This window comes from Eschscholzia californica, unplaced genomic scaffold (assembly GCF_041429995.1).
Source record: "Eschscholzia californica isolate CP2 unplaced genomic scaffold, dmEscCali1.0.p SCAF_1, whole genome shotgun sequence".
Classification (NCBI taxonomy): Eukaryota; Viridiplantae; Streptophyta; class Magnoliopsida; order Ranunculales; family Papaveraceae; genus Eschscholzia; species Eschscholzia californica.
This window is the reverse complement of record NW_028238198.1, coordinates 21,105,692-21,177,780: the sequence shown is the minus strand read 5'-3', so window position 1 is coordinate 21,177,780 and position 72,089 is coordinate 21,105,692. Positions and strand designations below refer to the sequence as shown.

At 35.8% G+C, this 72,089-nt stretch overlaps 4 protein-coding genes, 1 long non-coding RNA gene and 1 pseudogene across 9 annotated transcripts; 4 read left to right on the top strand and 2 right to left on the bottom strand.

The window, feature by feature from the left end:
• Positions 1-20,938: 20,938 nt before the first annotated feature.
• LOC147565072 (sulfate transporter 1.3-like) lies at positions 20,939-27,447 on the bottom strand. Of its 2 annotated transcripts, none has more exons than XM_086651524.1 (13): positions 27,187-27,447; positions 25,018-25,405; positions 24,689-24,896; positions 24,425-24,599; positions 24,221-24,286; positions 24,026-24,139; positions 23,820-23,936; positions 23,593-23,719; positions 22,338-22,624; positions 22,050-22,240; positions 21,577-21,662; positions 21,417-21,493; positions 20,939-21,254 (listed from the first exon to the last, which is right to left on the bottom strand). In XM_086651524.1, exons 2-13 carry the CDS (start codon positions 25,403-25,405, stop codon positions 21,111-21,113), a joined length of 1,980 nt encoding a protein of 659 aa, XP_086507650.1. In that variant the 5' UTR covers positions 27,187-27,447; the 3' UTR covers positions 20,939-21,110. The 2 variants fall into 2 exon arrangements, with proteins under 2 accessions (XP_086507650.1, XP_086507651.1); XM_086651525.1 differs by having other exon boundaries at positions 25,513-27,422.
• Positions 27,448-34,049: 6,602 nt separating this feature from the next.
• Positions 34,050-40,015, top strand: LOC147565071 (zinc finger CCCH domain protein). Of its 2 annotated transcripts, XM_086651523.1 has the most exons (3): positions 34,050-34,238; positions 39,404-39,543; positions 39,960-40,015. In XM_086651523.1, the coding sequence occupies exons 1-2, from the start codon at positions 34,134-34,136 to the stop codon at positions 39,536-39,538; spliced, it is 240 nt and encodes a 79-aa protein (XP_086507649.1). In that variant the 5' UTR covers positions 34,050-34,133; the 3' UTR covers positions 39,539-39,543; positions 39,960-40,015. The 2 variants fall into 2 exon arrangements, with proteins under 2 accessions (XP_086507649.1, XP_086507648.1); XM_086651522.1 differs by lacking the exon at positions 39,960-40,015 and having other exon boundaries at positions 39,404-39,803.
• Positions 40,016-44,232: 4,217 nt separating this feature from the next.
• On the top strand, positions 44,233-47,334 carry LOC147565070 (Cupredoxin superfamily protein). The gene is made up of 5 exons (XM_086651521.1): positions 44,233-44,648; positions 45,050-45,142; positions 45,438-45,650; positions 45,775-45,966; positions 46,081-47,334. The coding sequence occupies exons 1-5, from the start codon at positions 44,343-44,345 to the stop codon at positions 47,035-47,037; spliced, it is 1,761 nt and encodes a 586-aa protein (XP_086507647.1). The 5' UTR covers positions 44,233-44,342; the 3' UTR covers positions 47,038-47,334.
• A 1,372-nt stretch (positions 47,335-48,706) lies between these two features.
• On the bottom strand, positions 48,707-49,864 carry LOC147565069 (uncharacterized). The gene is made up of 2 exons (XR_015237012.1): positions 49,759-49,864; positions 48,707-49,034 (listed from the first exon to the last, which is right to left on the bottom strand). It is a non-coding gene; the product is annotated as an uncharacterized LOC147565069 (long non-coding RNA).
• A 1,621-nt stretch (positions 49,865-51,485) lies between these two features.
• Positions 51,486-53,960, top strand: PNSL4 (FK506-binding protein 16-2). Of its 2 annotated transcripts, none has more exons than XR_015230105.1 (6): positions 51,486-52,018; positions 52,352-52,444; positions 52,668-52,728; positions 52,849-52,917; positions 52,996-53,122; positions 53,720-53,960. XR_015230105.1 is itself a non-coding variant. In XM_086651542.1 (6 exons), the coding sequence occupies exons 1-5, from the start codon at positions 51,623-51,625 to the stop codon at positions 53,061-53,063; spliced, it is 687 nt and encodes a 228-aa protein (XP_086507668.1). In that variant the 5' UTR covers positions 51,486-51,622; the 3' UTR covers positions 53,064-53,102; positions 53,720-53,960. The 2 variants fall into 2 exon arrangements, 1 of the variants encoding a protein (XP_086507668.1); XM_086651542.1 differs by having other exon boundaries at positions 52,996-53,102.
• A 5,244-nt stretch (positions 53,961-59,204) lies between these two features.
• Positions 59,205-60,914, top strand: LOC147565067 (glucan endo-1,3-beta-glucosidase 8 pseudogene; annotated as a pseudogene). Its single transcript, XR_015237010.1, has one exon. The product of XR_015237010.1 is annotated as a glucan endo-1,3-beta-glucosidase 8 pseudogene (transcript).
• Positions 60,915-72,089: the final 11,175 nt, after the last annotated feature.

The window sequence follows — 72,089 nt, the reverse complement described above, 5'->3', positions numbered from 1 at the left end:
TAAACCCTAGTTGACAAACACAATACTCATCTCTATAGAGAGTTTGTAATTCTTGTTATTGCTTGATTTCTCCATAGATTTTTAGGGTTTTACACTAACTAAAGTAACTTTTGAAGATTTTAAGTATCAATATTGCAATGAAGAATATAAACAAGGATGTAACTCGAAAAATATATAAGTGACATTTACATAAAAGAAATTTCGCTTAGCCTAAATAAAAGTTCATAAATAACAACTGAAAATTTTAAAAAAAATTCGGCCAGAGCGGTTGAAAAAACAAACTAATTTCAGCCATCTCAGCCGAAATTTATTACTATTTTCAACGGGACCGACCGAAATTTGTTATCTTTTTCAATCGACTCAACCGAAATTTGTCGTCTTTTCAGCCATTATGACCGAAATTTGTTGTACTTTTCAGCCGACCCTACCGAAATTTGTTGTCTTTTTCAGTCGATCCAACCGAAAATTCTTTACGAAAAAAACGACTTAAAACCCTAAAACGTTTGTTCAACCATAGAGGAAGACCAGAAAATGATATTTCTTTACCTGAGACATATTATCTTAATTATAAATGTCTTTGTTTAAGTCGATAACTTCGTTTAAGTCGATGTCCTTGTTTAAGTCGATGGTTTCGTTTAAGTCGATGTCTACGTTTAAGTCAAAGAAACCTTCTTTCTTGATGTAGGTTGCCTCCTCCACTAACGGTGATTCCTCATGCATGAGATCTTGAGGCATCATTAAAAGCTCGAAACTAAGACTATAGTGATGGTAAATTTTGCAAGTTTTTTAATAGCAATGGTGATGTTGATAGTAGTGACGATATTAGGGTTTTGGTTGTTTACGTGAGAGAAACTACAAGTGAATAAAATATTAGATTTATTATTAATTTTAATCTAAGTCCTTCTATTTTGGCACTATTTATTAAATGATCCTTATAACGCGCTCCTTAAACTAATTTGGTAAAGGAAGAGCAAATACATAAATTGACATTTCTAACGCACTGCCTTTACTAAATAGTGCTCTTCCTATACCAAAAAACAAAGAAAATTATAATAACTCAAATTGACTTAACCACAAAAACAGTGAAAACTCTAATCCAACAACTTGCCATGTGGTACTTATAAATAAAGCAAACGAAAATTATAATAAGTCAGATTGATTTGACTACGAAAACACTGAAATCTCTAATCCAATAATTTTTGTAGATCTCAAAACGCAACTATCCAGTGTATAAAACTGCCAAAAAAGTAATTTTTCAATACATCGTCGTATAATAAGATAATGTATTGTATAATCTTCGTATAATAGTTCATAACACGAAGAGACAGTGAAGTTGGGTTCATTTGCTTAGTTCCAAGCATGACTACATTTTGTTGGTTGACCTTTCAAGATTTCATTAGCAGAGGGAAATTTATTCCAAATGTATATAGTCGTTAAAACAGTTGGATTCAATGCTATCCTAAATTATATTATAGGTCTTATTAGGGTTTGACTTGAGTTATAAATTCATGTGCTACGTTATTATGTTATACCACTACCACTTGATATCTGAACCAGAAAAATTATACCATATGTAAACAACTAATTCGAAAGAGCTCTCCGTAGGCATGACATGACACGAGCATGGAAAAGCACGATAGACTGATAAACGTAGCCAGACACCGCCCGACCAAAAAAAGGCATGGGGTGGCCAAGGCAAGGCGGGACTTAGGGAAGGAATGACAGGAACATGATTATATGAATGGGGGCCAAAGTGACTAGTTATTCATGAAAGTTTCTTACAGAAAGAAATTTGAATGGGGCCATCCAACCAAGGTCCAAAAACATCTGCTAAATAGACTAAGGGTCCAAAATATAGAAAAATTAAGTTCAACAAAGGAGTCCGTCTCAAATTAAGAGTCCACAATTCCTTTTTTAGATGTCCCAAATTAAGAGTCCCATTCCTAATATATCATATAAAATCCTTTACTTTTCCATGAATACCCTTACTTAAATATTGTAATATGTAGTGTATTAATTAAGCTAATTAAGACATTTGACACTTTCCAATACAAAAATTGGATTTTCCAATAAGCAAATCCATTCTTTTTTATTAATCTAGTTACTTTTAATTATTATGGTCAAATTTGATTGACTCACCAACTAAAAATAAATAAGGGTAAACCTGGAAAAAGAAAATGTATGAAAATAAGTTGGATTACCAATATGGGACTCTTAATTTGGGACGGAGGGAGTACTAATTTGGGATACAAAATTAAATAAGATGAAATATTGAAAATAGTTCGAGATACATATATATAGGGATATTGACCAAATATAGTCTAAGAATACCTCTGGTAATTATCTTATATTATTATCGTTGTTCTTCCGTCCCAAATTAAGAATCATGTATTTCTTTTCGTTCGGTTCTAAATTAAGAGCATCTCCAATGCAAAGCTCAAAAAAATCTCCATTCATCATATGTGTCAAGTTCCAATTGAGATTCTCACTCCTACGTGGTGTTAATAGAGATCTTCAATTTTGTGTTGTCTCCAATGCAAAACTCTAAACTTATCTTATTTACTTATGTGGCATAGTTATTTTCGTAAATAAATAATTAGTTATTTTAGAAAATATAGAAGACTTGATTTCTATTGGTTGAAAATCAAATATTGATGAGTTGGACAATTAGAGATATCTCAAGAGGACACTCTAGAAATAGAGTGTCCTCTTGAGATATCTCTATTCCACTCTTGTGAAAAGGTTAAACCTTTGAATGATGAACTCACTCGGGTATAACCGAGTGGAGGTGAAGAGGATTAGTGTCTCGGTTGACAACCGAGAGGGAGAGAGATGTTGGTCTCGGGTATGATAGCCGAGAGGATGAGTGACAACTCTCGGGTGAAGCCGAGAGTGATTGTTATGGCTTCTCGGGTATAACCGAGAGTGAAGGATGAAGCTCTCGGTTATAACCGAGGGTGATTGATGGTGATCTCGGGTGAAACCGAGAGATGATGATGGTGAGCTGTTGATCGTGTGAGGGAGAGAAAGAGAGAGATAGGTAAATACCTTGGTTTATTAACACTACAACTTGTATTACAATATGTCTTGGTATGAGTATATATAGGTTTTACATGATAGAGTTGTGAAATATCAAAACTAATCTAAACTACAATCCTAATATCTAAGGAATCCTAGTTGTAGTAGGATTCCTATTTGGACCAAGTCCACTCGGTTTGGCCGAGTGGAGTGGACCTTCCAACACTCCCCCTCACGTTAGAGCGGGAATGGAAGTAACGCCTAACTTGCCAATTATGTTCTTGAACAGTTCTGCCCCAAGTGGCTTTGTGAAGATATCCGCTAACTGATTTTCTGTACTGGTGAAACGTGTGGCAATGACGTTGTCTTTGATCTTTTCACGAACGATGTGGCAATATATCTCAATGTGTTTTGTACGTTCGTGGAAGACGGGATTATCAGCAATGTGGAGAGCGGCCCGATTGTCACAGTAAACTGTCATCGGGTCAGAGTGGTCGATTCCAAAATCAAGTAGTAAATACTTAAGCCATTGTAATTCGCATGTGAGGATAGCTAAAGCTCGATATTCTGCTTCTGCCGAAGATTTGTCAACTGTGGGTTGCTTCTTTGATTTCTAGGAGAAAGGGCTGGACCCTATCATTGTGAAGTATCCAGTAGTGGATCTACGAGTTGAAGGGCAACCAGCCCAATCCGAATCATAGTATCCTGTAATATGGAGAGAGCTGTCTGCGGATAAGAAAACTCCTTTATCAAGGGTACCCTTCAAGTATCGTAGTACGCGATGAGCTGCGTCTAAGTGTACTTGGCTAGGTGTTTGCATGAATTGACTGAGGTTGTTAACGGCGAAGGTGATGTCCGGTCGTGTAAACATCAAGTAAAGTAATCTGCCGATGAGACGACGGTAAACAGACGGATCAGACAAAGGTGTACCGTCGGTGGGACTGAGACAAAGTTTCTGTTCCATGGGAAACTCAGAAGGACGTGCAGCGGTGAGTCCAGAATCTTTCAAAATATCAAGAGCATATTTCCGTTGACATAGAAAAATGCCTTGTGATGAGCGAGATACTTCGATACCAAGGAAGTACTGTAGACGACCCAGATCTTTTAGTGAAAAAGCTTTATTTAGAAATATTTTTAACTGGGAGATAACATGATCATTATTTCCCGTGATAATTATATCGTCTTCATAGACAAGGACATAAATTTGAGTGGAGTGAGAACGAAAGGTGAAAAAAGAATAGTCACTTTCAGATTGAGAAAATCCACGTTCGATGAGAACGGAGGAAAATTTTGAAAACCATTGTCGAGAGGCCTGTTTGAGACTGTAAAGAGATTTATGAAGACGACATACTTTAGACTCCCCCTGAGATGAAAAACCGGGGGGTAATTTCATGTAAACTTCCTCATTAAGGTCGCCTTGAAGGAAGGCGTTATTTACATCCAATTGATGGAGACTCCACCCTTTAATGGCGGCAAGAGAAAGAAGGACACGAACGGTTACTAATTTAGCAAGTGGAGCAAAAGTGTCACTGTAGTCCAACCCCTCGATTTGGGTGTAGCCTTTGGCTACTAGGCGAGCTTTATATCGCTCGATAGATCCATCGGACTTGAATTTAATTTTATACACCCATTTGCAACCGATGGGCCTTTTGCCGGGTGGTAAACTGGTGATTGTCCAGGTTTTGTTTTCTTCCAAGGCTGAGATTTCCTTGGCCATGGCCTCTTTCCAATGAGAAGACTTCATTGCTTGAGTGAAAGAGGTTGGTTTGGTTGTAGATAAAACCGAAGAGAGAAATTGTTGATGAGAATTGGAAAACAAGTTAATGGAAAAATAGTTTTCAAGGGGATATATTATAGTACTTGTATTGGAACACACATAGTCATCGAGATGACTAGGTGGTCGGCGAGACCGAACTGGTCGGCCGGAATCGGCGACGACAGAGTCGGAGCTCGTGTCGTCGGGTAAAGGGTTCGACAACGAAGAGTCGTTGCTCGGTGGTGGGACAGACGGTTCTGGGGGCACCCCTGAACCGGGGTGTCCATCACGGTCTGCTGAAGGCACCCCCGAGGGGGAAGGGACGTGAGTAGGGCCTGAGGTCGGTCTATCAGGGGTGTCTGAAAGCACCCCTGTCGCTGGATCCTGACCCGAGGCGACATGAATAGCAGATTCATCAGTGAATCTGCTGATGTCTGGCGGTGAGATGGGTTTAATGTGGTCGTTTGCCGGAAAGACAAACGTGTCATCGTCGTCGATGGAGATGAACGGTGATGGACTCGAGATAGAGGTTTTGGCCGTCGGTGAAGATGACATCGGAAATCGGTTTTCAATGAAAGTCACATCACGCGAAATATATATACGTCGTGTGGAGATATCATAAATTCGATAACCCTTTTGTCCATTCGGATAACCAAGGAAGATGCCGGCGGAGGAACGAGCATCCATCTTAGTTTTGACCAAAGGGATTCGGGCATAACAAAGGCATCCGAATACACGTAAGTGTGAAAGATTTGGAGGAGAACCCATGAGGATTTCATGAGGGGATTTTCCATCAAGGATAGGTGTAGGTAACTTGTTAATGAGATAGACGGCGGTTAGAACGCATTCTCCCCAAAAAGAAAGAGGGAGATGAGCTTGAAGTCGTAAAGATCGTGCCACTTCAAGAATGTGACGGTGTTTGCGCTCAACAACTCCGTTTTGTTGAGGTGTATAAGTACAACTACGTTGGTGGGTAATTCCTTTTTCAAGGAACCAACGTTGTAGAGAATTATTCATAAATTCGGATCCGTTATCCGATCGAATTATTTTTATGTTGCAATTGAATTGTGTGTGAACGTAATTAGAGAAATTCTTAATTAACGTATTTGAGTCCGATTTGGAATTCATGAGAAATATCCAAGTACAACGTGAAAAATCGTCAACAAGGGTTAGGAAATAACGACACCCGGAGGTGGAGGGAACCGGAAAGGGACCCCATAAATCCATATGTACTATATCAAATATATGTGAAGAAGTAGTAGTACTATTTGGAAAAGGTAAGCAACTTTGTTTGGAAAGAGGACATAATTCGCACGGTACTTTATTTGATAAGAAATTAAATTTCATACATGGAAGTCTAGAATTAAAATATTGAAAACGTGAAAAAGATGGGTGGCCTAGACGGCAATGCCATAAAACAAAAGACTCATGACTAGAACTATCTCGAACTAAATTGGAAACTGAAAGGATGGGACGCTCCGTGCGAAGGAAGTAAAGGTCGTCATGAAGACTACCATGCCCAATCTCCGTCCTCGTTGTTCGGTCCTGAAAAAGACACAAGTCACGGTCAAATAGGACGGTACAATGAAGTGATCTGGAAATTTGAGATATAGATATGAGATTAAATTGAAAAGAAGGGATGTGAAGAACATCTTGTAAGTAAAATCTATTCGTAAAATAGATGGTACCAATATGATCAACCTTGACTCGGGAGTCGTCCGGTAATCGGACATATAAATCCGGTGGTGCAAGGGAATAAGAAGAAAATCGTGAAAGATTTGAACAAATATGTTTAGCGGCTCCCGAATCAATGACCCATGGAGGATGAAAAGAAGAAGAGTACTTACCTGTTAGATTGATGAGGGGATCCTTGTTGGTGCTGTTAGAGTGTTCGGTGGGTTGCCTATTTTGGTCCAATAGTGCCAAAATTCATTGATATTGCTCATAAGTGAAGGATGACGCTGCAGGCACCCCCGAACCATTGTGATTCATAACCGGTCCATTGCTGTCCAGAACCGAGGCAGTCACAGCATCTTGTCGTGTTCGATTCCTACCCCGTTGACCATAAATGGGTGGATACCCATATAATTTGTAGCATGAGGAAACATCGTGTCCATGAATTTTGCAATTTTCGCAAAAGGGTCGAAGACGTTTAGTACGTTGTCTATCGGAACCGTTGAATCGGTTATGTGAGTAATCGTTGAAACCAACGGCAAGGGCAGCAGTATTGAAGTCAACATTCATGGGAGTAACGAGATTTTGTTGAACCTCTTCTTGCTTGATAAGCGAATGGATTCGAAAAATTGAAGGGAAGGGTTCAATTAACAAGATTTGACTCCGAATTGATGAGAACCGGTCATTAAGACCTTGAAGAAATTCCATAGCTCTATCTTGGTTGGTTCTTTCAACCAAAGAGCGACCATGTCCACATATACAAGGCTCGGTGATTAGCAAGGAATTGAGTTCATCTTGAAGAGCCTTGAGATGTGTAAAATGCGTAGAAACGTCTAAATTTTCTTGTTTGAGACAAGAAATAGCTCTCTTTAATTGAATTTTTTTTCGGAGCATTGGTTTGATGGAATCGATTAAAAAGATTCTTCCATATATCGGATGCCGTCTCATCATATAAGATGGATGATCGAAGAGGTGGGTCTACCGAATTGATAAGCCAACTAGAAACGAGATCGTTACATCGTCCCCATTATTCTAATTCATTAGGATCGATGGGTTTGTCGATGCTTCCGTCTACGAAACCTAGTTTGCCTTTTGCTCTTAAAGCTTTTGACATTCCTCGAGACCATGAGGAGTAATTATCACCGGTTAGAAGTGGTGTAATGAGAATAGTAGTAGGAGAATCCGAATGGTGAACATCAAACGGCCCACTATTGATATTAGTGTGAACTTGAGAAGTTTTCGAAGTTTCGGGAGTAGTCATGATTCAAGAGAAAAAAAAAATTAGGCTCTTATACCATGTGAAAAGGTTAAACCTTTGAATGATGAACTCACTCGGGTATAACCGAGTGGAGGTGAAGAGAATTAGTGTTTCGGTTGACAACCGAGAGGGAGAGAGATGTTGGTCTCGGGTATGATAGCCGAGAGGATGAGTGACAACTCTCGGGTGAAGCCGAGAGTGATTGTTATGGCTTCTCGGGTATAACCGAGAGTGTAGGATGAAGCTCTCGGTTATAACTGAGGGTGATTGATGGTGATCTCGGGTGAAACCGAGAGATGATGATGCTGAGCTGTTGATCGTGTGAGGGAGAGAAAGAGAGATAGGTAAATACCTTGGTTTATTAACACTACAACTTGTATTACAATATGTCTTGGTATGAGTATATATAGGTTTTACATGATAGAGTTGTGAAATATCAAAACTAATCTAAACTACAATCCTAATATCTAAGGAATCCTAGTTGTAGTAGGATTCCTATTTGGACCAAGTCCACTCGGTTTGGCCGAGTGGAGTGGACCTTCCAACAACTCTTGACACGTCATCTTAGAGATCCAAATAGAGTGTTGCATTGGAGATGAATTTTAAGAAAAAACTCTAAAAATCCTACATGGCACTCGGAGTTTCTAAGATTGAGAGTTGCATTGGAGATGCTCTAAGAGTCTCATTTTTATTTGTCATATTACGTCTCCACTTCTTCGGGTAATATTGGTGTTACAATATATAATGTGTTCATTAGCTAATTAAAGTATTTATTAGTCATTTTTTCTATATAAAGCGTCTTACTTACTATAATAGATGAAAATCAATTTATTTAAGTGAAGTGAGAAAAATAATACCCTGTTATATTCATTGACTTCCAACAAAAAATACTAAAATTAACACGGGTAAAATTGAAAAAGTAGAAACTGTGAAAAAAAAAAAATTACATTTTCAAAACGAGACTCATAATTTGGAATAGAAGAAATATATAGATATTGTTTACTTTCTTATATTAGTTAGGAAACCACAATTTACTCTATAAATATGAGTTGGATCGTAGAGTTTATCAGTTATATCTGACTAATATAACGAATCAAACCCACGGTTGTAATGACTGTTAGTGGATTCATTATTAGTTCTCCGTGGATGTAAGTTGAGATCATGGGTCAAATCTTCGAGACTTCGATTGAACCACGCTAAATTGTCATGTCGATTATTTCAATATATCTCTCGGATTATCACCTAATCTTGAAATTAATACAAACCCAATATTTTTTATAGTTGGTTTAACTTAGAGAGAAAGACATCAACTCTTCTCGAAACTTTACACTTTTTCTCTTCACGTTTGTGATAGAGAAAGAAAGAAAACATTTGGAGCAAAAAAAAAATTACAGAGAAAGAAAGAAAATATGAAAGTTCTCTTAGACACAGAAAAACTGGACGATACTTGAGACAGAAAATGGTACTGGTGAGAGGGTCCAGTTAAAGGCGCCCTACATAACTGCTATTCTCGTCCCGTACGGATTTGGAAAAGGCGCCCCGAATGCCCTTTCCCCTATTTCTCCCGTTCTCCCTGCCTCTCTCCTTGGTCGACAGACGACATAATTTTCACTCCTCTCAGTTTTCTGAAGTCATGTTTGGTGCACGGGAATCACGTGAGAAAGAATGTGATTCCTGAAAATCACAATCTTGATTACTATTTGGTTCGCGGGAAGCAGGAGAACCTTATTTTCGGAGGAATATGATTCCTCCTAAACGGGATGATAGCAAATCCAGAAAGGGAGTAGGTTCGTGATTCCCATTCCCAGGAATAATTTATTTTGATATTGATGGACAAAATTATCCTTAATAAAATATTAAGACTTGTATTACAATAGTCCTTCGCATAATATCATAAAAAAATAATAACATAGGGTTTTAGCCACCATCATGACAACTTTCTCGCTCGCTCGAATGTGACTCTCTCTAGCTTTTTTTCCTTTTATCTTGTTCTTTTTTTATTCCAGTCAATTTCATAGCCTTTAAAATGAACAAAATTTAGCAAGGACCTTTACCTATTTTAAATTTTTTTAAATACTATTTACATTAGTTTATCGCGTTTCTATGTCATATTTACAAATTTGAATAAATAATACTGATTAAAATATGTAACAAAGTTGACGCTTTATTTATGTAATTTAAGTAAAATGATATACCAGGACATTTACAAAAATTTACATTCCCATTTTTACACGAACCAAACACCAAGTTAGGAATCTACCAGGAATTGAAATCCAATTCCTAGGCAAACCATAACATCAAACTGAAATAATCTGATTCTCAGGAATCGCGTTATAGGAATGTGATCTCTGAAATCACACTCCATCCTCGCGTGCCAAACATGGCCTAAGAGATCAGATGAAGAAATCAAAGGGGGTGAATTGCTTTTCTAAACTTAGTAAAGATCATTGATTGACCCCATCTTTTAACGATTATGATTATAATATTTTTTAATGGAAGGAACTCAAGAAAAATATATCGTGTAGAAACGTTATCATGCTCACCTTTCGAAAGTGGTGCCTATAGATGTCGGAGGTCAAATGAGATTGATTAAAGTCAATTCCTTTTCTGAGACGCAAATGGTAATTTTAAGAGGCACCTTTAGCTGCCCCCTTTGTGACATTGAACAAACTTCGTTGTTAGAGCAGAGCCCTAGCCCAGCCGTTGGGGTGCCAACCGGAGAGTCTGGAGGGGAGGGGCTCCCAACCACAATTCTAACTGTTAGGGATCCCCAACGGTCAAAATTGAGGCGGATCACATGTTTAAAGCATCCCATTTCTTGATCTCTCTTCTCTCTCCTCTAATCTTGATCTATTTTTTTTTTCTCATCAATGGCTAATACAAACCCCGGTTTTAATGATAACAATAGTTTTTTTTAGATATGTTAAATATGAGCCCTCGAGTTGATTTAGTGAATCATGATGTCGAATTTTTTTCTGAAACGCCGAACTCATCTGTTATTACTAAGCGTTATACTTAACTAGATGATGTTGTGCTCGTTAACGGTTAATTACACATCGCAATTGATTCGATTGTTGGAAATGATAAAAAAAATACTTTTTGAAAAAAAAATTGCCAACACTTCAACGAACGTACAAATAAAAATCGTGCTTCGAAAGGTCCTTATTGTCTTAAATCGTGTTTTGATTGTCGGAAAGGATTTAGACTCGTGTGTTTATTTTTTTTTCGAAATCATGATGAACTTGTTTAAACAAAACAATAGTGACAAAGCTTTTAACTTCGATCATTGTTATAACATTTGAAAGATCACCACAAATGGTCTTCAAGCTTATCCCAATCTTGAACAATAAAAAGAAAACCTGCTAGCTATCCGGGTGAGGGTTCACAATCTGTAAGTATCCAATAAAGACTACCTAGAAGAAAACAAGCAAGGAAAAAAATAAAGTCAAAAGTTTGGAAAGTTTCGTTCCCTTTATAACATCTGAGTTTTGGTGTGAGAAAAAACATAGCAGGAGAATAAAGATAAACTTATTCAAGATTTCATATCGTTGTAACGCGAAAATCTACAAGTTCAGCGAATACAAATAGGGATAGATTTGATGAGCAAAGATACTTCAAACATGACTCCCTTACAAGTTGTTATTCGTGAGAAAATGGTACAAGAATATTTAAATGGGAATTCAACAATAAATTGACATTAATTGTCGTATAGTTTTAATATATATTTTTCCAAGTTTTATTAGATGTTCTATGTATTAATTTTAATAAAAACAATTGAAAAAAATGAATCGGGGACACCTGTTCAGAACCCGACATTAGAATTGAAAAAAATCAAGAGCTCCCAAAAACTAGGAGCTCCCAAAAATCAGGGGTTTGAGCCCCATACATTAGGTTTGCTCTTAGCTCACTGTCTTTTTCTCCACAAAATAAGAAACTAATGATCTACAATTTTCTTTTTCAAAAAAAAAAAAATATTTATCAGGGGTATCTTTTTGGACTGAGCAAATTTTTGGGCAATTTAGCGATATACTTTCACCACTAATGTTCAATTAGCGATACTTTTTTTCTTCAATTAGACTTTAGTGAACCTCATTTTTTTTGCACTTTATAGTACGTAAATATTCTTATCCGTATTGTTTTATCTCTTTTTTTTCCATCTCTTATACCTCTTTGATGTTATGCTTTGCCGACGTATCTTTATTTCTCATACCTATTTTTCTCTACTATCCATCTTTCCTCTACTTTACCAAAGATATTTAGTGAAAATTTAAAATTAATAAATCACAATAATTTGAAATAAAAATCGTAAATCCTAAGAAAAAAAATTTTAACTTCTCATTTGTTCTTTGTTTTACGTTAAAATTGATGTTTTAACCAATTTGAAAAAGACCTCTTAATATCTATTGTTCTTTCTATTAATTATAACTCGTATACATTCAAAACATACAATTGCAAATTGAAAGTATGAATTAGACGAAAAATGAAGAAGTTAGAAGATAAATTATTAATGGAACTTGCAGATTAAATAGAAAATTCATGGAAAGACTGAATTTAGAGTGTTATTTCAGCAATAAACAAAAATTAGATAGAAAAATTCATGGAAAGACCGAAGTTAGAGAGTTATGTCGGTCGCAGTGATATGAAAGAGAAAAAAAGTATCGCTAATTGGACACTAGTGGTGAGGAGGTATCGCTAAATTCCTCAAATTTTTTTGATGTACCTTATAATCTTGGAATCTGTTATTAGTTTTGGGTGGATCAAATGTTAGTTAAAGTTGTCATTTTTGAACCCAAAATCTATTTTTTTTTTTTGCTATAGTTACCGTTTTTTTTTTCTTTTTTTTTTGTTGAACAACTATAGTTACCGTTCAAAATACAATAGTGATACAATCACTGAAATCGTGACTTACAAGTTAGGAGGAAAACCCCAATCATCTGAAAGTCAAATGTTGGTGTTTTCTCACAATTTTGGAGATCAATCCACAGAAGGCTGACAAATCAATCTAGACAACTGATTCGGGGTTCCACCCATCAGTCCACTATTTCGACAATCAAATTATTTCCCCTCAAAATATATTTATTAATTCTGTTGGCGAAAGACACGCTTTCATAAGATGAAAAGAGACAAAACTGAACTAGACCGACTGATCTACTATATAATACTTGAGATTTAGGTATGTTCTCCATAAGGATCTAGTCATCTTTAGAGGAATATAGAAGATTTGAGTCAAATCATTGGTTCATGGATAAGGGTTTCAACAAAAAAAAGAAAAGAAAAAAAGAAACAAACTACAATTGTTTATTCTTCGTCAAAAAAAAAAAACTACAATTGTTTATACTTGATAGGACTCCGTTCCACATTTCATATCAGCTCTGGTTCAGGTTTTTTTTTTAAACTAATTTTTCATATCTATTAAGAATTTAGTACCTAATTGGTGTGGCACGATTAAAATCAATAAATTGCAATAATTACAATATTTTATGGCTCAATGGCTTATGGATTTTTGAATATAAAGTTTGAAATTTCTAACCCCAACTTTCCTTTTTTTTTTTTGTTAAAGAACGTCAACTTTCTTGGTTAATACTAAGAAATATTGAATAAAAGAATTTTATAACAATCTCTAGTATGTAATCAACTAAATAAAACAAAAAAGCGGTCTAAGGTCCAAAAGATGAACTTTAATAACAATATTTCACATAAAATTTACAAAAAGTCCAAAATTTTGCAGATTTAGAGATTCAACAAACAAATTATTTTTTGCACTATACCGTTATCTTACTGCATAGAGCAAACGTAAATACTCTTCGTCTTTTACTGTTTAATTTCAAGCAACTCGGTTTGTGTTGCACAAAAAACAAATATGTTCCACCACATATCTACACACTCAGTAAACAATTGCATAAAAAACAAATATGTTCCAACATATATCTACATACTCACTAAACAATTAACACATTAGTGATGCATTTGTGTATTTACATGAGAAAAAAAGTAGGAATTCAAAAAAATGAATCTATTTATTCGATGTCCTGTCCATGAGCCTCAAATTGTTAAAAAACAAAAACGAATAACCACGAGGGGTACCTAGAGAAAAACCGGTAAAAAACAAAAAGACCTAGCGCCTATAAAGGCACCCAAGTCTCTAAGCTTGTCTTTTTCAACAAAAGCAACGCCTCAATTACCACTTTTCAATTGTCAACACTTATTCTCGAAAAAAGAAATTGTCAAAACTTGGTTGCCCAAGTGGTTGATAGTGTTGACATAAACTCCAAAACTCTAGAGGTCTCAGGTTCTCTTCTCAGAGGTGGAATCCATAGTTATTGAATTTGAGTTATTAAAGGTATAAATAATGTAGTAAGTTCGTCGGGCTTTAGGCCTCTTTCATATTATTAGACTTGTTGTTGGACTTTAGGCCTCTTTTATTAGTAGTTTAACTTATGATGTTATCATGCTTATCACATCTTCATGATGTATCAATGTCTTGTAACGACTAACGTAGATCGTAGTCGATTTCTCAATTCTTTTTTACCATTTTTCAATTATGCGGGGAAAAACTACAATTTCAATGAGAATGCGATTTATGAATTAGTGTACTGATATATAATCAAAGTGCAATAATATAAGAGGGGTAAACCATCATATTGTTTCGTGACACAGGCACGTAGAAGCAGCCATTTTCCGACCTTACGAAGGTGCATATTTAAAGTGGTTTGATCTTCATCGAAATGTTTTATTATTTACTTATTTATGTTATTGTTTTAGTAACATATAGTTTGCATTTAATTAATTAGGAATATTCAAAGTATAAGTAGAGATATTTTGATGTTAACATCCCTAATACATATAAATATAACGACATAAATTTTAAAAGCTAAACGATGATTAAGTAACTAACAACCATTCAATGATTCTTTTTTATTTTTGAAACTTTTCAATCTATTAATTAATTAAAATGCTATTACAGTACTTCTTAATTAGAAAAGAAGGAACATTTTTTCATGTCTTGGATCTGTTCTTCTTCCGAACCCATTTTGTTAACTTGTCTGCTTGATAGTTCAGCTGTCTCTTGGTGTGTTTGAATTGTACGCTATCGAGTCTGCTCCTTATTTCTCGAATTCTGTTAATGTGTATTTGGGATTGCCATTGAATTGTATGTCTTTGGTCCTGGATATGCTTGATGAGATTAATGTTGTCGCTTTCGATGATAATAGTTCTGTAGTCATGATCTTCTGCCCAAGTCAGACCTTTTAGTATGGCTATTGCTTCACTCTCTTCATCATTCTATGATTCTAATACAATAATAATTAGGGTTAATTCTGTTTTGGCCCCCAATTTGTGATCAACTCGTCGTTTTGGCCCCAATAAGTGTCCGGCAGTTCGTTTTGGCCCCAAGGGTCAAATTTTTGACGAAATTATCCTTGGGAGCCAAAATAGAATTATTTCTGAAAAAAAGGTAAAAACAAAAAAAAACCTCATCACACTTTCCTTTACCATTTCACCTTATCTCTCCTCCATCACACCACCTCCTCTCCACCTCACCCTTCTTCTCCGGCGAAAGGTCGCTGACCGGAATGAAAAATTCCGGGTAACCACCTTTAACAAAAGAAAATATTTCTCCATTTCTCTCTCTTATTCTTCTTGCTCTCTGTTCCTCTTCTTCTTCTTTCTTTCTCCTCTTCTTCTTCTTTCCCTCTCTTCCTCCTCTTCTTCTTTAATCTCTTTCTCTCTCTCTACGAAGTCTGGCGATCCCCTTCGCTGGACTTGGTAGAGAGAGAGAGAGAGATTAAAGAAGAAGAGGAGGAAGAGAGGGAAAGAAGAAGAAGAGGAGGAAGAGAGGGAAAGAAAAAGAAGAGGAGAGAGAAAGAAGAAGAAGAGGAAGAGAGAGAAAGAAGAAGAAGAAGAAGAAGAAGAAGAAGAAGAAGAGGAGGAAGAGAGAGAGAAAGGGAGAAATATATATTATATATATATATTTTTTTTATTAAAGGTAGCCGGCCGAAATTTTTTATTCCGGCCGGCAACCTTTCGCCGGAGAAGAAGGGTGAGGTGGACAGAAGTGATGTGGTAATTGTTAGTTGAGGTGGACAGAGAAAAAGTAAAAAAAAATTACAGAAATGTCATGAGGGTAGAATTGGTAGGTTTAAAAAATTTTGGGGCCAATTAGAAAATTTTTTGGGCCAAAACGAACTGCCTGACACTTATTGGGGTTAAAAAGGCGAGTTAGTCACAAATCGGGGGTCAAAATAGAATTAACCCTAATAATTAAATGTTGTATTTGTTTTTTTAGTATATGATATGGGTACTTCAAAATTTAGTAGACCTTAAGTGGCTTTGATCACCAATATTACCCAATAGCATAATTTTAAATAATGAAAATTAATTTACGACTCCAATAATTGCATTTTGTTTCTAGTAAGAACTAAGAACGGAAAAAACTGTAAATGGCCAATAAAAATGTAGCCACCAAAAGTTTGTATGTATATGGTATTCCTAGCATCAAGTGAAAGAAAGAAACAGAATCGTATATCTTTTTGTGAAGTCCATATACTACTTCATTTTAGCGAGGGAGCCTATTGTCGCGACCCGTTTCTAAGCCCCCAAGACATCAGCTTAGATGGCCCGGGACAGCAACATATTAACTCCAAAACACAGCCCAAACAACAAACAACAGGCCACATAGTTGGGTTAATAACATCTTGGGCCTGGGCCGGTCTGCTTCGTATATGGAGATAGGCCATCTTTTGCAATCATAGGAACCGGGCTTTATGGAGCATTCGAGAGCATGGTGGAGGTTTAAGAGTTTATCCAGAGAAGTCTAGAGAATTCCAAGGAAGGATCTAAACACTTCCTAGCCATTGGATCTTTCACATGTGGGTCAATCCATCCATTGTACGTAGTTACTAGTATAGATAGGGTCACGTCTTCATTTGTAATCATTGAGAATTCAAGCACTAGAGCTAAAGAGTGGAGTGACTTGGGAAGTCTGCCCAAAAGCATACTTGTAATCTTTAAGTTCTCATCAATAAAATTTTAAGTTCTTTTGTAATAATCTTGAGCATTCTTGGAGCTCAGCTTGGAGCATACTTTGTGTTTGATAGCCTAGTGAAGTCAAGATCACTCTAAGCATTCAAGAGAAAGGCTTGGACTTGTACTTTGGAAGGAAGCTAAGACAAGTGCCGCACAACGAAAAGTAATAGGCCAAACTTGTACCCCGTGCCACTATGACGGAAGGCAAATTCTAGACAGCAACCTAATCGCCCCAGAGATTATGAATTTACGGAAGTGTGAACATTTATTAAGGTTGATATATAATAATATAAACCGGGAATGGAGAAACCTTTTGGTCACGTTAACTGGACAATATTAAGATTAACTATTTTTAAATAGATGCTTCTTATGAAAGAGCATTGAGGAATCGACGTAACATATCTTAATGAACTGCTCACTAACTGAAGTTTTATGGAACTACTTCGCATAGTTCTTTACAGATTTCCCATCTCATTATTCTTCTATAGCTCAATTTTTACCTCAGTGAAAATGACAAGTCTCCTATCATTTCGTGACTTCCATTCTGCAGCACTACCTCGTCTAATATGGTGGGCTATCCGGAGGGAGAGAAATAATTGGGCCTTTCGAAGCATAGATACGCGTTTAAACCAGGCTATCCTTTGGGTCAAACATCTTGTATTCATTTGGGGCTCTTCAGCTCCTTATGATCTATCTATTACTCGATGTCTTAAAAAACTAGTTCATTCTTCTTCTTGAGCATGAGGTGGAGAAAAGCAACCAAATGAAAAGGCAATTATAGAACTCAAGAGTCTACCTAAAATGACTAAGGTCCACAGGATGCGGAGGGCGCTTTTAGCATAAACGATGGCCATGTATAAAATGACAGAGTAAGTGATGTAGATTGTTGCGGAAGCGTAAAAGTAGTAGAATTCATTAATAACACTAAAGAAGAAACGATAAATAACTAAAGATAAACTGGAATAACTGTAAACAAATAAGATGCAATCAAGGGTTTTTGTATTTGATAATTCAATTCTGTGTTATAAGACAGACTGGACTTCTCTTATATAGAGATTATACTTTCCTAGTTAGACTCAAATAAAGAAAGAAGATAACTACTAATAATACTTTCCTTGATTGCTAGGACTCTAAACATGGAAACCCTAAATACTAAACTGGTAACTTATATTAATATAGTATCTTGGCCGTTGGGCCCGTTATTGGGTTGGCCGTGAGGCCCATTGGTGGGATGGCCGCCATCATACTCCCCCGCTGTGGAACAACTTGTCCCCAAGTTGGTGTCTACGTAAATTGGCTCTGCCAGACAAAACGGGTAGATATCGGCGACATGGAAGGCAATCCTTAGTTCCCACTTTGCTCGTGATTTGCCGAAAAGTTGAAGAAGACCAGTAGTGATCATATTATCAACTATAAGCTGACTCATATATTGACAAGATACTTGCAAAAGCGATACCAACGTACAAACGACCAATAAATTTCGACAACGCCCGTCATCTTTTAGTTTGAAGAAAAAAATTATAAACATTACATTCCTCTCGATGGGAAATTCAACCATGAGTTTCTTCAACTCAAAAATAAGCTCGGTTCGCCGAATGTTTCTCTTGCCGAGGTTTTGATGATTCATAGTATGACTTATATTGAGACACTCTTGTTCAAGTATGATCCTTGCTTCTTCAAATAATTCAGCATCTTCATCAGTTCTATATAATTGAACTAAAGCAAATCCCATCTCATTCAAAACAGGTTTTACATAAATTCTTGGATCCAATGTATACACTATAGAAACCATATCAAAACCTCCTCTCTTTCCTTCATCAAAGAGAGAAGTAGCCTTATCAGCTTGTCCATGAGCACACAATTTCCCTATGAATAAGTCAGAAGATTTGACACCAGGGACGATACCAACCTGCTTCATAGCATGAATAATTTTTTCAATTCCACACAAAATTTTCAGGAACATATAGTAAGCTTTCCTATAAAGAGCTTCCCCGATTCCAACAGATTTCATTCGAGCAACGTGATAGAGACGTTGTACAAGAAGCAGATGAGAATCCGCAGTCGGACTACATCCCCATTCACCCATTTTATCAAACAGCTTCAGTGCGTAGTCTATTTGACGACTTTTGTAGAAATTTGGAACAGTATATTCGAAACTCTCCACATTTCTCAAGACCCCAGCAAAATCCATATTAACAAGAACCTTTTCGGCCTCTGATTGCAACCGGCATGAATAAAAAGCAGAACCAGATTCGATATTAACGGCGTGAAACACTCTGTCACCGTCAAATAAGTGATGACCAGATAAAGGTCGAAAAATTGGGTTACCTCTATCACGAACATAAACCCTGTTAACTAAAGCCGAAATTGGGTTTTGTCTTGACCAAGTACTTGTAACCGGACACAAGTCTGGTTCCGGTTCACAGGAGGGTTCATGTTGCCTGGCCTGAGTTGATCTAATCCCTTGACATACTTTGGCTGTAACACCATCCACGTCTATGCTCACTGGTATATTATTAGTATGTTCACTCTTGATCAGTGGAGAAGAATTAAGATCTGGTAGACTTGTGGAACCCAAACTTAGGTCTAATTTATGCTTTCCAATAGCGGAGGATCGATCCAGAACAGTTGAAATTGTCAAATACTTGTTCCTTTCTGCAGTACTACCTGATTCTTCTACAGTTGAATGAAGACTAATACCTTGGTTACTGATAGAGGTCTTGTGACACTTCGTCTCAGTCTCCTCGAGAGCTTCAGCTGCAAGAACTGGAATCTCTTTGTCGTCTAGAAATTGTTGATCAAGTTGGCTCATAAAGGACTTGTCATCATGAGGGATCATCCTCGCCAATGCAAATAAAGTTTCGGCAACTTCTTCCTCATCTTTAGTAATTAGAATAGACTCTGCTCGCCCACCACCCGTAGTACTAGTAGTGAGTGGTGACTCCTCATCAAGGGACATTGTATCGAACATGTGATCGATACATTCCAATTGGTTCCATGAATAAAACCTAAAATTTGTAATAAGTTCATGATGATGAGGGGGTAACACCAATGACGACATAATTTGATGCGGAAGTATTTTGTGATTCGAAATAAGGATTTTTTTCTCGGAATTGCATATGAATCGAATAATTGGTCCGAACATAATTTCTTCATATCACGAATAGGATTTAGGTTTGATGAAAAAAATTACCTCTTTCTTCTTCCTCGGCCATTGTGAGAATTTTGTTCATCTTGTCAAGAACTTCTTTAATAACAATGGTGGTCGAGAGAATATGGGATGGTTGTCGTCTAGAATCAATTTGTGAGTCGGCATAAGACGAATACTCATCCAAAGGAAGGAAAACATACCGAAAAATATTTTTCAGTTGATTCCAATCATCAATGAAGGGGTTTCCTTGATCAACAAGTCTCCATTGCATCTCGTTGAATTTGTCGTAGACTCTTTCAGATAAGTGTTGTTCAACGACAAAAACCTTATCTTCATCACTAACATCTTGGTTTATGAACCAATCCTCCATCTGTTGAATCCAAAAATCTATATTATATTGAACGTTGAATAGAGGAATTTTGGAAACGGTATTGATTTTTTCTTGATATTTTCGATCAACATAAAATTGTTTTGAATCTCGAAAGGGATCCCAATCTAAACGTGGAAAAATTTTCCAACACTCAAGGAGAGATGTATCCATGAAAAAAAATTTCATCTTTTGTTCCCAGATTTTTAAAGCTCTGAATACCAACTGATGTAGATTGTTGCGGAAGCGTAAAAGTAGTAGACTTCATTAATAAAACTAAAGAAGAAACGATAAATAACTAAAGATAAACTGGAATAACTGTAAACAAATAAGATGCAATCAAGGGTTTTTGTATTTGATAATTCAATTCTGTGTTATAAGACAGACTGGACTTCTCTTATATAGAGATTATACTTTCCTAGTTAGACTCAAATAAAGAAAGAAGATAACTACTAATAATACTTTCCTTGATTGCTAGGACTCTAAACATGGAAACCCTAAACATGGAAACCCTAAATACTAAACTGGTAACTTATATTAATATAGTATCTTGGCCGTTGGGCCCGTTATTGGGTTGGCCGTGAGGCCCATTGGTGGGATGGCCGCCATCAGTAAGTATATATAAGGGTTGATTTGTTTCCCAACATGACACTTACATGTGCCCTACTTAGCCAAATTTCACAGGTTCTCTTTAGCAATGTGGGACTATTTATGACATAATATGGTATTCAACAACTAAAAGAACAAGAAAGAAAGCCCCTCCAATCAATTGTTATTCACATATTAAGAACAACGTACTTTCTTCACCATCGTTCCATTCTATTTACATTACTTAAAGTGGGAACGCCTTCAAACTTATTTCTTACACGTCGTTTACTATCTTTGGCTTGCAGGTTACTACCGCGTCTGCCACTGTCAGGAAAATCTTATCAGGACCAATCATATCGATGAAATTCGATGCGTGGAGCTTCTCCAATACTGCTCGCCCGGGGTTGACTAAAACAAGCTGTGAAAGAACATGTTAATCAATATTTACGAAAAATATGTCATCTTCTTTATGCCAACACGATCCACGATAAATTAAAACTAGCTTCTAGTTTTTCGTTCGTCCGCCTACCAAAATGTAAAAAAGAAGCGATGAATTCTACTTTCATTAATTTCAAAATACCTCTATATTTCTTTTCTGTAGGCTCTTATACAATTCTTCAAGTGCGTGAACACCACTAGTATCGATGTCAGTAACAGCTACAAAATCACAAATATACGTATTTGGTAAAAGAATATTATATCATATGATCAAGAACATAACATCGAACATTAATACTTACGAGACATTTCTACGATCAAGAACTGCACTTTCAAAAAGTCATTTGCATTTATTTGTTCATCTTCATCAATCAACCACCTCAAGATCCTGCAAGAAAAACTTCCATTACTACGAAAAAGAGGTTCATTACCCTTCTCAAATATGTCCCTAATAACATGAACATAGGCGCAGTTTTCACCTTGTTTTTACACTAATAGGGACAAACATATGGGTTTCTGAGACACTACAAACATCCCAATATAATTTCAAGAATGACTTTTCACCGTCCCTAACGACAATATCTTTTTTAGTAGTAGACTAGTTAGCAGATGGATCCTTCTTTCGTTCCTACTTCTGAATAGAAGTTATATTATATATTTGATTTTTCATAAATCCATGTCCGAATATCGATTCAATTAGGACAAAGATATCGGTATAGGATTAAAAAATCCCACACAAGCGGGAAATTGCAAAAACGAGTATAGAGGATCATACCTCTCCTTAATATAATTGGAGTTGGAAAAGTAAATTGCGGAGTCCACCCTCACAATTAGAATGCCTGAAACCTTGATAGACTCCGGATATTGCTCAATATTCCTATATTCAGTCGTTCTTGGGATTTTACCAAGAACTTCAGTTCGGGGCCTCGTTACTTGCAGGAGGATTTTCGCGAAGGATATCAAGACCTGTTGTCATCAAAAATTCAAAATGTACAAACATTTGAAATGGAGATATATTCACTTCCACATATGAATAGGAAAGTTAAGTTTAATTGTATATTACCGCAACTAAAAGGCCTGTTTCGACAGAAGAAAAGACCACACCAAAAAAAGCTCCCATGCAAGTGACAAAATCAAATTTATCGATCTTGAAAATGAGAAGTATTGCATTGTAGTCTATTAGACTTAAGACAGCCGATATAATAATAGATGACAGAATGGCATTTGGCGTGTATTTGAAAAGCGGTGTTATTACTAAGAGAGTCAGGAGAACGACACACGACATTACGATGTTAGAGACAGCAGTTTTGCAGCCAGCCATGCAGTTTACTGCAGAGCGAGCGAAGCCACCTGAAAAAAAGAAACAGAATAACCCCACATGGACAAGAAAGTTAAGTCTCTTGACCAATAATATAGCATCTACTGTCAATCTACTCATTGCAATTTGCCAGTTGCTTTTCAGCGGAATATCCACAAATTTAACATGGTAGCTGATACGGGATAGGCGCAATGGTCATCCGTGCTTCACGTCACATAACAAAAAGAGTTAAGGTCAAACAAAGCTATACGAGACACGGAGCCTGCGTATAGTCCATATGGACAAAGTAAAGTCTCGGAAGTCATGAAAAGAAATAGATCTAGGGTATTTTCACTCGTTGTTTGTTGGTTTTGAGTTGGATATCCACAAACTAACAGAGAAGGTATTCCTAACAACTTATACTCTGGTTCTCATAAATGCAATTAATACACACAAATTTCTTATCCAAGATTTTTATCTGATTATAATAGAGAACTAGAGATACTTAAAATTGATCTAATCAGCGGGAAAATGAGTTAAACATAACAGACCACATAAAAAGAACGTGAAAATAACATCGAAGACATTTGTTATCTGGAACAGTTTTACCAAATACCCTCCCTCCCCCACCCCCACCCCACCCCACCAATCCATGCGTACCCTATTCCCCATAACCTATTGAGTGAGTCCGCGATCCAGTACCCCAAAATTAGTACCAGAATCTTTAGTCTTAGAGTTCAATAAGTGGGCAGTTTTATGGAGATAGGATGTCTGAGAGTAGGTGTATCTATTATAAATGCATCATAAAAACTATATATTATCTAGGAAAATAGTCCAAAACGTACTGCAACCTAAAATGGCGTATGGAAGAAGTATACCCCTAGCGTACCCCATATCACATGGTACTGGTACCACGTAGGCGAGCAATTCGCATACCAAGTATCATTGATTTGTAATATTCGACCATTGCAATTTGCAACACATCCATGGGAAACATTTATGATGTGGATTGTTTTCTTACCGGTAGTAACAAAACAGGATGTCATTGAACCCACAATATTCATTGTTCCTATTGCAACCATTTCTTTGTTTCCATCTAATTGATAGTCTTTCATTGCTGCAAATGTTCTTCCAATCGCTAAACCTTCCTAAAGAAATCCCAAAAAGAAAGAGATCAGAATACAAATGAATAAGGGCATTACTTCTTGATTATAGGTTTGGGTAAAATGGAATCTAAAATACGCTTACCGCTAATGAGACCATACCCGATATAACACCAATCCTAATACCTGCGGTGAGATATCGACCAGAGAAGTATAATTGTTTCACCGATGAAGTATTCACACCTTTCTTTATATATTTGACCTTCATATAGTAAAAGTATCATTAGTAAAAGCTCGTTCATATATTTACCTTTGAGTTCGAACAAGAAAGAGAAACTAGCAATTACGTACTATTTGAACATCGTGCTTGTCAACACGAGTTATATATACGAAAAATGTGGCGAGTATAACAGAGATCAGAGGCGCGATTGCAGGCACCCAGAAGAGTTTCTTATTCTTTTTTCCCTGTTTCCCATAGATTATGTCAGAATCAAGAAAATCTTAAACCCATAAAGTTTGAGATGGTTGAGAAGAAGAAACTCTTACGATGTGTTTTGTGAGGAGCAAGATAACCAAGAATGTTATACCTATTAGCATAGTCTGCCAATTCCACTGCAAATATGGTACAAGGGTAAATTAGTATTTTGACGTCACTCCGTATGCTAACTAGAAACTTGTCGGTCGGCTCTTGAGTGGGTCAGAGGGATTTCATGAGTCAGATAGAAAACAAGTGAAGTTCAGAGTGCTTACGCCGTGATGTACTGAACCCCACACGGAGTGCATGACTGAAACAATATCAGTCTTCTTTGTAAATTTCTTTATACCGAGAAATCCTTTAAGTTGTTGAAGAGCAATTGTGATTGCAGCGCCCGCCATAAACCCAATAATTGCAGCATGTGATAAGAATTCGATTAAGAATCCTAATCTGAAAGCAAAATTAATGAAATTTTTTTAATATTATGAAAACGTTGAGGTACAAAATCCGAATAAAGATAGACCAAACACAATATACACCTGAAAAACCCAAGTGCGAATTGAGTAAGACCAGCAAAAAAAGTAGCTGTAAATGCAAGTCTTTGATACTCATGTTTATGTTTGATTGGATCAATCTCGTCTTGGAGAAGAGTCCCTAACAAGATAGATACAACGGCTACTGGCCCAATAGCAATTTCCTTTGAACTCCCCATGAAGGCATATATCAACGGTGGAACAAAGCTCGAGTCTGTAACATTACTCAAACGACATGAGACAGTTATATATATATATATATATATATATGTATGAAGGTCCAATTAAGCTCAGAAAATGAAAGCGAGATATCGGTGAAGTATAAGAAAACTTACAGAGTCCATATTGAGGATCAAGATTAGCAAGCTTTGCATAAGCAATGTCTTGAGGAATACAAAGACTTGCAATGGTGAATCCTGCAATAAGATCACCTTTGAATTTTGAAAAATTGTAGTGTCTTCCCCACTGAAGAATTGGAAAGACGGCTTGGATTCCTAGGACAAGCTTTTTTGATTTTGATTGATTCTTGAAATGGCGTAAAGGGTCGTCCGAAAAGAAAGTTTCCTTGACCATTTCTTTAATTTCTTTCCACAGATTTTGCTTAGGTGGTACTCCCACCTTGTGAATGTATGACTCATCGACTATATGCCTCCGAGACGATATGTCAGTAACATATTTCTCCTTGTCATGCTCGTCATCGTTTGAATGGATCGAGTGACCCATCTGCAAGTAAAAAATGTATATATCAAAATGATCACTATGTACAAGCAACTATACGAAATAGGTCCAAGAAGCAACAATTTGGAAGAAAAAGAACAAACCAAGTCTACCTTTCAAGCAAGAACAATGCCTTCTCGAATGCAATCAATATCTCAAACAAACCACCAATCTTTAAGTTCACAAGACAATTAAGTTATTTGATGGAAGTTTTAGACAAGTTTTTTCTTATATAGGAACCCTCAAGCCAAGTCAAGTCATTTTACAAATACTGCTACAATTTCATCTTTCGATCACCAAAATTTTGAGCAATGTACAACATACATTTAAAAATTAAAGTTGACTAATTGATTATAGTATTTTCTCGGAATGTCGTATGATTGATTGAAAAACGTTTATATGACTCTTTCATCACCAACCGCTGTTTATGAATAAAAAAACTAATTTAATTCTTATGATTAAAGCTTAAGCCGAGAATTCTGAAAGAGAAACAGCATATGAAATCTAAAGAAAATACGATTGCGACTTCAAACTAGCACAATGGGAATGGATATGACAATGTCTAGGCAAAATCCATCTATTTCCATCTCTATTTTTCGCTTAACTTTCTTGCTTTCTGATTTCATGAAGCCAACTTTAACAGACATCTGTTCCATTTTCGTAGATGAAAGATCCGGCGAATCAACAGTCATTTCCGAGAATATTAAGAAAATGACAAAAATGAAAAGTCAAAGAGAATAATAGTACTATGTAGAATAGAAAACAATTTTGTATAACTGAACCATTCACACTTATTTGAACTAGCTCTTATTGCCTTAAATAAATAAATAAACAAATAATCTTTTGTAAACAATGCACTAAATTAAAAAGAATATGAACTTAACAATATCTCTAAACATTTTTGTAGTCCAAACATGCTTTAAGCCCCATAGGATGCTACATATTATATGTTCATGATGGGGGAAGTAGAAATTCATTATTATTTAATCCATTATACTACATATTCATGATGCAGGAACAAATGGACTTATGTCCCATAAGATGGCATTAAGGGTCTTTATATAGCCTTTAAGGCTCAAGATGTCTCTGAAGATGGCAGGTATATGGCTTAATCAGTTCATGATATACCTACAATTATGTTTTTCTGATGTATCTATGCCATGTAATGAGTGTAATTACTCTTGAAATCCATGTCAATAAAATAAGGTTGTAGACAATTTTCCCCGTTGTCAACAATCCTACGTCGGTGGTGAGACGGATTGTGCACCCCTCTTACGAGGTTAAGCACCCTTCCCTAGTGAGGCCTAAATGTGTCAAAGCGAACAATACTACTAGCAGCCTAGAAAACTGGTCCGCTTCATCCTATAATATTCCCAACATTTTACCACTATCAAGACATCGATTTAAAAGACATAAAGTAAAGAAGATAACTTGGTTAAAATATTGAACTAAAGAAACCAAAAATAATAATGAACTCATCATTTGAATGATATCATTAGTGAACTAAAAAAAACATGTAAAATTGCAGAAGAAATGCTGATTAAGTAATTGTATGATTACAATGAAAAATAAATGCCCTAGTAGGAAACCCAAAACGCAATTTGAAGAATTCAGTTGAATACATCATAATTAATAGATAATGAACTTGACTAACAATTAAATAGATAGCTATATCTATGATTAATCAAGGCCATTAACTTAATCTACAAGTGGGTTTATTATGTTAATTTGAATAAGAAAAATTGTGGAGAGAAAAATAGATGCAATAATGGAGATACTCTATTCACCTAGTTAGTTGAAAAGTCATTTGCTTGCTGAGAAACATCAATCCTTTTGATACAAATTGAAATCAATCTTCCTTAACTCAGAATCCATCTTTTAGAAACTAAACAAAGAATCAAAGATGTCAAACAAAGTCTGTAAAAACCCTAATGATCTCTCTCTCTCTCTTATAGTAGCTGGTATGTGTAGAGAATCCTATGGTAGTGAGAGCAAAGTCTAGTTTATCTGGGGAAAGTTGGTCAAAACTCTATAAAAGGTTAGGACTTGGGTTAAAAAGGATCAGTCAACTTTTTCTTAGTCTCCAACTATATTTTTTTAATTTACAACACATTGAGACAGCTTCGCAGTACTTTGCGACAACTTTGTAACGCTTTTGCGACGGTTTTAGAGCGTGTTGCTTTGCAACGCCTTGCAACCAGGGGCGCGGGAGAGGGGTGACATAGGTGCGGCGACACCGGACTTGTGACATAGGTGCGCCGGCATCGGGCTCCCTCAAACGACAAGAAAGAATCAAAGGATTTGTAACCCTCAAATAATTAATTTTAGTATAAATGTTTGAAAGACTAAACTATGACAAGAATTTAATTGTACCTCAATTGGTAAATGCATTATTTTACAAACTAGAGGTCAAGAGTTCAACTGTAGGGCCTCTCATATTTTTTTCGTTTTCCAAATTAGTTTATTATGAGTATAGCTTCTAGGCTAATAATTTATGAAATTCCAAAAGTAATTTGAACACCAAATACATAGTTAGTTATTACACTCACTCACATTCATCTAAAATATAACGAGGAAAAAGAAGTATGCAATCAATGTAGAAATTTTGTTTACTATGATAATATAAATAATTGTTTTTCGTTTTCTATTATCGTAGGGCCCGAGTGAAACTTCGCACCTGGCCTCGGTTTTCCTAGCAACGCCACTGCTTGCAACACTTTACAATAAATATTGGGGTTTTAACCAAACAAAATACAAATGTTTGAGTTTTTAACAAAAAAAAAAAAAGTACAAATTTTAAGTTTGGCCAGCGCTTTGGGGAAAGCTAAATAGTTTCCGGGGTGTGAAATTTTAAAGGGAATATGTAGAATTTTAGAGATTTTCCGGGGAAATAAATTTTAAGGGGATATAAAAAAAAACACTCCACCTCACCTCACTCTATCTCCACCTCACCTCACTCTCTCTCCACCTTACCTCACTCTCTCTCCACCTCACCTCTTTGTCTTCTCCGATTTGGTCGCCGGCCGGAAAATTTTCCGGCCGGCGATCAAGAAGAAAAAAAAAAAAAAATTCACTCTCTCTCTCTAGAAACTCCGGCGAAGGGGTTTCCCTTCGCCGGAGTTCCGGTCTGTTCTTCAACAGATCCGGTCTGTTGAAGAACAGACCGGACTGGTCTGTTGAAGAACAGACCGGACTGGTCTGTTGAGGAACTACATATGTGTTTAGGGGAAATGATGAGGAACTACATATGTGTTTAGGGTTTCTGAACAATCGTGACTGATAACACTCATACACCTCTGATTCTCCTTCTCACCACCCAATTAACCTTTTTTTTAATGATTTAGTAGTAACTGATAAAATGTGGTGAGAGAGATTCATACAATATGATACTCCATCAAATCATGATTCTAAGTATTAAATTTGGTGGATTAATGAATTAATTGTGAAGTAAATGGTAAGCAATCAAAGATGGGTTGGGTTCGGTTGGAGAAGAAGATGAGGAACTACATATGGGTTTAGGGTTTCTGAACTATATATGGGTTTAGGGTTTATTCCTCAAATGTTTTTTTTTAATTATCTGTTGGATAAACACAATCGATTGAAATGGGGAAGCATAACTAAGTGTCTGAGAGAAAGAACAATACACATTTTAGATTCATGTGGGATAATATTTTTTTAAGGGCCCATGGATATAGACCAAAATAATGTTCAAAAAGGGTTTAGGGTCCAATCTTATCGAAAAATGGATTTTTAGTCCTTTTACTCTTGGGTCTAAAAATCCTTACAATCTATACAACAATTCCATCTGTGTCCCAACATTTTCGCGAGATTTTAAATTGTGGGGTCGGACTGAAAATTCCAACGGCTTAATTAATCGTGAATTTGGGATAAATTATAGGAAACCGGATATTTCTGACCCTCAACTTTCTCTCTCATCCTTAAACAGTTTAAAAACAAAATCGAAACTTTCCCAAAACGAAACGTTTCGAAAAACCCTAACCTAAATCTTCGAAATGCCATCTCCCAAAAGCGAAGAAAACGTCGTTCTTCACCATCGTTCATAATCTTTCAAGCTTCCGATTCAGGTGAAACGTCGTACTTTTCATCGTTTTGGTAAAGGTTTTAGTGGAGATTTTTAGGGGTTTTTCTTGAATGTTTACGGTTTTTGGGGTTTAAGGTTTATTTTGTTCCATCGTTTTTGTGTAATGTTTTATGAATTATGAGTTATGTATAATGAATAATAGTTCTATGGTTTTGTAGGTCGATCATCTCATATAAAATTTACTTTTTTTTCGAAATCCTAAATTTTTTTATGAAACACAGACTTCTGTTTGACATTTAGACAATTTCCTTTTGTTAAATACTTATAATTTATTAACAATAACATGAAATTTGTTGTTGTACAGGAGTTTTAAATGGCACCGAAAACTAAAGGTATACCTAAAGCTTCCAAGGAATTAACACCAGTGAGAAAGAGTCCTTTAAGGAGGAAAGCTATTGTGGAAGAAGTTGTTGTAAAGAAGAAATCTAAAACTAAAGCATCATCAATTACTGAGGTAAATATTTGTGAAAAGTCTTATAAATTTCTGAAACTGTCATTAAATTATACCTTTTTATATAGGGTTATTTCCCTAATGGCCCCCCAACTTTGTGACCAGCTTCCCGCCTGGCCCCCTACTTTACGAAAAATACCCATATGGCCCCCTTCCGTTATTACACCGTTACTCTCTCTCCTCTATCTCATTTTCTCTCTCTACCACATCATCTCACCTCGCCCCGTCATCATCTTCTCCGGCAGGGTAGCCGGCCGATCAAATAAAAAAAAAAATTTCTCTCTCCTCTCTAGAATATTTTTTTTTTTAAATTTTCTCAGTTCCCTTCGCCGGAGTTTTAGAGAGAGAGGTGAGGAAATTAAAAAAAAAAAAAAAATTTAGAGAGAGAGAGGAGAGAGAAAATTACTTTTTTTTATTTGAAGATCGCCGGCCGAAAATTTGGCCGGCCGGCGACCCTGCCGGGGAAGATGATGACGGGGCGAGGTGAGATGATGTGGCAGAGAGAGAAAATGAGATAGAGGAGAGAGAGTAACGGTGTTATAACGGAAGGGGGCCATATGGACATTTCTCGTAAAGTAGGGGGCCAGGCGGGAAGCTGGTCACAAAGTTGGGGGCCATTAGGGAAATAACCCTTTTATATATAAAGTTTAAATAATTTATCATAAATGATGCATACTCTATGTCGCAGGTTGTCTATTGTTCGTAAATTATGTATACTTATCAGATTTGATGAGTAGTCTGTAAAAAATGACAGTGGAATTATCTTTCATGTATACAAAAATTAACTACAAAAACATGTTTTCATGATTGCAGATCCTGATGTAAATGTACCATGCACAACCATTGTGCTATTTGAGCATGTGGAAGAGAGGAATTATAGCTGTACTCCGAACTTTTCTTTGGGGATAGATGAAACAAATCCTAATGACTTCTCCGATATTATTTGAGTGGCCAAATCCTATTTGGATAGAGCTGAAAGTGAAGAAAAAGATGATGATTTTATGGAGCAAACTCCATAAACAGTTAAGAAGAAAAGAACAAAATCAAAAACTATGAAGGGTGGATAAGAGAAATCAGATGTTGCTGGTCAAACACCAAAACAAAATTCTCTAATTAAGAGGATAAAGGAAGCTCCAAGAACCAGAAAACATACTTAGATTATTTTCTGACATAAATTACTCGTTTTTTACGCTTACATGTAATTTATGTACCATAAATTATCGTTACATGTTGGAAAATGTTCATCTGAAATCCTGTATTTTATTATAAAGTATGTGATTTATAATAAATTATGTATACTTTATAATAAATAACACAAACTTTGTACGGCTGAAAAGAAATTTTATTCAACAATAATCTGTTTTTAATTGGAAATGAAAATAACTTAGTAGACACGGTAACTGAAAAATTTAACTCAAATATTAACCCTACATGTGGTGCCGTTGTGGTAGGCAGGTTGCTTACACCTACCACAAATCCTCAATCTCCTTGGATATTAATGGGGTTGCCTGTGCAAAATTCCAAGTAGCGGCACTATCGTACTTTGTTTCGTAGTCTTAACTTGATGTGATGATTCTGTAGGAAATTCCATCAGTGCTGGTTTACTACAAGAAAAAAAACAATGAACAAATTATCCATAATTTTTTATAAACTTCAACATGTGTTGGAGATAAATTGTATTTTAGTTTGAATTACAGTGACACTGTAATATAACATAAACATGTGTAATTTGCTATAAATTACGTGTATTATTTTGGAAATTACGCAATATGTACACACTGTTACAGAATAATTGTATGAAATCTTTATTAGTTCAAATGTGTAAATCGCAAAAAAGTACCTATAATTGTTCGTAAACTACACGATGTTTACATTCTGTTACGAAAACATTTTAAGAAATCTTATCTGGTGAAAACGTGTGATGTTCAATACTTTGGTATAAAGTATGTATTGTTTATAATCTCTGGTTCAGTAGTGGTACGGTAACCGGATCTGATGTCAAAAAATATTTGAATAGTCAACATTTGTAACAAAATTCTATTGAAAACTAATTTAATACATGAAGATAAACATCACAAATTCGAAGTTAATGAATTACTAAACAAGGATTTGAGATTAATATGCTAAATCTGTTATGAATATGTTTAGAGAGAGAAAATCATGTATTATGATGAAAGTAGGTAAAAAATGATACAGAGATGAAACCGATGATGATAAAATCTGTAAGTATACATTGAAGATGAAGATTAAAAACAATGTTAAATCTGTTACTGTAACTTGAGAAACAAATAGTAGATCTTGACAATGGTACGAACAGAGACTTTGAAACTGTAAATCCTGATAAACGATGGAAGTTTCAGGCTCTAATGAAGATGAAGCAAATTTCTGAGATTCAAAAATGGAGGTTTATTAGATGATTCGGTTTTAGAGAGATAAAGATAAACAGGTTTCCGTTATAGTGAATAATGAAGATAATGGTTACTTTGAATAGAATCGTGATTGGAGAGAGAAGGTAGGAGATTAAATAGGAAATAGAAATATGGAATTTTGAAGAAAAATAGGTTTTTATATATAAGGAAGTTTAGTTTAGGTATTAAGATTTAATATGTACTATAGGGATTAGTGTTTTCTCTCGAGATGGATACAAATGGACTAGATATCCATTTACATTAATATTTTGGTTTTGAAACCCTTTATAGAATTAGAGAGGACTAAATGTCTTATTAGGACCCGTTTTTTGAGTTATAAGCTCAAAAATTCTTTTTTTAATCTAACCTGGTTCTTGATTTTTTTCTAAAAGCAAAAAATTTACGCTATATATTTATTAGTGAAAAAGCCTCATATTTTTTTTTCGCGATGCATCCCAAAATTCTCAACCATGCAACTGTATTCATCATGTCCTCTTACTCATCTGTTTTGACGAATAACAAGCAAACCAAAAAAAACAATCACATAAACACAAAAGATTTTTGTGATTCTGTTAGTGAAAATCCATTCGACGACGAACAATGGCGCAATGATTTTTAATATTAATAAATAACAAGATTACAAAGATTGCTCAATCATTTTAGTATTTGTAGCTCACTGTAATCCTAGTACTCAGCTGATTCTAACTCTGTCTCCAAAATCAAATTTAAATAACCCTTTGACATTAGTAACTGACTTTAGAGAGAGATAAAAAGAAAATAGAGAATCAGAGGCAGTGGTGTTGCATGCCAGTGGTGGTAAGAGAAGAGGATGACGTAGAATTTTTTTCAAAAGTTGCCGGTGATGGAAAGTTGCAGCGACTTTGCCGGAACGGAGAGAAAAAAAGGTGGTTGGTGTTTGGGATAGGAGGGACTAACGGTTAGTTTTTTCGGTTTTGGCTCGAGCTGAAGCCGAACCAATAAGTGGCGGTTTGACTAAATCGTCAGCCAAACACGAGCCGATTATTCACCCGACCGACGTAGTTCGACCCGATTTGGTTCGGCTTGGTTGGGTTTGATTGATGGTTTAACCGAGCAAAATTTATAGAAAATGTTAAAATAATGTTATCCATTTCATTGCATAAAGATTAATAAATTACTTATGTGATTCTTCACCGTGTTCACATTGCATAATACAGAGAATAAAAATTAAAAATCCATCATATTTTCTACCATTACAAATAGAAAAAAAATAAATTTGTTAATATGCATGAATAACCTACGATACTAAGTTACAATGGACTCGTGAAAACTTGATTATGATTTTATTTCTAACTTTTCTCCTTTGGATTTTAACACTTTTAAAATTTATTAAATTATAATTAGCTTAAGGTAACAAGAATAATTCGGAATTTAGTACTAAAATAATATTTCTTACTCTTTACTCTATATATAATATTTCATCGTGATAAAACTTTTAGAGTTCGGCCCGTTAGATTTAGGTGGTTTCTAAAAACCTAAGCCGAGACCAAACAAAACCGGTTTGGATTGCTCGGTTTTCTGGCCGAACCAAATCGAACCAAAAACTGATCCGTCCGGACGTTCGGGTTCGACTTGGTTTGGCCATTTGGTCGGTTTTTTGCTCACCCCTTTGGGGTAAATAAGAACTTAGAAACTATAACCTTTTCAATTTCAATATTTCAACAAGAAAAAGAAAACGTTTCAACAAAAAAAAACAAGAAAAAGAAAACCTTTTTCAATTTCAATCTACACCAGATGGGAGAGGAAGAACAGAGAGAGGTGAAGGATGAACAATCGAGGCCTAATCCAAACCCTAACTCTATGACCACAGCTCAGTTCCTCTCATGGAAGCAACACAAGGTATTATTTTTTCTCCGTTCTTCATATATTAATTTAGGGTTTTGGTATGATATACTTTTTCCTACTCGCGAACTCATCTGATATCTTGATTTTTTTTAGGGTTCTGTTTGATAATTATTGTTTACTTACTAATTATAACATTGAATTCGAAAACCTAGTTTCCCAAGAACTATTATCTTCTTTAACAGAAGGAACTAGAGCTAATAGCTAATGCCAGATACATTAATACTTGAACTAAGAAGGAGAGAAGTCGAGAACGGTTTAGATGTGAAATGTGAATTGGATTTGAGCTTACCCAAGTCAGATTTTCAACTTTATGCTTTTTTCTTAGAAGCTGACTTGTCGAATTCTCAATCATGAAAAACTTCTGTTTCGATCTATTTTGAACCCAATTGAGTCAGACTTCTTCTTTTAATTGATAGATATATGGGTTTTTAACCAAAAATTTCTTCTTTCAATTGATAGATATATGTATATCCAATGTTATCAAAATCGGTCGATTAACGACTCAGATCCGACGATCTGAGTCGGATTGGACCTAAATCGATCTGATTCAAGAGAAAATCGGATCTAGGGTAAAATCGGAGGATTCAAAAATCAAATCGTACTTAAATCTTGAATCCTGGGATTTAGAGTGAATCCCACGATTCTGATTTGGGCGAAAAACAGGTAAGATTTTATGATTTTGATTCATGTTAGGACTTAGGTGAGAAATCTTAGGGTTTTAAAGAAAAGGAAACTTGTTAAAAAAGAAGTTTTTTTCACTATATATTCTGATTTCTAGAGAAAAGAATTTACAAAAGATTAAGAAAGAAAAAAAGAAGATTGAAGTTTCTTGAATCCAACTTACTAAGGTAATTTTATGTTTTCTTGTTCTTCATCTTCTCCCTCCTGATTTCTTTTTGAATATACTTCAATCTTGTTAAGACTAAAAAAGTGGTTTCTTCCTGATTCATCTTCTTATGGTTTCTTACTTGATTCTTCATCTTCTTCATTGTACTTGTTAAGACCAATATTGTCAAGTCGTATATCTTAGGTCGAATCGTTTTCCAATTTTATGAATCGTATCGTAGATTCAAATCGAAAATCGTTAGATTTATTTCTACATATATATATATATATATTGGAATATTATATATAATGTGTATTTATATTATTTATCATATGTGATTCCATATATTTATATATGTATGATTATAATAGTTTAAACTCAAAATATACTAATATGAAACTAAAAACTACTTCCTCGAGAACATAATAACTACTCTAAAAATCTAGATATGTATAAAATTCATTTTAAAGAAATGGTAAGCGTTGCTTATCATTCTTCGTTGCCATTATCAAGATCAAGAGCATCCAAGTCTTCATTATGTTCATCATTATCCGACTCTAAAGATTCATCCTCATCAATAAGCTCCATCTTTTGGTTTTTTCCTTTGGTAGACCTTGTTAAATTTCTTGGTCCTACAACAAAAATAATACATATACTATCAACTTTTTTGTCGATGGTAACAAAGTTTCATATTAATTTTTTTTTAAAACTTACGTCGACGTCTTCAAAGTTTTCTCCTTCCTGCTCAACAAAACAATCTCCAATATTCAACCAATTTGTTTCTTCAGGAAGTATTGGACTCTCTTTCTCCGTTATCCACTCATAATCCGATTCCATGTCTGATAATGAGATAGGATCTGTCCCTTGTTTTCTTTTTCCATTTCGTACTTCGAGTTGAAAATTGTACTTCACAAAGACAAGAGCGTTCAAGCGTTTCTGTTCCAACCTATTTCTTTTCTTTGTGTATCTACAGTGACATGTGAATAGAAAAAAGATGTTAAATTTTTAGTCACAATATAGACTAATAAATACGTAATCAAGCATTATGAATTTCTATTACTTGTTCAAATGTGCTTCAGTTTTGTTCGCACCCAGTAGCACTGCAAGTTAAGCTCAAGATTCTAATGCCAATCGTTGTAATCCTGGGCAATGATCGCCATAACTTTCCCACCATAAAGCTATATATGAAAGCAAAATTAAATGTCAAAAAAAAAAAAAATGATATTCACTTTAAAAGTAGTGACAAAAATTTACAAGTTGGTTACTTGGTTGCCTTGAAGTTCTCGAAAGCCTTGCCATTTCTCTTCCAAATGACCCCTCTGCTTTTGAGAATTTGTCAATTTGTGAATCAATTATTATTCTTTCCTTTGAAGTTGGAAACATTCTTTCAATAGTATCATATAAGCCATCTCTAATCTCTTGGTCTGGATTGAAATCATCACTATAATGAAATTTTGGATTAAGAAAATGTGCTGCAGCATGCAACGGTCTATGGAGTTGAAGATTCCAACGCTCTTCAATTATTTCCCACACATTGTTGTATCTTGATCTCACTTTTCCTAGATTTTGCTCTATTTTCTCTTTAGCTCTATCCATAGCTTCATAAATATAACCAATTGAAGGCCTATCATCAGAATCGACAAGGCGTAAAATTTTCACTAATGGAGATGTACATTTAATTGAAAATTGTACTCCTGGCCAGAAACTCTTATCTACTAACACGATATCTCTTACCTCAATTCCTTCACTCTTCTTTGAAAAAGGACTCTTCTCCCACTCCGGCGAGGTAAGAGATATCGTGTTAGCAGATAAGAGTTTCTGGATAGGAGTACAATTTTCAGTTAACTGTACATCTCCATTAGTGAAAGTTTTACGCCTTCTTGATTCTGATGATAGGCCTTCAATTGGTTACATTTATGAAGCTATGGACAGAGCTTAAGAGAAAATAAAACAAAATCTAGGAAAAGTGAGATCAAGATACAAAAATGTGTGGGAAATAATTGATGAGCGTTGGAATCTTCAACTCCATAAACCGTTGCATGATGCAGCATATTTTCTTAATCCAAAATTTCATTATAGTGATGATTTCAATCCAGACCAAGAGATTAGAGATGTCTTATATGATACCATTGAAAGAATGTTTCCAACTTCAAAGGAAAGAAGAATAGTTGATTCACAAATTTACAAATTCTCAAAAGCAGAGGGGTCATTGGAAGAGAAATGGCAAGGCTTTCGAGAACTTCAAGGCAACCAGGTAACCAACTTGTAAACTTTTGTCACTACTTTCAAAGTGAATATCATTTTTTGTGACTTTTAATTTTGAATCTTGAGCTTAACTTGCAGTGCTGCTGGGTGCCAACGAAACTGGAGCACATTTGAAAAGTAATAGAAATTCATAATGCTTGATTACGTATTTATTAGTCTATATTGTGACTAAAAATCTTTTTCTATTCACATGTGATTGTTGATACACACAAAGAAACAAAATAGGTTGGAACAGAAACGCTTGAACGCTCTTGTCTTTGTAAAGTACAATCTTCAACTTGAAGTACGAAATGGAAAAAGAGAACAAGGGACAGATCCTATCTCATTATCAGACATGGAATCGGATAATGAGTGGATAACGGAGAAAGAGAGTCCAGTACTTCCTGAAGAAACAAATTGGTTGAGTATTGGACATTGTTTTGTTGAGCAGGAAGGAGAAACACTTTGAAAACGTCGACGTAAGTTAAAAATAAATTAATATGAAACTTTGTTTCCATCGACAAAAAAGCTGATGGTACATGTATTATTTTTGTTGTAGGAGCAAGAAATTTAACAAGGTCTACCAAAGGAAAAAAACAAAGAGATGGAGCTTATTGATGAGGATGAATTTTCAGAGTCAGATAATGGTGAACATAATGAAGACTTGGATGCTCTTGATCTTCTGAGTCAGATAATGATGAACATAATGAAGACTTGGATGCCTTCGATAATGGCAACGAAGAATGACAAGCAACGCTTAGCATTTTTTTTAAATGAATTTTATATATCATAGATTTTTAAAGTAGTTATTATGTTCTCGAGGAAGTAGTTTCAAAGTAGTATATTTTGAGTTTAAACTATTATAAATTTATAATAAATGAAAATTTATATCATACATATGTAAATATATGGATGCACATATGATAAATAATATAAATACACATTATATATAATATTCAAATATATATGTAAGTAGAAATAAATCTTACGATTTTCGATTTGAATCTACGATACGATTCATAAAAACGATTTGACCTAAGATATTCGACTTGACAACATTGTGTATATCCTCCGACATATCTAATGTCAATGAGTCAGACTCAAAAACCGATATTTAGGTAAAAACAAGCACCCTGAAAATATCGTGTTATGAACAAATGTCACATTCACTTAGTTTGTGTCAAGGTTACCTGGTACGCGGATCGCTCCGGTACGTGGTACGGGTACCGGTACGCGGATCGTTACCATGTGAGTAACGGGTACGCTAGGGGTACACTTCTCCGGTACGCCATTTTCGAGTTCAGTACGTTTTGGACTATTTTTCATAGACAATAAGTACTCTCTATGATGCATTTATAATAGATACACCTACTCTTAGACATCTTTTCTCCATCAAACTTACAATCTAACAAGCCAATTAAAGTTCTTGTGGTTTAACTACCCAATCAGTGGAATTTATAGTTTTCTACAAAGATTTTAGGTTAATTAAGACTAAAAATTGCGGTACACTAATTGTGGGGTACTGGATCGCGAACCCACCCAAAAGGGTACGAAATTCGGGTACGGTGAATCGGGTACGCGGTACGTAGGGTGGAGGAGAGTATCTGGTAACCTTGGTTTGTGTTTGATAGTCCTTCATTTTCGCGGACTCTTTTTTGGAACAAATTTCTTTGCTATCAAACATAACCTTAAGTTGCATTGCTGATTTGCTGGTATTGTATTAATACTATTATATCGTTAAAGGAAAACCGAGTTAATGGTTTAAACTCGTAGATCTTCAGTATTTCCTATATTCCGTTTGATGGCATATAAAAGAAATTATTACAACACAATCATAAATAATTTGATTGGAAATCACTTATTAAACCTGTTAAAATTAAGTAACGTTTCTCGGAAATCTAAAACTCGACTTCTACCCTCCTAAACAGATTTAGACATGAAGGAATTTCTCTCTAGTTTTTGGCGATTATACATGTGTAAACAGAAAACTCTTCATCGATCTTGTGCAAGTTGGTTTATAGTGGGCCTGTGTTTCTTAATTAGAATCACTATAAAGTGATTAGTCTAAATTTGGTTGATGGTTTTGCAGGTTGCTGATGTATCGGCTAGAAAAGAAGAAGCTGCGAGAAAGCGTACGGAAGATATAATTGCAGGGACAGTGCCAATGAACGGACGGGAACTATTCTTGCACGAGCCTTGGGTTTTTGACAACACTCGTTATTAAGCTAGGTTAGCATATGTATTTCCTATATATGATTTAAGAGTTGGGAAGTATTTCCATTTACCTGGATATTGTAGTTCTTTAATGGCTTCAAGATATACATCTTCGGAGTAATTCGAGTTCTAAAATGTTTGACTACGAAGTGAAAATCGTAATGTTCTCTTCTCTGCAGATACTAGGGTTTGAATCTTATTGTTCAAAGAAAAATATGCATAGGTACTAGTGATCGATTGATAACATTAGCTCAATAATATATCCTAGATTTTTTATATGTGAAACTTTGAGTTGTTATAATTATCGTAGAGTTTGTAAAAACCCAGACAAGATTTGTCCAATTTAACTCGGACTGGTAGAGATTGTGAATCTGTTTATGGTGGGTGGATTCCGAGCCACTTGGGTTTAACTCTGGTACTATTTTCGACAGGTACCAACCCATTTGTTGCACATTTGATCGACTTTATATAAGTTTTTGTCTATCAATCCTTTCTCTTTATATAAGTCTTTATATTTCTTCACTTACTTTTCCTGTCTCTCTTTATTTTGTTGGAAGTTATGGCACCAACCCTTCCCATATAGCCCGTAATAGAGGTGCCTCTAAAGATTCTGTTACTTACCAACGCTCTTGTCAAGATTCTGTTACTTACCAACGCTCTTGACCATAGTCAATTGGTTTGACTTTAAAATTGGAATAACTGTTCTTGTTCTGGTTTTTTTTCTTACACCCATCCTTAAAAGAATGAGGAAGAAGTTGGCCAAGGGAAGAAGAGTGATGACAGGAAGAATCGGAAAAAAAACTGCGGAAGAGCAATGAAATGGAAACAAATAAGAAAGAAAACTTGAAAGAAAGAAATTTCTCATGTGACATTTGCCTCGGCTCCTATGAACTCGTGGGTTATGGGATTAGAGATTCATGCATAGGGATGGGAGCCTGCTACCCGACCCGGAACACCGGTCTGATGGCCTAATGGGCCAACCCGAAGCCAGTGACAGGTTATGTCTGCCTGGCCCGCCTGTAACTAACGGACGAGCTCACTAGGAATAACGTTAACCGAGCACGAAAGTAACTTTTTGATGCTATATCTACAGTTTCGAGGTTAAATGGTAATTTTTTTTTTGTTGAACTATCCTTACATTAATTAATATAAACGTTATTACAATATTTATTAACTAAAATACAGGGAATATTACACCACTTTTTACTTCTATTCTTCTTTCTCGCCCATTTAGCTAGCTTGTCTTCATTCGAGTTGAGCTCTCTTCTAGTGTAATTGAATTGAACTCCATTAAAATTTCTTCTGATTTCTCGAATTTTCTTGATATGAATCAAGGATTGCTAGTGAACTGTATGCTTTCTATTCCGGATGTGCTTGATGAGATTCATGTTGTCGCTTTCTATTATTATTGATTTGTGATTCTGTTCTTTAGCCCATTCCATGCCATATAAAATGGCCATTGGTTCACATTCCTCACTGTTTCTTGCCCTCGAGGTTTTCACTTGAGCTTTGATAAATTTCGAGTCTGCATTGTGAGCTATTAAACTGATTCCCGTATTGGATGTTACATTCACAAAAGATGCATCAACGTTAATCTTAATGAAATGTTCGGTAGGAGGTTGCCACTTATCAGTGGGTTTATGATTGATTTTTTTCAGGTTTTTTGTTTGTTTTTGGGAATGTTTGTAATTTGTTAAGGCTTGAAGGCAACCTTTTTGTAGCTTTGTTCATTTTCCTTCTTATTGGACAGAAATGTTCTATGTAGCATCAATGAAGTCAAAATTTCTATCTGATTTATCTTTCGAATTATACTGTGAGGTGTTTGTATCTGTTACTCGGACTGCCCGAAATTCTGAAAGCTCATTGTAGTTAAGTGCCCGTGGCAAGCTTTGAGCAAGATATTTCTACTCATTCCCGAGTTAAGTGCCCGTGGCAAGCTTTGAGCAAGATATTTCTACTCATGCCCGAGTTAAGTGCCCGTGGCAAGCTTTGGGCAAGATATTTCTACTCATGCCCGACCCTAGCCCGCTCGTACAGTCTAGTGATTTTCGCATTTTGTTACGCGGAATGCCTGCCTGGGGTCTAAGGTAACCATGGATACATGAGCCCAGTCCGTTTCCCACTCCTTTTCATGCATGTTGGAATATATATAGTTTTCCTTTCCTAGCAAGTGGCCAAGTAGGGATTTCTCTTTGATGACTTCATAGGTATTAGGTAGATGATTTAGTTTAGTGCTAACCCAAAATTGGACACTAAATCAAATAACCATTCCTTAATAAATTTCATAAGATCGGATCAGACACTAACAATATACATATATTTATGTATCAAGTATGTCGTAAAATTGACAATATATATATATACAAAAATGGCTACTTCATTGACTCGGATTATCAAAATCACATGAGAACAAAGTCATCCATTGTTTCTCAAAAAAAAAAAAAGTCATCCATAGGGTTAATTATAGAAGCCATTGACAATATCTATATTAAGAAGTCATGGTCAAAGGAAACTTCATAAATTTATCTTGTAAGTATAGTCTTTAAAACAAACCTACCTCTTGAAGCATTTTAAAGTATTTAGTAAATTTGTCATGGTCAGATGAAATTTCTGTGAAGAAACAACAATATAATAGGAATGAGAAGAACTTAAAGCTTGAGTCAAGCTTTAGAATATTAAGAGATGTATTATTTGGGTATACTTCAGGATAATCTTAATATGTGGGACTATGTCTAATCAATAAATGTTGTAAACAGATTTAAAAATTAGTTAATTTTTTATATGAAAGAATATATATTCTTTTCATTCCGTTTATTTTATTCAATAATATTGGACATGATTACGGTTAATCATGAGGAGGGATATAAATATTTGGGTTTATAATCCTAAATTTAACTCTTAATAGTACATTCAATCCATCACATTATTAAAGAGGACTTTTAATCCACCGAAAAAGTATTAATAGGAACTTAGTCCAAAACATTTAGAAAACACAAATCCCTATCATGCTTTCTTCTAATACCCTAAATTACCTTATACTATATAAGAGTTTAAAATATACCTTTTTAAAAGCAATCTCTCAAAATATCTCTAATCTCTTTCATATTAATCCCCCATGAGCCCTAGCCAAAACTGTTCATTTAGCAATTGACCCCTAGTTATTTAGTGATATTAGGATTACACTCCCAAAATAGAAATGTGCATGACGTTGGCTCTTATTCTCGATTTTTCTGTTAAATATCAGTTAAGTAGTTCTCGTGCCAACCACATGCGTGACTTATGACAAATATACCCTTCATAAAATATTTTGGTTACTTAGACATTGACCCCCAACTATTTACTCATATTAGGCCCCCAAAACAAAAATACTTAGGGTTAACTCTCATTCTTGATTTTTTTCGTCAAATACCAATTAAATAGTTCGCGTGCATTTTCGTATTCCTCTTATTTCTATAGGTTTTCAGAGATAGTTTTTATGATTGGTCCATGAACCCAAAGTTAGTTTGAGATCCCGATCCAAATAAGACAGAAATAATAAGAAAAATATGTTATCTGGATTCTGAGGCGGTTCGACCCATCTGGCTAGATATATTAGATAGACAAAGGGTTACCCCAGTATCTGGTCGTCCACGTACTAAGTCTGGTTGATTAGAGTGATGAGAGTCAATCCCAGACATTTGAGGATGTAGTCTTAAAATTGCTAAATAACTGGGGGTCAATGTCTAAATAACCTAAATATTTCATGAAGGGTATTTTTGTTATAAATCGCACGTGCGGTTGGCACACGAACTACTTAACTGATATTTAACGGAAAAATCGAAAATGAGAGTCAACATCATACACATTTTCATTTTGGAGTGTAGTCCTAATATCGCTAAATAACTGGGGTCAATTACTAAATAACCGAGAATGGAATTAGAAATCAAGCAAAAAAAAGTACTAAATGTTCACAATTAGCATCACTTAAGTACTCAAAAGATCAAGGATTCTTCTTATTATAAAGAATAGAAAAAAAATCTCAACGCTTTGAGTGGTAAGGCTCTATTATTGATCTTTTAACGCGTTAAATTGAATCACTAAATACTTTTTTTTTTGTGATATTTAATTCTTAAAGGTAAATGCTAAAATTCGGCTACAAAAAATCTTTTCACTTAAATAGAGAAGTAAAAAATTTTAGTTTAGTGACATGAAAATTTCCTTAGCGCTAGCACCTCCGCCACCACCGAAGCACTAGCACCTCTGCTACCACCACTCTTTCGCACCATTTATCTGAAGTTCCAAAGCCACGACCACGACCACGACCACCACCACTCCCACATCATCCTACATCTAAAGCTCCAAAGCCACGGCCACCACTATCACCCATTCACCACTACCTCTGCCACAACATTCATCATCAATACTTTATACAAAGTAAATTTAGAATAAGCCATGACATTAAGGTTTTAGAGAGGAACAAATCATTATCTACCTGTCTAAGTAACTTCAATTTTCCTCTTTTTTGTTTGTACACTCTGTCCACAAGGATCCACTTGCTTTTTGTTAGTCAAAGTGATAAAAGAGTATTATGTTGACCAAATCTACAAATACTGATTTTGACTCCATCTTCTTCTAGCCTTCTAGGAACCAGAGTATGATTGACTTTCAGCCTTTGGCCTCTTCTGTCTTAACTATTAATACTTTTCCACCGAAAACCCAACACTTATAAAAAGAACACCCATTCTTTCTTTCTGTCTAGAGAGAGAGAGAGAGAGAAAGATAGCTAAATCATCAGATCTAGTGAGGGAAACAAGAAGTTTAAGGTGTTTTGAGAAATGGGTTTTGTGTTATTAGAATGGAGAAATTCAATTTGTTTGTTTATCATGTTTATATTGGCAACTTCATCATTAGTAACAGCAGCTCCATCAAGTGTTGTTAATGGGGGAAGAATTAAAAAGTATAAATGGGAAGTGAAATATGAGTATAAATCCCCTGATTGCTTTAAGAAACTGGTGATTACCATTAATGGTAGAAGTCCCGGTCCTTCAATTGTGGCTCAACAAGGAGATACGATAATCGTCGAGCTTAAAAATAGTTTGCTTACTGAAAATGTTGCTATTCACTGGCATGGAATTCGACAGGTTTGTGTTTGTTTATACTAATTTATTTACAGGACCGACATTGCAAGTACTAGTTAGTTTAGCTGGTTGCGGCTTATAATTTTACTTCAACTTCAGATACTCATGGCAGAAATTCTAAGTGGCTTGCTGTGGTTCGCACTTCGATGGATCAGAATCTTCGAAAGAACGAATCACGACAAACCACATTCGATTTATGTTCAGAATCTGCCTGATTTTTTTTTCTCTACTATTTAATCGTTTTTATAGATGTGTTCACAATGTATTAGACTAGTGGACTGGTTTTTTTGGACATGGGTCAACCATGATTGACCCAAATTTGGTTGAGGTCAATATTTTCAAATATATTTGGAATAATTAGTAATAATATTTTGATTAATTAAGTTAATTTTGATGATTAACAGATTGGTACCCCATGGAGTGATGGGACAGAAGGAGTTACTCAATGTCCAATTTTGCCTGGAGACACGTTCATTTACAAATTTGTTGTTGATAGAGTAAGTTAAATATTTATACTATGTTTTTTCTCAAAAAAATATATATATGTGACAAAAAATTTATTTATGAAGTTGGCTCAAAGTTTAGTAATTTTAGATATTTAGGATTTCTATTATTTTTTATAGTCGGGGCAATCATTAGTTTGTTTTGTATCTTGACTCATCACTGTCGTTTGTATGTGCAAACTTCAATATCTTTCAGAAGAATCGAAGTAGTAAAGAGTAAACCCATTGCGTCTTGATTCTTGTAAGTCTAATTGATTTTGATTTTGATTTTGTTTGGAAAATTGTGTAGCCGGGGACATATTTATACCATGCACATTATGGAATGCAAAGAGAAGCTGGATTATATGGTTCGATTAGAGTCTCCGTTCCAGACGGAGTTATAGAGCCATTCACATACGATTATGATCGAAGTATAATCCTTAATGATTGGTTTCATAAGAGTGCATATGAACAAGCAACTGGTCTATCTTCCAAACCTTTTGTTTGGGTTGGAGAACCTCAGGTAACTATTGTGGTATCAGAACTGTTATTTATGGAATCTACAAGAAAATTTATCCATGTGGGACTATTCTCCTCATTCTTTCTTTACACTCTTCTTACACTCTTTCTATGTCTCTCTTTCACAGTCGCTTTTGATACACGGAAGAGGAAGATTCAATTGTTCACTTTATCCACCGAGCTTAGGAACTACTGGTCCAATCTGTAATGCGACAAATCCCGAATGTTCTCCTTATGTACTAACAGTTGTCCCGGGGAAGACATATCGCTTAAGAATTTCGAGCTTAACATCTTTATCTGCTCTTAATTTCGAAATTGAGGTAATTATACAAGTTTTACTTAAACTAGTCTAGTTATGTTCTTACATCAAGTACAATAAACATGATAGTTTTTTGTGAATCAATACTAAGTGAATTATATTTTTATGCAAACAGGGACATAATATGACAGTAGTAGAAGCCGATGGACACTATGTGGATCCATTTGTCGTGAAAAACATAAATATTTACTCGGGCGAGACGTATTCGGTGTTAGTTAAAGCTAACCAAGACCCTTCGAGGAATTACTGGGCCGTTTCTAATGTTATTAGTCGAAAACCGGGTACTCCTACGGGCTTAGCCATCTTCAATTACTACCCAAACCATCCCCGACGAGCTCCACCTTCAACTCCGCCAACTGGTCCTCTATGGAATGACACGGGCTATCGGTTAGCTCAGTCTCTAGCCATTAGGTCACACCAAAACTACACTATACCACCTCCACTTAAGTCTGATAGAGTGATCATTCTTCTCAATACACAAAACAGTATTGATGGTTTCCGGAGATGGTCTGTGAATAATGTCTCTTTTGGCCTTCCTCATACCCCTTATCTTATCGCTCTTAAGGAAAATTTGGAGCACGTTTTCGATCAAAAACCTGCACCAGAGAACTATGATTACAAAAATTACGATATCTATAAGGTCCCAGATAATCCTAATGCTACTCGTAGCAACTCAATATATAGACTAAAGTTCAATTCCACAGTTGATATTATCTTACAAAATGCAAACTCTATGGTTCCTAACAATAGCGAGACACATCCTTGGCATCTTCACGGGCACGATTTTTGGGTATTAGGGCATGGAAAAGGGAAGTTCGACCCAATTGAAGATCCAAAAAAGTATAATTTTGTTAATCCTATAATGAAGAATACAGTACCAGTTCATTCTTATGGATGGACTGCATTGAGATTTATAGCTAATAATCCTGGTGTATGGGCATTTCATTGCCATATTGAAGCTCATTTCTATATGGGTATGGGTGTTGTGTTTGAAGAAGGGGTTGAGAAGGTTGGAAAATTGCCTTCTTCTATCATGGGTTGTGGTCATTCTAAAGGACTTAATAGGCCTTAATTAAGGCTCTTTCTTGTGATTGTGTGTTTCTTTGATCGAGCTAGCTAGTGTGGGTAAGCTTCCTCTTGTATTACTAATTGACATATGATCGATCGGCGAAAGACAAAATCCACATCTAGAACAGTTGAACCATCTGGTGCAGTAATTTTTACTTGTATCATGAATTTTTTGTATTACTTTTATTTTTGATAAATTATAGAACTTCAATAAGATTTTATATTTGTTTTGATGTGTAAAGATGTATATAAGTGTGATCTTTGTTTCATGTATATGAAAGTATTGCTTTTTTTTTGGAAATTTAATTTCCCTATTGGGTAATTGATCTTTGTCTATTTGGCTTTGCACATTTTTTTTCTTTTGTTAATCCTTGATTGTAAATTGCAATTTATTTGACTAATCAAAGTTAATATTGGTTGAGATGGTCAAAGTCAAATGATCATTATGGAGATCCAACCAATTAAGTCAAGCTTTTGGGGTTGTCATTGTCAAGAGTCAATGCTATAGAGTCTTCCACTCTTCCACATAGAAAAGTCAAATGGTGTATACATTCCTTGTTGTGGAAATCAATGTTTGAAGAAATTTGAGAAGATTTGAAAAAAATAATTTTCATATGCAACTGTAGATCTTCATAAAAAAAAAAAATGCAACTGGAGATAGATATCTCATCCTCCACCATCTTCTCTATCCCCTTCTCTTTCTATTCTATCTCCTCCCAACCCTTTTGGTTTTGTGACAAGGGAGAATACATTCTCGTATTAAACAAACTTAGTTCTGAATTTTCGGTATTTCAAAATGAACTGAAAATCAACGATTTATTTCAAAGACTTAATTATTGACACTATCCTCAACATTCAGTTAAGTTTATAGAAAGGTTGTACACAAATTTAATAGGAAAGAAAAAAAAGATAAGTACAATAGAAAGTAACTTATATTGTAAATTATGCTTAAAAAAACAAGAGTCCATGGGTATATAGACCAAAATTAATTTGATAATAGGTCTATAGACCATTCTTCTTAGATTATGGATTTTTGGTCCTTTTACAAGAAGGGTATAAAGTATGGCTAATTTATTGGGTAATACCAAATGTATCCCAAAATACGAGGGTTTTAGGAAACTTTCCCAAAACCCGTGGGCGTGATTTGTGGGGGATCTTTATTCAGCCGAAACAGATTGGATACCAATCTTCATAAAGACACTTTCTCTCTCTAAACCTACTTCATTTGGGATTTCAATCGGTTTAATGTACCTTGATTTTAGGATAAATTTAGGAAAAAACAGTTAGATTCTCACGAAAATTTCTCTCTCTTCTATAATCTGTTTAGAAACAAAATCTAAACTTTCCCAAATCAATTTTCTCTCTCTTCTTTACAGATTTAATATGGAGATTTATTAGCCAAAAATATGGAGATTTATTAGAAAAAAAAAGATAGAAACAAATCATAATTTCTCTCTCCTCTAAACAGATTTGGAAATCAAATTTTCTCTTTCCTATTATCTGAATCAATCTAGGATCAATTTAGCGTGATTTGGGGGTTAATATACAAAACATATATATCACTTTCTCTCACTTAACTTTCAGTTTTGGAAATAGTATATTTTTCTGGGAACATTAAAGCAGCATTTGTTTTCGTTTTTACTCATACATAAATACAAATCGAATACAAATTATGAAACAAATACGTAAATTATGTATTATTTATGACGAATAAACCATCATTAGTCAAGTATACAACGTAATTTATCAAATGTATTTGGGTCTTGTTCAGTAAATTACACATACTTTCTATTACATAACACATAATTTCTTTTACATTACACATCGTTTACATTCTGTTACCAAAAAATCGTTTACACTATATTGTCGAAGAGCATATGTAGTCTTGAGCAGGACAAACAACATTTACACTATATTGTCGAAGAGCATATCCAAATGATTTTGCACCACCAGGAAACAAATGACCAACTTCAGTAGCAAATTCCATAAGTAACAACAAAACTGCAAAAAGAAAACATATACATTTGTTAACAAAACAAACAATTTACTAGAAACGACATGTATAATGGAATAAATTATGCATACTGTTTGTTAAACTTCATAATGTGTTAGAAGACAAACATAACGTTAGTTCGAATCACAAGGTCACTGTTATGTGAAAAAATATGTATAATGTGCAATAAATTACATATAATTTTTGGAACATTTATTGTACTATAAACGGCAACTGTTTTGTGAAAAAAGTACGCGTAAAGTACATGTACTTTATATCCAGAGAAAACAATGAATCTGAATATACCGCAAATCTGAGTCCGTCAGTGAAGATGAATCTGATCTGAAAAAAACTTCAGTAATGATTAAACGAAAATCTTAAGATACATACCACGAAAATTGAAAGATATGGAACATACCTAGATTCAATAAAACATTAAATATGATATAAAGATCAAAGATTTCATTATTGATATTAAAATTTTAGAGAGAGAGAGAGAAGTTTAGACTTCCATTTCAGATCTATCAAAGATGGAAATATATATTATGAGAAAGATCTACAATTGAATCGTTTTTTCAGAAATAATACATAACAATTTGATACAGTTTAAAAAATTAATTATTAGATCTTAAAAATGAATCTAAATACAAAACAGTAATATCAAATACATGAAAACAAAAACGAAATCTTACAAATGAATGTTCTCATTATGATTTTAGCAAAAATAATTACCTTCAAGAATTGATCTTCGATAAGTTTAATGGAGATGAATGTAGAGTTCTGATGTTAATAGTGGTTAAACAACTAGGTTAATGTTCTTGAAAATGAGATATACTATAGTACGGTTACATATTAGATTTGTTAATATTTCTTTCATTATAATTCTGATTGGAGAGAGAAAGATGGAGACAATTAAGGAAATGATATATACATGATTATTTTGGCAAAAACGGTTACAAAATATATGGAAAGGTTATAATAGGTATTAATAAGGATTAAATATTATAGAGATTTGATATTTCTCTCGAGATGAATACAAATGGACTAGATCTCTTTTATGATGATTAATTTGGTTTTTAAATCCTTTTTAGGATTATAGAGGATTAAATCTCCTATTAGGACCCTATTTTTGGTCTATAGACTCAAAAATTAAAAAAACAAATATAAACATCAAAACATACTCTTTGAATTTTCTTTTTTTGTCGAGAAATCGACTACGGTCTACGTTAGTCGTTACAAGACATTGATACATCATAAGATGCGATAAGCATGATAACCGCCTAAGAAACTAATAATTAAAGAGGCCTAAAGCCCGACAGCAAAAAGTCTAAAGCCCGACAACATCTGTTTTATTTAGTGCTTAAATTACATGGAATAAATCTTGGTGATAAACTGCTTCCACGAGACTCGATCCTAAAACTTCATGGGCTTAAGAGGTTGTCTTACAACTGCACCAAAAAGTGATGGACTCTTTGAATATCAAGACGGGAACCATAAGTTCTTTACCACATTGGACCTCCACTTACAAGCCCATAATTCGTAAAGATGAAGTAGAGAAACAACCTTAAAAAGATAAAAAATAGAGAAACAAACTTTATTTTCAATAATTCTTTAGCATATCCTTAAGGCACAATATCAAATTTGTTTCAAAATACTTATTTGCATCTGCTTGACAGAATCACCATACATCTTATATGTACCTCTTTGAACAAGAGTAAAATAAAACAGACAGACAATTCAAAGGCCAAAGCAGATGTCTACGTCACACTTACAAGATATATATTGATGTTTTATGTACATATTTAAAGACTTTATTGGAATTGACCAAACTATTAATTTCTTTCATTTTACCTTCGTAATGACATAGATTATTAGAATAATGTATATCAGTTAGGGAGTTTAGTAATTTACCCCTTAAGGGTTTTTCAACTTTTATCTTTACTATATATTTGACTATTTGTTATCGTGTAAACCTAACTACAACTAATGAAACTCTAACTTCAATTGAAGGTCTCTCTCTTCTCCAATCTTCTTCTCTTTGCATATTGTTGTTGGTATTGATTTTTACATGACTTCAGAGCCTTTGATACCTTAAAGGAAGGAAAACTTCATCACCAATATGCGAATACAACTCCGTCGTGAGTTGACTGAGGTGAAGCATACACTATTTTGATGGATTTCTTAGCTCAGTTATCAAATATCAATGAAAGAACATGGCGAAAAATGAAAAGCAAAATTTTCAACCTTCTCTCACATATACCCTACCTCTAATTTGCAATTTTAATTTTTTTTTAATGAAACTTACATTTAAAAGAAAAAAGATATTGTAATCCTTAAATTGATAGGTAAAAACATAATTTGGTAAATAAAGAGCAACTTCAATTCAAATGTGTTTTTGTCTCTTTGAGTACTTGAACTTGCTCTTCAAATACTAATAGGTCTATTATAACGGCCATTTCATGCTATAACAGCTGCCGTTACCTGTTAAAAATCTCCATCCACCAACCACAAACTTGAGATAGGAAAAAAAAAACAGAGACAGAGAGAGAGAGAGAGAGAGAAGAAGAAGAAGAAGAAGAAATTCCAGAACACAAAAATGGCTGTCTCACTACCTAAACCCATTATCCTTCTTCATCAGCATAAACCCTTCACCTCAAAACCTTCTTCTTCTTCTTCTTGCAGACCCACCACTCTTTCTTCTACTTCTTCATCTTCTGATTCAGGTTTTAATTCGGATGGAAAAAAATTATCTAATCTTTCACCAAAATCTCTGATTTCAGTGGGTAAGAGAGAGATTTTAGGAATGGGTATTGGAATATTAGCAAGTTCAATGGTAATGGCGTCTCCTTTAGATGCAAATGCTACTAGAATTGAGTATTTTGCTACTGTTGGTGAACCCCCTTGTGAATTCAAGTTTGCTAAATCAGGGCTTGGTTATTGTGACATTTCTACTGGATTTGGTGATGAAGTTCCTCTTCGTGAACTCATCAATGTGAGTTTTGACCTAATTCCCTTTCATTCTTATATACTAGTATGTTTTTTTTTAATTCAATTTCTAAATTGGATTTGGGAGATATGGGTGTTTTTCTTATTTTAGTTATGTACTTGATTTATGGACTCGATTTACGACTCAAAGTTGATGTGGTACAATCAATATCTTTCAAGTTTAAATCATTGAGTTTTTCAAAAATCAGTCGATGAAAATACGTGGTAAGGAAAATGTCTTAGTAGTTTTTGAGTCACAAATGGAGTCACTTGTCGAGTACACGTAGCATTATAGCTCCACAAAATAATCGTTTATGTTTTTTTTGATATTGGGGTACAGGTTCACTATACTGCAAGGTTTGCAGATGGAATAGTCTTTGACAGTAGCTATAAACGTTCAAGATATCTTACTATGCGCATTGGCGTTGGCAAGGTACGATTTTACTGCTTAACTCGTCGATATGTTTTATATGGTGTTTTTGTTCGGTGGTCTTGGGCCTCTTTCACCCCAAAAGCTAGCTCAAGAGGTAAGACTTCTCCCACAGTTATTAGCACACACCCTGCCCCTTCCACAACCAATGTGGGATTAACCTAACAGTTTTTATGTGCATAGTGGTTTATATTTTCGAACATTATACTAGTTATTCTATTTGCAGGTAATCAAGGGATTAGATCAAGGAATTGGAGGTGGTGAAGGTGTACCACCAATGCTCGTTGGTATAATTTTCAAAATAGACCCGTTTTTCTTTAGAATTTTTGTACTAGTTGGTTTATAGTATAAATTCTATCCCCAAGAAAATGTCAAATTTTTCTGTCTTTGATCAATTTTATATGCAGGAGGGAAGCGTAAGCTTAAAATTCCTCCAGAGTTAGCTTATGGGCCTGAACCTGCAGGATGTTTTTCAGGTGATGCCCGGAAAAAAGATCTTTTCATAGGTAAACAATTTGCTCATGCTAAGAAATCAAATTCTCTATTTCTTATAGGTGACTGCAACATACCCGCGAATGCAACTCTTGTATACGACATTAATGTTGTCGGAGTTTACAAATGATATGGCAGAGCAAGTTTCAAATTATATAATATGAAGCAGGTGAGAACATATTGCACAAAGTGAGCATTTCTTCCTCCTAATAACTTTGTGTTAAAACATCTTTATAATCATAATGAATATCTAAAATATTGTCCCCAAACAGTGGGCATCGAGTGTCCAAAGTTTTTTGTTTCTGGCATGAGCTCTCCCAAATCTCACGAAAAACAAGTCGACAATCTAAGGTAGCTTCGGATCTATAACCCAAGGTCTAGGCACTCACCTAAATGACGTGGGACTAAGCGTGGTCTCTAGACACCTGTCACTCGCACGTGGAGTCCCTTTCACACCTTTCCCATTATTTTTAGGATCGAGCATCCTTGATCTGGACTATCCCTAACGATCCAACACCGAGAAGCTCCATGTTGTTCCCAATTAGCCACCCTGGTGCGAGTGGCACATGTGGGAAACTACATCGCTTAAGTTAGTGCCCAGATCCTTGGCTATTAGTGCTAGGCTAGTACATTGGGATGTTGATGCATTTTTGGTGGACTTGTGAGAGCTCCTGCCAGGCACAAAACCACAGGCCGACACTGTTTCAGCTAATAGGGGAGAATATCGGCTGCGGCTAAGAGGTTGGATTCCTCCCCTAATGTGTTTGATATCTTTTGCTCAAACAGGTTCTCAGATTTTGTTCTTTGGATTCCCAGTATATATCGTCGATTCATCAACAAGAAAGGAAAAAAAAAGAACTTGATTGTTGCTAGCTAACTCAGCCATGGCTTAGCAATGTTTAAGAGATCTTCTGTCTTATATAAATCTAATGTGGGTTATTTGTACAAATTCAGTACATATATTTTGATAATATTTGATTGTTGTTCATAAGTTCATTGAGATATGAAATATATTCTAGTAAAGCAAGTTCCTCTGCTTCTTCTCTCCGTTGCTTACATTTCGATCATTCATGAGTAAATGTTTTGTTTGTGAGATTCCATTAAATATTGTTATGATTCTTATTTCTTAGTTGAACCAGAACCCATCAGTCACATTCTGTCGCTTCCTGTTTATCTCCTCTGGTTTTGTTATAGCCCAAGCACGTACCCGACCCACATAGGTTCATAAGCTCCGTTAGATGAGTGTTCTTCACATTTTGATGCCCGAGACGCCGAGCCCACGGTCTGAGATACTCATAGGCAGCCAACCCACGTAGAGCGGTTCAGAAGAGCCGATAGTCGAGTATTCTTCGAATTGTGATGCCTGAAACGCCCAGCCCACGGTCTGAGATGCCCACGTCTAACCAACCCACATAACACGGTTCATAAGAGCCGTTAGATGAGTGTTCTTCACATTTTGATGCCCGAAATTCCCAGCCCACTGTTTGAGATACCCACGTGTAACCAACCCACATTGCGCAGTCCATAAGAGCCATTAGATGATTGTTCTTCACATTTTGATGCCTGAAACGCCCAGCCCACGGTCTGAGATACCTACGTGTAACAAACCCACATAGTGCGGTTCAATAAAGCCATTAGATGAGAGTTCTTCAAATTTTGGTGCCCGAAATGTCAAAATGTCCAGTCCACTGTCTGGGATAATAGATGAGAGGTTGTATTGTGAGTCATATTAGTGTGTTGTACTGTATCATTAAGAGATGTATGGGATCATAACCCAAAGTTTGTTAGGGTTGTTACATTTTCAGTTAAGAGTTAACGAACTCATATTCTGTTAAGAGTTAGTTAACCCAAAGGTTGAGTCAACTCAACCTTCAGAAGTACGTCTGTGGCATAGGAGACTTGGACATCCATCTTTCCAATCTCTTCAAAGACTCAAGCCTACTATTTTACCTAAGAATACATCTATGAAACCTATATTTTGTACTGAATGTCAATTAGGTAGAAGTAAGAAGTTACCTTTTACTATTTCAGTAACAAAGAATTCTAAACCACTAAAATTACTTCATATAGACCTCTGGGGTCCTTCGCCTGTACTATCTGTTAGTGGTTATAGATATTATGCTAATATCATTGATGATTTCTCTAAGTTTTGTTGGGTACTACCTCCACATAACAAATCAGATTTTAGAACTGCATTTGCTATTTTCAAATCAACAACAGAAAATCAGTTGTCTTGTAAGATCAAAACTCTAAGAACAGATGGAGGAGAAGAATTTTTTACATTCTTCTTTCAAAGAATTGCTACAACCTTCAGGTATCATTCACCAAATGTCCTGCCCCCATACACCTGAACAAAATGGAGCTGCTGAGTCCAAACATAAACACCTTCTGGAAGTGTCTAGAACACTTTAGTTCAGTTTTATCTTCCTCAAAGTTATTGGTTAGAGTCCTTTACACAGCAAACTATCTCATTAACAGATTACCAACTACATCTCTTCACTTTGATACTCCATTTGAAAAGTTTTTTTTTTTTTTTTTGAATAAGATGATATAATATTAAAAGAAAAAGCGAAAACAAGTACAAAGCTAGCCCCCAGCCAGGGTCGACAAAACTAAAGAAGAAAAAGCCCCAAGGGGACAGACCAATAAACTACCTGGCCCTATAGAACATATAGATTTACAAACTCATTATAAACGCGTCCCACCCTACGACCAATTCTGTAAAAGAAAGAGAGTGAGCCCACTTAAGATTTCTACTCCATTGGAAAATGAGACATTTAGCCGCGAAGTATAAAGAGTTTAGGGATCGCTTCTTGTCCCTAAAGATGGTTTCGTTCCTTCCTAACCAAACAACCCAAACGATCACCTTCGGGATTAGATTCACGATAGCTCTTTTCTGGCTGTTACCTTTAATTCCTTTCCATGCGAGAAAGATGTCAGCAATATTCTCTGGAAAAGTCCAAGCAATATTCATACTAACTAAGAATTTGTTCCAGACTCCCCTTGTCACCCCACATTGAACAAACAAATGTGTACATGATTCCTCATCCACCCCACATAAACTGCATCTATTCGGGGTTGTGAAGCCTCTCTTCCTCAGGTTGTCCACAGTCGGGATCCTTTCCAACATGACCGACCACAGGAACAAGCTGACTCTCATCGGGATATTGCTCTTCCAAATGTGCTGAAAATGGGCTGGTTGGTCTGAAAATTGTCAGCTAAAAGAGTGTACATCACCTTTACTGATATCTCGGAAACCACTAGGGATTTCCAAACACTGGAATCTTGGTGACTGGATAAACAGAATGAAGCAATAAAGTTAAGTAGAGCATTGGACTCCTCCACCTCTCAATCGAATAACCCTCTTCGCAGGTCCACCTTCCAGCTATCTGCGGTCATGTCGAAGAATTCCCTCACTGTCCCGTTTCTACAGACAGATAAACTGTACATAACAGGAAAAACATCTTTGAGAGGTGTGTCCTTCACCCAAATATCCAACCAAAATCTCGTATTTCTTCCATTGCCGATCTTGATCTTAGAAACCGAATTGAATTTGTGCCATCTTTTGAATATCCCTTTCCATACCGAGACCCCATACGATCCTTTAGGGGTATTAGAAATCCAACCCAACTCCTCCTCCTCATATTTCTTCTTGATGATTATCCTCCAAAGGTCTTTTTCCACGCCAAATCTCCATAGCCATTTGAAAAGTTAATTCATTGCTCTCCTGACTATCAATTTCTAAAAGTATTTGGCTGTGCTTGTTTTCCGTGCCTTAATTCTCCAAATAAACTTTTTCCTAGAAGCAAGGAATCTGTCTTTATAGGTTATACCCAAGATCATAAAGGTTACAAATGCCTAGACATGTCCACTGATAGAGTATATGTCTCTCTCGACATGTAGTTTTTAATGAAACTCATTTCCCTTTCTCTTCTATTTCTCGATCCAAACCTATCTCTCATAATCCAATATCTCCATCCCTAGTCTTTTCTCCCACTATATCTACTTTTGTCCCAATACCTCCACCACAACCTGTATTACCTCAACCTACTTGTCCATTACCTCAGCCTACATTACCTCAACATACTTTCCCATTACCTCAACCTGTTTCTCTACTACCTCAGCCTACTTCTCCCCCTCTCACCTCTTCTTCTTCAATTACTAATCCTTCTATTAACCAGCATCCTATGCAAACTAGAGTCAAATCAGGAATTTTTAAGCCTAAATCTATGCTCCTTGCCACTAAACATCCTATCTCCCCAATACTCTTAGGTCAGACTCTACCACCAACTCCTACATGGTTCAAATAAGCCAACAAAGATCCTAAATGGAGAATAACAATGAATGAAGAGTTTACTGCTCTACAAAAGGCCGATACTCGGTCCCTAGTACCACCTCACCCAAATCAAAATATGGTAGGATGCAAGTGGATTTACAAGATCAAACAAAACTATGATGATTCCATTGAAAGGTAAAACGCAAGACTTGTTGCCAAGGGGTACCACCAACAGAAAGGAATGTATTTTCAAGATACATTTAGACCAGTAGCTAAACCTACTACCATTACAGTTATTTTAAACTTGACAGATCAAAATGATTGGGAACTGAGACAATTAGATGTTAGCAATGTTTTTCTACATGGGACACCAAAGAATTAGTCTATATGACTCAACCAATTGGATTTCAGGATCCTTCTAAACCAAACTATGTGTGCAAACTCCATAAATCTTTATATGGATTAAAACATCCCAAGAGCCTGGCATGAAAAGTTGGTTGATTCTTTGCTCAGCCTTGGTTTTCAGAAATTCAATGTTGATTCTTCCCTTTTCATCTATAATAATGGTTCTCATTTGCCCTATATGCTGGTCTATGTGGATGATATCTTGGTCATTGGTAACTCCTCCACTCTCTCCCACAAACTTATTTCAGATTTAAGCTCCAAGTTTTCTATGAAGGATCTTGGCCCATCACATTACTTTCTGGGTGTTGAGGTTCTCGAAGATCATCAAGGCATTTCTCTAACTCCATCTAAGTACATTTTGGATCTGTTGGAGAGAACTCACATGTCAAGAGCCAAACCTTGTTCTACTCCCCTGGCTACTAAAACCAAACTCTTATCCACTGATGGCTCCCCACTTGATGATCCAACTATTTACAAAAGTATTGTTGGGGCTCTTCGGTACCTTACTTGGACCAGACCAGATATCTATTTTACAGTAAGTCAAGTATGCCGGTTTATGCACAACCCTAGTGATGTTCACCTAAATGCAGCGAAAAGAATTTTGAGGTATCTAAAGTTAACTATTGATCATGGGATCAGAATTTCCAAGTCTTCTACCTTTGGGATAAAAGCTTATGCTGATGTTGATTGGGCTGGAAGTCCTCTTGATTGCCGATCCATGGGTGGCTTTATCATCTTTCTTGCTGGCAATCCCATAATTTGGTCCGCCAAGAAGCAACCTACTGTTTCTCGATCATCCATAGAGGTAGAATATCGAGCCTTAGCTCAATCAACTGCTGAGGTTGTTTGGATATGTTCTCTTCTTAAAGAACTACATTGTTCTCTTTCTACCCCATGCACCTTTGTTGTTTTGTGACAATGTGTCAGCTCTTGCCTTGGCTTCCAACCCAGTATTTCACTCAAGGATCAAGCATCTTGCCTTAGATTTTCACTTTGTTAGAGAATTAATTTCTTCACACATGGTTTGTCTTCATTACATTTCAACAATTGATCAACCAGCTGATACTCTCACTAAAGCTCTTCCTGGCCCGAGATTTTACACTCTCACGTCCAAATTGAAGGTTTGTTCTTCACACACCACCTTCAGTTTGAAGTGGGGTAATAGATGAGGTCGAGGTTGTATTGTGACTCATATTAGTGTGTTGTACTGTATCATAAAGAGATGTATGGGATCATAACCCAAAGTTTGTTAGGGTTGTTACATTTTCAATTAAGAGTTAACCAACTCATATTGTGTTAAGAGTTAGTTAGTTGTTAGTTAGTTTTCTCCCTTTATATAGAGTTGTAATCTTCATTCTGGTTAATGAGAATTCATTTTACAACTATGAGATACCCACGGGTAACCCGGCCAGTTTAATACCCCCTAGCTAGCCCTCAATTTTGCCAATTGGCATCATAATATTGTTGAAATCCCATGAGGACCGGGTCTATCTCTTACTAATGAAAAACGGATCAATGAACATAAGAGACCACATTGTCTTAGGTACCTCTTTCTCTCTCTTCTTTCTCTGTCTAAATCTCTCTATAACTCCTTCAAGCAAGGAATATTAGTACTAGAGTATTATGGCTCAACATAATCTTACTTCTTCTTGGTGGGTCTTCTCAAGTTCTATTATCTGCATTTTCTTGGTCTCATTATCATCATCAACTTCAAAAGCATTTGGTGAAGTACTACCAAGTATAGGTATAAATTGGGAAGCTATTTCATCTCATCCAATACCACCGAAAACAATAGTTCAAGTCATAAAAGATAATGGGTTCACAAAAGTTAAGCTATATGATTCAGATTCATGGACTATGAGTTTCCTTTCAGATACTGGAATTGAAGTCATAATCGCGATACCGAACCAAAACCTAGAAAAACTTAGTCGTCACTTTGATCATGCCAAAGAATGGGTCAAGCACAATGTCACTAAACATCTTCATTTTAGTGGTGTTAACATCAAATATATAGCCGTCGGAAATGAACCTTTCCTTAGGTATTATAATGGTATGGACTATACAAACACAACATTTCCTGCATTACAAAATATTCAAAAAGCCCTAGACGAAGCGGGTTTTGGTGACAAGATCAAAGCTACTATTCCTCTAAGTTTCGACGTTTATGAATCTACTAATGGTAGACCATCCGGAGGCGAGTTTAGGGAAGATATAAGAGATCTTATGAACCAAATACTCAAGTTTCTTGATTCAAATAAATCACCAATTATAGTTAGTATTCATCCTTTTATTAGTCTATATAAAAACCTAAGTACATTGCCTTATGATTTCGCATTTTTCGACAATGAAAGCTCTGTCAAACCAATTATCGACCGCAATAACGCCACTTACACTAACTTTTTCGATCTAAACTACGATATGGTTGTTTGGGCTTTGAAAAAATCTGGTTTTCCTGACTTGAAGATTATTGTTGGTGAAGTTGGCTGGCCTACTGATGGAGATACAAATGCGAACCCTAAACTAGCTACAAGATTCTATAATGGATTCTTGAAGAAATTGGCAAGTAACAAAGGAACACCACTAAAGCCTGGAACTACTTTAGATGTTTATCTTTACAACTTACTGGACGAGGACATGAAGAATGTCGTCGATATAGGATTGTACGAAAGACATTGGGGTTTATTAACGTACGACGGAAAACCAAAGTTTCCTATTGATCTTACAGGCAAAGAGCAAAATAATTATATGGTAGGAGCTAAAGGAATTCAGTACTTACCTCAACAATGGTGTGTGGTTGAAAAAACTAAGTTAAATATGAGTCTTATACCGGACGAAATAAATTTCGCTTGTTGGGAGGGCGATTGTACGTCGTTAGGGTATGGTTGTAACAAGTTAGACGTATATGGAAATATATCATACGCGTTTAATATGTATTATCAAATGCAAGATCAAAATCCTCAAGCTTGTGGTTTTCATGGAATGGCTAAGTTGACAAAAGAAAATGCTTCTCAAGGAAATTGTTTATTTCCAATACAAATTGTGAGTGGTGGTAAGAGGATTGAGGTTATGAGTTTAACATGTAAGATGTTGTTATGTTTGATTGTTTTGGTGTTTCTATTGAAGTTCTAGTGTTTGAGTTTTGATCATCTCTTGTTGCTATTGGGGCATGTTCTTTAGTTAGTTACATGATTTAGACGAGCGTAGTTCATTACTTTTTATTTTTTCTGAAGATTAATTCAGCATCCTTTGTTTCAAAGTTCTCGGATTAAGTTAAGCTATTTGAATACGAAAACGTAACTGTCTATATTATAGGTTTCATTTATAGAATTGAATATTATAGGTTTCATTTATAGAATTAGTAACAACTTTATAATCCGATTTTAATTTACAATAAAGCTGGTCGATAAAAGTAAACTTTACAGACAAACAGAGTAACAAACCAAAATATTTACTCTTTGGAAGACACAAATTCAATTCTTCTTCGATGAAGTTTGCACTTGAAAGTTCGCATCTCTAAGCTCGTAAATTGGTGGACGTGTATACAAACTTGACAAGGTTACTAAGAACATAACCAAAAAAGACACTCTAAATAAGTTGTGTTCCACCCAAATTCAAAATCTTTCTTTAAAACCCCCTTAAAAAGTATTCATGAATTTGGGTAGGACTTGATGAAAGAACAAAGCTTGGATGTATTTCCTTCTTAGTCCTTCCTAACACCTTACTAACAAAACCTGATTTTGTGTCTCTATAACTAGTCTCTTTAGTAATCTCTTTTACTTTTCTTTTATCATTACTTTTCTCTTCTTTCTTCTTCATCTTCTCTCTATACCGTTTTTGTAACATGTATGATTCTGCATAACTAGCTCCGATTGACGACATGACAGGAATATAACCTAAAGAAAGAAAATGGTTTAGATGGTGATAGTAGTGTATGAAAGAAAATAAGTTAGAGCTAGCTTTGTCTTTGATAGAAATGAATGTGAAGGAATTTATAGGAGAAACAAATTGCTTTTTGGGACAAATTAAGATTTATGGTTATCTTGATTGATTCTTTACTTAGTGCTAAAATGATACTCCATATAAAATTATTTGGATTCTTGTACTAAATAATAATATCCCCTTAATTGTACTTTTGTATTCTTTATTTTTTGATGTACTTGAAATCTAATCCAGATATGAAATTGGTAGTGGAGGCATAAAAAAACACATGAAAATGGTACAATATCTTTAAGTGGTTGTACAGTAAGTGGAAAAAGTTACTATATATTTTATTTTATACATAATATTCAAATAGAGAAAAGAATACATGTACTTTTGAAGATTACAATTTCGATAAGATTTAGCAAGAGAGATCTAAACATACAATAAACAATTATTATATCTTCCGCGTCTCTGGTTGATCTCGACAGACCCTAGAAGCCTAGCTAGATCTCATCCTAGAATAGGATTATGCTCACTCCGGACTCAATTACACGTGGCACAAATAAATTACGTACTACGAAAAAATTGTAAGAATGTAACGTGATAAATTATATGAAAACTATTTCTTTCGCAGATTCCCTCACTAAGTACATGAGTTATTCCTTCAACAAAAAAAAAAAGTACATGAGTTATTAGGTGACATTTGGGAACTATATAGTCTATAGATTTGAACATTTCGTATTCAAGATGGAAAAATGATTTTTTTTTTATTTCGATCAAGAAAAGTAACTTATCATTATGCAATTGATCAATTAGGGGGAATACAAAAAGTACTTGGTTCTCTTTGTGAGTAAAAGATTTCTTGTTTTGAATATGAAAGTCTGTCCAACTAATTAGTAAATGATTTATATAATGAATTATCTATATATGCGATAAGTGTTCATGCGGGTTGTTTGTGTTTTGTCTTACTTTGAGGTCCTCTTTAGCACTGGACATGGCAAGATTAGTAAGAAAAATTTGTGAAATGTGAAACTTCACTGCTCGCCATTTATCGTATACTTGGCAAATAGGGTATCAAAAATGCAAGAATGTAAGAAAATGCAAAATAAACATGGGAGGTGTATTCCATTAAATCTTATGAATAATTTTATTTTTCCTTCCTTTTGTTTTCTTTAAATTTTTCCTGATCATTTTTCGCCTTTTCAATTGCGAAATTACCATAATAGTAAGAAGAAAATAAGAAAAATTAACTTTTGCTAGATTGATGCTCGAGTGATTATGGGTGAACTGCAAAATTTGTTGGCAAAATCTTAACAATTTAGTTTGAAACTTGAACCATGGTTGATATATATAATTAGGCCATCTTTTTTAGTGTAGACAATGTGAATCAATTGAACTGCTTCTAATAGTTATAGTTGCAAGATTTTGGACTTGGCTTAGCAATATGATCATTGAAAACAAAATTGTCTACTTTATTATAGGTTTCATTTATAGATAATTGAAATATTATAGCAAAACATTGATATTAAGGTAACTTATAAATAAGTAACAACTTTATAATTTCAAATATACAACACAAATTAGCCAGAAAAAAAAAATCTTTACATACAAAACTAACAAATGAAAATATATACTATCGCGAAGATATATACTTCTTCCCATTGCTATTTCTAGGCTTATGTGAGAGGCAGTTTTTCAAATCAAATTGGAGTCGGTGGTGATGCATCCAAATTGGAGGTCGGTGGTGATGCATCCAATTTGAGTCGGTGGTGATGCATCCAATTGGGGTCGGTTTGGTGAATCCTTAACCAAATTGGATTTCCAATTTTGGAAGTTGCTCAAAATTGGCACTAAATTAGTCGGCTTATAGTTTATATAAATAGGGGGTCTTAGAGTGCTTCTAATCATCACCAACACAACACAAAACAACTCAATAGAGAGTTAGAGAGTGTGAGCAAGTGAGAGAGATTTTGTTCATAATTGTGAGCGGTGTTTAATTTCTCGGTCGTCGAAGATTTAGTATAGAAGGTTATTACTATACGGTACCATCTTGGGACGAACTTGCGGGTTGTGTGAGTCGTCTTCATCTATCCTTCAATAAAGATTTCTTGTTCGCCCGAGGACGTAGGCTTCCAAGCCGAACCTCGTTAAATTCTGTTCGCATATTTGATTTTGACTTAGCTTTTCGATTAATCTTCATAATCGGATCAATTTCTAGGATAGGTTCGATAGCTTCCGCGACTTTTAGTTCTAACAATTGGTACCAGAGCCTTGTTGAGATTGAACGAAGAGAAGATGGGATCGAGAAGTGGTACGGTCAAAGCAGGGAAATATGAGATAGAGAAGTTCAATGGGAAAAACGATTTTTCTTATTGGCGGTTGCAGATGAAGAATCTGTTAATCTCGCAGAAATTACATAAGACGTTGACGGGGAAGAAACCAGGAGATATGTCAGATGAGGATTGGGAGGAGTTAGATCTCGAAGCACGGGCAACCATTATGTTGTGTCTTGAGAGGGACGTGGCGTTCCTAGTAGACGGAGAAACAACGGCGGCGAGTGTGTGGTTAAAGCTAGAAAGCAACTTCATGACGAAAACTTTAACGAATCGGGTCTACTTAAAATCCAAATTATTCACATGTAGAATGGAAGAGGGTTCTTCTATTCAGGAATACGTGAATAGGTTTGACAGGATTATCTCAGATTTGAAGGATATTGATGTTAAGGTTGAGGATGAGGACCAAGCCCTCATATTGTTACTTTCATTACCTAAATCCTATGAAAACCTTGTTCAAACTTTGATGCTTGTTGGTGATAGTCTAAGCATGGAAGAGACGAGAAATTCGCTATTAACGGATGACCTTCGTAAGGTTGCTACTAGCAGTATGGCGTCGGGTGGAGTAGACAAGGATCAAGCACAAGGGTTGTTTGTAACGAGGGGGAGGAGTAATGAAAGGGGAAAGGGAAAGGGCGGGAAATCTAGATCCAAATCTAGAGGCTCTTTCAAGAAAACGTGTTTTAGTTGTGGTGAGCTTGGCCACTTTAAAGCGGCTTGTCCAAAGAGAAAGTTGAAGCAAAAGAACGAAGGCTACAAGGAGAAACAAGAGATGCAAGAGGCGGGATATGTGTCAGAAGAGGCGGACGAATGTTTCTCGGTGACAGAGGTGTCTGAGAAAATCTTCGATAAGTGGATGCTTGATTCAGGGGCGTCACACCATATGTGTCCAGGGAGTTGTTTACTACCTATAGGAGTATAGATGGTGGTACAGTTATACTGGGTGATGATAGTATATGTAAAACTGTGGGACTCGGAACAATACGTATCAAGATGCACGATGGAGTAGTGAGAACATTGACGGACGTAAGACACATACCCGATTTGCGGAAAAATCTAATTTCCCTTGGTGTGTTGGAGCGGAACGGCTGTAAGATAATTATAGAGAATGGCTCCATAAAAGTCGTTAAGGGTTCTTTGGTGGTAATGAGAGGTACTCGTTACGGTAATTTATACAAACTTTTGGGGACAACAATTACGGGAGATGTAGCAGTAGGAATCAGTGGAAGGGATCCAACGGCTAGTACGAGGCTTTGGCATATGCGCCTTGGGCATATGTCAGAAAAGGGTCTATCTCTGATGTGCGGGAAAGGCTTGTTGAAGGACATGAAGAAGCCTTGCATGGAGTTTTGTGAGCATTGTGTGTTCGGGAAGGCACACAGGGTGACGTTCTCTACAAGCAAGCACAGGAGCAAAGAGGTATTAGACTACGTACATACCGATGTCTGGGGACCGGCAAAGTTACCTTCTAAGGGTGGTTCCAGGTATTTTGTTACATTCGTTGATGATCATTCGAGATTTGTCTGGCTTTATTTTCAGAAGCATAAGAATGAGGTATTCAACACATTCCTGGTGTGGAAAGCAATGGTTGAGAACAAAACTGGTCGAAAGCTGAAGACGTTAAGGTCGGATAATGGGACCGAGTACACGGATGGGGCATTCAAGGAGTTTTGTAATCAGGAAGGCATTGTGAGGCACTGGACAGTAGTAAACACACCTCAGCAGAATGGAGTCGCAGAAAGATTGAACCGTACACTACTTGAGAAGGCTAGATGTATGCGCTCCAATTCGGGATTAGGCGTAGAATGGTGGGCAGAATCTGTTGCTACAGCTTGTTATATTGTGAACAGGTCTCCACATTCTTCTTTAGATGGCGGCATACCTTACGAGGTATGGTCAGGTGAACATGCAGATTACGGGAGACTTAAGGTTTTCGGTTGTACGGCCTATTACCATGTTAAAGGTAACAAACTTGACAATAGAGCAAAGAAGGCAATTTTCTTAGGATATGCTACAGGAGTCAAGGGTTATCGGCTATGGTGTACGGAAGACAAGAAGTTTGTAATCAGCAGAGATGTGGTGTTTGATGAGTCATCTATGGTAGCTATGGCGAAAGCTACGGTGCCTAGTTGTGGTGATGTTGGGTCTACTAAAGCTCAAGTAGTGGAAGTAGAAGCCGAAGACCAACGGGTTTCTAGGAATCATGATCAGGTGGAGCATCAGGATAAAACTCAGGATGAGGAAATTGATGAACCCGATCATGAGGAGGTTCAAGGGGAAGGTACACAAGTTTTACAACAACAACAGCAGGATGTTTCGGTACACACTAGGCCGAAACGGTTATATAAGCCGGTACAGAGGTTAGGGTCAGACAAACCTCTTAGGCATTACGGGCAGGCAAATCTGGTTGAATATGCACTCTCGGTGGAAGACGACGAGCTGGTCACCTTCAAACAAGCTATCACCGCGGCAGAAAGAGAGAGTTGGTTGGTTGCTATGCAAGAAGAGATGGAGTCTCTTCACAAGAACCAGACATGGGAGGTTGCCCCATTGCCCGAAGGTAAGTCTGTTATTGGTTGTAAATGGGTGTACAAGAAGAAAGAGGATTCTTCCGAGATCAAGGGTACAAGGTATAAGGCAAGACTAGTGGCCAAGGGATATGCACAGAAAGAAGGGGTCGACTACAATGAGATTTTCTCACCGGTCGTGAAACATACTTCTATTCGGGTGCTATTGAGTATTGTTGCTCACGGTGATCTTGAGCTGGAACAACTCGATGTTAAATCCGCCTTCTTGCACGGTGATTTGGAAGAAGAAATTTATATGGCACAACCTGAGGAATACAAGGTTGAGGGTAAAGAAAATCAAGTATGTCGTTTGAGGAAGTCTCTTTACGGATTGAAACAATCCCCTCGCCAATGGTACAAACGATTTGATTTTTTCATGCTAAAGCATGGTTTTCGCAGAAGTGACTATGATTGTTGTGTATACATCAAGAAGCTTCGCGAAAGTGACTTTATTTATCTCCTTTTGTATGTGGATGACATGCTTATTGCTTCTCGAAGCATAGTGGAGATAGATAAGTTGAAATCTCAACTCAGTCAAGAGTTTGAGATGAAAGACATGGGCGCTGCAAAGAAGATACTGGGAATGGAGATTAAGAGAGAGCGGTCAAGTAAGAAACTATACTTGAATCAGAAAGGTTACATCGAACGAGTAGTTTCCCGGTTCGGGATGCAGAATGCGAAGGCGGTGTCAACACCTTTGGCACCACACTTCAGGCTCTCGGGAAGACAATCTCCCACTACTACGGTGGAGAAGGATCATATGGATCGTGTACCATATGCTAGTGCAGTTGGCAGTTTGATGTACGCTATGGTGTGTACTCGTCCAGATATTTCACAGGCGGTCAGTGTAGTTAGCAGGTTTATGGCAAACCCGGGGAAGACACATTGGGAAGCTGTGAAGTGGGTCTTGAGGTACTTGAAGGGTACTGTTGATACGGGTTTGTGCTTTGGTGGAGACACATGTCAGGTAAGCGGTTATGTTGACTCAGATTATGCTGGCGATCTAGATAGAAGACGATCTACTACTGGTTATGTATTTAGGGTACATGGTGCTCCAGTTAGTTGGCGATCGATGTTACAATCTACAGTTGCGTTATCTACTACGGAGGCCGAGTATATGGCTATGGCCGAGGGTGTGAAGGAAGCATTGTGGTTGTGGGGTCTTCTGGATGATCTAGGGATTAAGCAGGAGTGTGTAGATGTATGGTGTGATAGTCAAAGTGCAATCCATTTGGCAAAGAATCAGGTTCATCATGCTCGTACTAAGCATATCGATGTCAGGTATCACTTTGTACGAGATGTCATAGAGGAAGGTGATGTTTCTGTCATGAAGGTACACACAAATGAGAATCCCGCGGACATGTTGACTAAAGTGGTGACGTGTAGCAAGTTTCAGCATTGTCTGGAATTGCTACAAATCGGCTCGTGTTAAGATGCCCGAAAGGGCGTAATGGCGACAAGGTAATCTTTATGTGAAGGGTTGGTAGAACTACGGTAGGCTTGATCCTGTAAAAGGGTACGTAGGCAGCCATGGTCATATGGTGCAGTCGGATGAAGCTACAAGAAGCAGATATATCTTACAAGGAGTATCCTGGTGTTCGTCCAAAATTTGAAGTATATCAAATTGTGTACGAGGTGGAGAATTGTGAGAGGCAGTTTTTCAAATCAAATTGGAGGCGGTGGTGATGCATCCAAATTGGAGGTCGGTGGTGATGCATCCAATTTGAGTCGGTGGTGATGCATCCAATTGGAGTCGGTTTGGTGAATCCTTAACCAAATTGGATTTCCAATTTTGGAAGTTGCTCAAAATTGGCACTAAATTAGTCGGCTTATAGTTTATATAAATAGGGGGTCTTAGAGTGCTTCTAATCATCACCAACACAACACAAAACAACTCAATAGAGAGTTAGAGAGAGATTTTGTTCATAATTGTGAGCGGTGTTTAATTTCTCGGTCGTCGAAGATTTAGTATAGAAGGTTATTACTATACGGTACCATCTTGGGACGAACTTGCGGGTTGTGTGAGTCGTCTTCATCTATCCTTCAATAAAGATTTCTTGTTCGCCCGAGGACGTAGGCTTCCAAGCCGAACCTCGTTAAATTCTGTTCGCATGTTTGATTTTGACTTAGCTTTTCGATTAATCTTCATAATCGGATCAATTTCTAGGATAGGTTCGATAGCTTCCGCGACTTTTAGTTCTAACAGCTTATGAATTAGTCGACGTGCATACAAACTTGTCAAGGATGCTAACATTACCCAAAGAAAAAAAACGCTCTAGATAAAATGTCTTAGTACTCCACACCAAATTCAAACCTTCTGCTTTAAAAGCCCCTCAAAAAGTACTGAGGATTTTGGGTAGGAGTTGATGAAAGAACAAGGGTTGGATGTATTTCTTTTCTAGTCCTTCCTAACATCTTACTAACAAAACCTGATTTTGTGCCTCTACAACTAGTCTCGGTAGTATTTTCTTTTATTTTTCTTTTGTCATCACTTTTCTTTTCTTTGTTCTTCTTCATCTTCTCGCTATACCGTTTTTGTAACATGTATGATTCTGCATAACTCGCTCCGATTGACGACATGACTAGAATATAACGTACACAAAGAAAATGGTTTAGATGGTGATAGTGTTGTATGAAAGAAAAGAACTTAGAGCAAGCTTGTCTTTGTATAGAAATGAATGTGAAGAAATTTATAGGAAAATAAGATGCCTTTTGGGAACAAAATCCATGGCTTATCTTGATTGACTCTTTACTTTTTCTTTTTGTTGAAAAATTGACTCTTTACTTGGTGGTCAAGTGATAACATATAAAATTATTTAGATTCTTGTACTAAGTAATATTATCTGTCTTTCATCAAAAAAAAAGTAATATTATCTGATTTTATTGTGCTTTTGTATTCTTACTTTATTTTTGGATATACTTGGAATCTAATCAAAATATGAAGGCATGAAAACATATGAAAAAGATACAATATACTTTAATCTTTAGATCGAATCATGAAAAAAGAGTGTTCTTACTTTATATTATTTAATTTGTTTTCGGATGTACAATATCTTTAAGTCATTGTACTGTAGTTAGCGATATATTTTCAATCTTTAGGTCGAGAGAAGAATATATACATGATTAAGATTTTTTTTATTTTTATTTTTTGTTGAACATCTAAGATTTAACAATGGAGATCTAAACATACAATAAACAATTATTTGTGGATGTTGGTCGACCTAAAGTCCTAGCTAGAACTCTAAATCTGGTATCCAACGTGGTGGATGTGTAGAACTCATCCTCTAATGGTATTATGGTCACTCTTGACTCAATTGTGAGTCAAGTAGGCCTGACACATTTAAATAAAAAATTAAGGAAAATGAAGGAATTTTGTAATGGCAGGAGGGTATAACTTGCATCCGCCGGACACAGACAATTTTATCAAATTTTGAAATTGAAAAGACGAGTTAGAGAAGGAATTATAATCTCAACTCTTGGAACTTAGTTTGGGAAGTGTAATCTTACCTATTCAAGAATATGATATATTCTAAAAGAAAATACTCTCCTTCCTTTATATTTAGATTATAACATGATCGATTATATAGCAATTGTTTCTTTTGCATTTTCTTTGGCTAAGTATATATGAGTTACTGAGGTGACATTTTGTGAACCATAGATTTGCACATTCGTATTCTATATGAAGAAGTTAATAATTTTGATTTTAATAGAGAAAGGTAACTTTTCATTAATGAAGTATCACTTAATAGTCAAGAGATATAACTTGGTGTATGATTAGTGTAAAGAAATGATTAGTGTAAAGAGAGTGTATAAGAGGTGTAATGTTAATTTGTATTTCGGTTGTGTTGTACTTAGGTTTAGTGTGGTCTGTCACACTGAATCAAGACTTCATAACAACCTAACCAACTCTAACCCTATCTCTGACAAACTCTAACAACCTCTATCTCTCATATATAAGTTGTAGTACTTGTTCAAATCTATACAAGCTTTCTTGATTCGGTTATGGGATCAGAGCCCTAGAGCTCACAAGAGCAAAATCGATCATTCTCCTTCTTCTTCTTCTTCTTCTTCCTTTCTACTTTCTCTCTCTAGGTTTTTCGAATTCGACTTCATTTTCTGAACTTTCTCTATCTACAAATCGAGCAAACTAAGATCCAAATCATTGAAAATCCTAAAATCAATTCAGTTCCAGTGAATCCAATGGCGAATGCAATACCTATTAAGCTACAAGGAGATAACTACATCGCTTGGAAATCTCTATTTCTTCCTATACTTAAAAAGTATAAAGTTCTTGATATAATCGAAGGAACAAGACCTTGTCCTTCTTAATTCGTTGATGATGATGATCAACCATCCACAATAGTTAATCAGTCATATATTGACTGGATCGAACAGGATCAATCCCTTCTAATTTGGTTGAATTCAACACTTTCTGATTCGATTATACCATATGTTGTTGGTATAACCTCTTCTCAAGACGTATGGTTGAATCTTGAAGAAAACTTTGCAGCATCTTCTACTGCTCATATTCTTCAATGACAAAACAAGTTAAGAGATATAACAAAAGGAAATCAATCTGTTCCAGAATATCTAGGTCAAATCAAGAAGATCACTGATAGCCTAGCAGCAGCTGGTTCACCTTGTTCTAAAAATGAAGTCATTATCACTATGCTAAGAGGTCTTCCATCTGATTATGATGCTTTTTCTGCAGCAATTAGAGTTCGTCATCCTCCAGTAACCATTAATGAACTTCATAACCTTCTGGTTAGTGAAGAAATTACTGTCTCAGAAGATTAAACATGCTTCTACGATAGTTAATCAAGCATTTCTTGTCTCTTCTAATTGCAACACCTCAAATAGAGGTCATTATGATAATAAGAAGTCTCATGGAAGTGGAGGTGGTCCTTCTCCATATCAATCCTATTCCAATCAATAATTTCGATCAAATCAACCAAATACAAGTTCAAATCAATACAAGAATCAGTTTAACTCCGGAAATTCAATGAATTCTTTTTCAGACAAGCCACCTACAAGATGTCAAATTTGTAATAAGCTTGGTCATAGTGCCTATGAATGTTATCATAGGATGAATTTCTTTATCCAAGGAAAGAATCCTTCTCGAAACCTATCAGCTATGCTTGCCTCAGCCAATATCAATGGTTTCAACCCTTGGTATGCTGATACTGGAGCTTCTGAGCACATCGCTCCTGGTCTATCCAATGTTGCTTCCACCTCAACTTATAATGGTAATGCCACTGTGAATACTGCTAGTGGTAAAGGTATGTGTATCTCTCACATTGTAATTCTTCCTTTGAGGTTAATAAGCATAATTTTACTTTAAAAGGTATACTTCATGTTCCACAAGCATCACATAATCTTCTTTCAATTCATAAATTCACTAAGGATAACCATGTCTCTGTCACATTTAACCCAGATAAATTTCTCGTGAAGGATCTTCAATCACAGAAGATGCTTTTCCAAGGACCAGTTGAGGATGGTCTCTACCCAATACCCATCCAAATATCAAAATTCCTGTTGCTCAAGCACTTCAAACCACTGCTGCTTCATCAACATTGTGGCACAAGAGACTTGGCCATCCATCCTTTCAGTTTATTCAAAGAATAAAACATGTTTTACATTTCTCTGATTCTTGT

Bases quoted from the DNA above. Each gene is read 5' to 3' on its own strand.
- LOC147565072 (XM_086651524.1), bottom strand. From the start codon at position 25,405: ATGGGTCACTCGATCCATTCAAACGATGACGAGCATGACAAGGAGAAA. The intron at 22,241-22,337 runs GTAATATACAAT...TGATGACAACAG, and splicing joins AAACAGGCCTTTTAGTTGCG to GTCTTGATATCCTTCGCGAA. The intron at 21,494-21,576 runs GTAAGTATTAAT...GTGATTTTGTAG, and splicing joins CTTGATCGTAGAAATGTCTC to CTGTTACTGACATCGATACT.
- LOC147565071 (XM_086651523.1), top strand. From the start codon at position 34,134: ATGGGAGAGGAAGAACAGAGAGAGGTGAAGGATGAACAATCGAGGCCT. The intron at 34,239-39,403 runs GTATTATTTTTT...ATGGTTTTGCAG, and splicing joins TCTCATGGAAGCAACACAAG to GTTGCTGATGTATCGGCTAG.
- LOC147565070 (XM_086651521.1), top strand. From the start codon at position 44,343: ATGGGTTTTGTGTTATTAGAATGGAGAAATTCAATTTGTTTGTTTATC. The intron at 45,143-45,437 runs GTAAGTTAAATA...AAAATTGTGTAG, and splicing joins ACAAATTTGTTGTTGATAGA to CCGGGGACATATTTATACCA. The intron at 45,967-46,080 runs GTAATTATACAA...TTATGCAAACAG, and splicing joins CTCTTAATTTCGAAATTGAG to GGACATAATATGACAGTAGT.
- PNSL4 (XM_086651542.1), top strand. From the start codon at position 51,623: ATGGCTGTCTCACTACCTAAACCCATTATCCTTCTTCATCAGCATAAA. The intron at 52,019-52,351 runs GTGAGTTTTGAC...ATTGGGGTACAG, and splicing joins CTCTTCGTGAACTCATCAAT to GTTCACTATACTGCAAGGTT. The intron at 52,445-52,667 runs GTACGATTTTAC...TTCTATTTGCAG, and splicing joins TGCGCATTGGCGTTGGCAAG to GTAATCAAGGGATTAGATCA.